Source organism: Ursus arctos, unplaced genomic scaffold (genome assembly GCF_023065955.2).
Source record: "Ursus arctos isolate Adak ecotype North America unplaced genomic scaffold, UrsArc2.0 scaffold_14, whole genome shotgun sequence".
NCBI classification, from domain to species: Eukaryota; Metazoa; Chordata; class Mammalia; order Carnivora; family Ursidae; genus Ursus; species Ursus arctos.
In genome coordinates, this window is record NW_026622808.1 from 25,663,248 (window position 1) to 25,735,336 (window position 72,089).

The 72,089-nt window shown below is 39.9% G+C and overlaps 3 protein-coding genes and 2 pseudogenes across 3 annotated transcripts; 4 read left to right on the plus strand and 1 right to left on the minus strand.

Moving 5' to 3' along the window:
- The first annotated feature begins 3,234 nt into the window (after positions 1-3,234).
- LOC125281550 (olfactory receptor-like protein OLF4) lies at positions 3,235-4,185 on the plus strand. The gene has a single exon (XM_048215312.1). It carries the CDS (start codon positions 3,235-3,237, stop codon positions 4,183-4,185), a length of 951 nt encoding a protein of 316 aa, XP_048071269.1.
- Positions 4,186-19,995: 15,810 nt separating this feature from the next.
- Positions 19,996-20,928, plus strand: LOC125281551 (olfactory receptor 7A10-like). The gene has a single exon (XM_026490836.4). The coding sequence runs from the start codon at positions 19,996-19,998 to the stop codon at positions 20,926-20,928; it is 933 nt and encodes a 310-aa protein (XP_026346621.3).
- A 10,881-nt stretch (positions 20,929-31,809) lies between these two features.
- On the plus strand, positions 31,810-32,738 carry LOC113248706 (olfactory receptor-like protein OLF4; annotated as a pseudogene).
- A 10,284-nt stretch (positions 32,739-43,022) lies between these two features.
- On the plus strand, positions 43,023-43,724 carry LOC125281424 (olfactory receptor-like protein OLF4; the record flags this gene model as incomplete). The annotated part of the gene is made up of 1 exon (XM_048214715.2): positions 43,023-43,724. A coding segment is annotated over one exon (702 nt), but the record flags the coding sequence as incomplete, so codon positions are not given.
- A 9,566-nt stretch (positions 43,725-53,290) lies between these two features.
- Positions 53,291-54,257, minus strand: LOC113248710 (olfactory receptor-like protein OLF4; annotated as a pseudogene).
- Between the last annotated feature and the right edge of the window lie 17,832 nt (positions 54,258-72,089).

Consider the following 72,089-nt stretch of genomic DNA (forward strand, 5'->3'; position numbering starts at 1 on the left):
CACTTCCACAGAGAAAGCCATTTGTGCCAACTTCCATTCAGCAATCCAATCTTTTCTAACTACATCCAAATACAGCTTTGTCATGTATTAAGTGTCATATATAATGAGACCTAATTCCTGATTCATTCAACAAATACTAAAAAAGCACCTACTATATGCCAGAAATTTCTAAGAACTTTATATCTTATGCCCTTTTATTTCAAGGTTTGGGAAATTTCATTATTCATCCATGTTGATTTTGTGGAATTACTGCTTGTGAAGGTCATGTTTCAGTTAGTCCTCAAAACTCCCTTCAATGTTGTTGAATACAGTTACTAAAACTGCTCTCTTTAAACATGGTTTTATCTCCTCTGTCATTCTTTGTATTTCATAATGTCTCATTTACTTGAATTTGTTTCCATGTAAGTGCATATACATTCACACCCATAAAGAAAAAGCTGAACAGCACAGGTGACTTCCAGGCTCTTTTGGTCCTTACATCAGAGTGACAGACAAGAGCATGGTAAGATAAATGTGAGTCAAGATAATGTCCTCAGATAAGTCACATGAAGAGTATTCAGAGTAAGAGGATAGATTGCCATACGGTGTGTAGGATTTCACAGAGTCTAGGGAGGCCTTTGTATGTTGGAAAAGGAACAGAACCATGAGCAGTTGTGCTCATCAGACTTGTCAAGAAAGTGACTAAAACCCAAAGGCTAAGAATAAAAAATAAACACAAAAATATGTCACATAAGAAAAGTGATGAATGAGCTCACCTCATCCTTTATTTGACCAAACTAAAACCAACTGGTCAAATAAATATGGAATAGGCAAAGGAAAAGCAAGTCTTCTCTTGTCTGCTATCTGGTAATAAAAATGCCCAAATTTTGTGAGATTTCGGTTTATTCTCCTTATTTTTCTTTTGTGATGTTCAATCTGTACGGTGTTTCACCACATAAAAATGTCACCACTTTGTGTTGTGGACAAATTTAATTTTGCTCTTTTATTATTTTTGCTGGGTTCAATGGGATATAACCAGGAATGGATGCCACTAGCACCAAGGAAGCTTTCCTTCCTCAAAGTCTCTCAGGACAACTGAGCTTATTAGATGATTTTATTCTTTATGTCCATCTCTTTTCACCCTCCCTCTTTGTCTCTCTATCTCTCTGTTTATTGAACACAAAAAACTGCTTTTATTTTTAAAAATTTTTATTTAAGCTCAATTTATTTAACATAGATTGTATTATTAGTCTAAAAGTAAAATTTATTGACTCATCAATTACTTATAACACCCAGTGCTCATTCCATCAAGTGCCCTCCTTAATGCCCATCACCCAATTACCCCATCCTCCCATTCATCTCCCCTCCAGCAACCCTCCCTTTGTGTCCTATAATCAAGATTCTATCATGGTTTCCCTCCCTCTCTATTATCTTATTATTTTCCTTCCCTTCCCCTATGTTCATCAGTTCTGCTCCTTAAATTCCATGTAACATAATAAAAAAAACATTTAATTCCACATATGAATGAAATCATATAGTATTTGTCTTTCTCTGATTAATGTTGCTTAGCATAATACATGCTAGATCCATCCACATCATTGCAAATGGCAAGATTTCATTCTCTAATGGCTAATATTGCATTGTATAAATATACCACATCTTCTTTATCCATTCATCTGTGGATGGACATCTGGGATCTTTCCATAGTTTGGCTATTGTGGACATTGCTGCTATAAACATTAAGGGGCAGGTGGCCCTTGGGATCACTCTGTTTGTATCCTTTGGATAAATACCATGCAGTGCAATTGCTGCAAGGTAGAGAAGCTCTTTTTTTCATTTTTTGGGGAAACTCCCTATTGTTTTCCAGAGTGGCTGCACCAGTTTGCATTACCACCAACAGTGTGCAAGGGTTCCCCTTTCTCTGCATCTGGGCCACCATCTGTTGTTGCCTAAGTTGTTAATTTTAGCCATTCTGACTGGTGTGAGGTGGTATCTCATTGTGGTTTTGATTTGTATCTCCCTGATGATGAGTGATGTAACCATATCTTCACGTGTCTCTTAGCTATTTACAATTGTACCAAAAACTATAAGATATCTAGGAAGAAACCCAACCAAAGAGGTAAAAGGTCTGTACTCTGAAAATTGTAGAACACTTATGAAAGAAACTGAGGAAAGCACAAAGAAATGGAAAAATACTCCATGCTTATGGATTGGAAGAACAAATATTATTAAAATGTCTATGCTATCCAAAGCAATCTACACATTGCAATCTTTATCAAAATACCACCAGCATTTTTCACAGAGCTGGAACGAACAATCTAAAATTTGTATGAAACCAGAAAAGACACCGAGTGTTGAACACAATTTTTTATGTTTCTTTGCACACAGGTCAAAATGTGGCCATTCCAAAATGGAGCCCCAAGATGATTTGTCCCTGGGAAGCTATAAATAGGAATTTCTGGGTACCATTTCTACATTCCTTATGGGAAAGATAATATGATGTGTATGCATTGATATCTTAAACAGTGTGTTGGAGCAGATGGGGGAGAGGTGAGAAGGACATAGAAGTAACACACACCAGGAGGACATGGTGTGCTATGTTGTGTTTAAGTCACAGTGCGTGGGGGGGATAATGACAGCAGTCCTCAGAGCTGGGATACACAGCCTCCTCTATTTCAGGGCCTTTGCACCAGCCAGTCCCTCTACCAGCAAACCTCCTGTCTTCCACACCCTCTTCCATGAGGTCTCTGTTCAAATGTCACCTTCTTACCCAACCTTGAATAAACACCCAACATAATACCTCACCCATACTCTCCCTTAATCTGCTTGTGTTTTGCTCATAGCATCTGCCCCTTCTCATAATTATTTAATCTTTATATACACATCTACCCTATCACCATCATTGAATTGCAGGGATTTTTGCTTTTCAGCACTCTCTTGTTTATGATAGAATTTCCAAAACATGGTCTCCACTCTATATATTCCTCAAATGCATGAAATAATTCCTTACTAAAACTATACAATAACCAACCTTTTAGAGAACATCTGATGTTGTGATGAAAATGCCTAATCAGAGAGGAACTGGGATCTTCTCAAGGGGCCCAAATCCATTCACAAATATTTCAATTAGTTTCTTGACTGGAAAATATAAATTGTTGCTTTTCCACAAAGTGAGCAGTGAGTAGCAATGTCATTGTAAGCAATGTGTGAAAATTAGTCTCTATTTTCCCCTGTGATGCTAGTCACCTCCAACACATGGACCCAGGAAACTATACAGGAATTTCAGAGTTCCAGCTTCTGGGATTTTCAGAGGAACCAGAACTGCAGCCCCTCCTATTTGGGCTTTTCCTCTCCATGTACCTGATCACTGCATTTGGAAACCTGCTCATCATCCTGGCCGTCAGCTCTGACTCCCACCTCCACACCCCCATGTACTTCTTCCTGGCGAACCTGTCCTTTGTAGACATCTGTTTCACCTCCACCACCGTCCCCAAGATGCTGTGGAACATCCAGACTCAGAGCAAAGTCATAACCTATGCAGGCTGCATCACGCAGATGTATTTTTTTGTACTATTTACAGGATTAGACATTTTCCTCCTGACTGTGATGGCTTATGACCACTTTGTGGCCATCTGTCACCCCCTGCACTACACGGTCATCATGAACCCCTGGCTCTGTGGACTGCTGGCTCTGGTATCCTGGATCCTGAGTGTCTTGTATTCCTTGTTACACACTTCCATGGTGTTGCGGCTGTCCTTCTGTACAGAGGTGGAAATTCCCCACTTTTTCTGTGAAGTCAGTCAGATTTTACAACTTGCTTGTTCTGACACCTTTCTCAATAACATGGTGATATATTTTGCAGCCACGTTTTTGGCTGTCGGTTCCTTCATTGGCATCCTTTACTCTTACTCTAAGATAGTTTCCTCCATATGTGAGATCTCATCAGCTCAGGGCAAGTATAAAGCATTTTCCACTTGTGTATCTCACCTCTCAGTTGTCTCCTTATTTTATTGCACAGTCCTGGGAGTGTACCTTAGCTCTGCTGCTCCCCAGAGCTCCCACGCAAGTGCAGTGGCCTCGGTGATGTACACGGTGGTCATGCCCATGCTGAACCCCTTCATCTACAGCCTGAGGAACAGAGACATAAAGGAGGCTCTGATGAGATTCTCTGGGCTGACAGCTCTAAAAGGGTCAATTGTCCTGTAGCTGAAGATGTGCCCACGTTTGCAGGGCCAAATTCCTGAGCAAAATGTTGAGATACTTTGATCAGATTGTGGAAGTGGAACATACCTCCTCTATTTTTTTTCCTGTAATTTCTATTTTTTTTACCTCTCTGCATAATTTATGTAAATTGCTTTTTTAAAACTTGGTAATAACTCTGATATCAAAGAGATTTTCCCTTTGGCATTTCCTACTTCCTCAATGTCATTCCTAACCTCGGATGTGAAATAGTTGGACATTCTCACTTATTCAAAGGACTGTATGAATCTGTTAAGAGTAATTTCTTCTCAAATAAAATATCTCATACTGAGTATTTTTTCTTTTGTTTGACTGAATACTACTCCTATGGAAAATCTACTCTTGGCCACCACAGCTGTTTATTTAAGCTCATAACAGAAAAGTCTGAGACCACAGCGCTTCATTTTGTGAGCGTCACTCCTTAAAAGAAGCATTATCTTATGTCTTTAATGTTTGGCATGGCTTGTCACGCAGCAATAGCTGACTGATACAATAATCAATGTAAACAGAACTGAGTCTATTAAGAATAACCAACTGCTTCTTATTTTTGACGTTTGTTCTGATATTTGAAAGGAGTATTCATAATGACCTGGTTATTCACATTTATTTCAAATAACTGTACTAAAAGTGACTACCACTGAGATTCCCATCCAGGTAACTGGTAGAGGTTGGAACGACCTGCATGTTTTTGCAGGAATAAATTGTGGGACCTTCAGTCACAAGTTTCCATTCCCAGAGGATTACTGGGCAGGAATTCCAGCTCTTGTCTGAGTCATCCTTTGATCATAGGATGGAAGAGAGTTTAGAGCATAATAAAAATGACGGACTGAACATGCCAATTGTCCGCTCACTCACACAATAATGTTCATGACAACATTTTTTAAGGGGAAGAGTTTAGAGCAAAGGAAGGAATAATATTTGTAAGCAGCACAGGAAACTTTCAAATAGAAACAGTAAATCATCCAATTAAATATAAAATCTGCTACTAAATTCTTCACTCCAATTAATAAAACCCTTTAAACATGGACACCAAATATCCCACACTTCAATGAGTAGATGTTCATCAAAAAAACACATTTTCCACAAAAAAATATGGTGTGAAAATTTTACTTCACCATATTTCAGGTCTTCTCTGATACAAAGTCCATTATGTCCATTGGTTTATGCACATTTTTCTTTCTGTAGATTACATTTGGAGTGTGTTTTTCATATGCAATTTTTGCCTTACTATTCTGTGCCAGGGATGCTATGGATGCTGAGCTAAGAGAACGGAGTCTAATGAGGATCATACAGCCCCACGACTAGCTACAAAACAAACTAGTAGGTTGAATTTTTGTTATTGAGAAGAGCATTTAAGGTATTAACGTAGAAAGGATTAAAAAAAACTATGATCTCAGAATTTCCTCTACAATAAGATTGTAAAAATGGCCTTAGTTGTCAATGTCGTTTATTTCTTAAAACTAGCACAGTTCATCACTATATGAACTATGGGAATCTCCAAATTGCTTCTGATTCAAGGTTGGGACTAACTTTGGAAGTTTGAAAAACAAAAGGAACATTGTTGGTCTTCAAAAGGAGCAGAAAGTTCAACAAATAAACTTAATTAAAATTGATAAAGCGGTTGAACCTTAGAAAAGCTGAAACTCCAGGATATAAATAGAATATAAATCTACTTCATGATATGATTAAAAAATCACAATTTCAAGCTATTAGGCAATAAGTCTACAAGCACAGGTATTTGAAAAATGGCCCTTTAATGGCTGTTCTGAAAAATACTTTTTTTAAAACATTAAGGCTATTTTTTTATTATGTCGAGCTAGCCAACATATAGTACATCATTAGTTTTTGATGCAGTGTTCAAGGATTCATTAGTTGCATATAACACCCAGTGCTCATCACAGCACACACCCTCCTTAATATCCATCACCTGGCTACCCCATCCCCCTGCCCCCCCAAAACCCTCAATTTGTTTCCCCCAGTCCATGGTTTCTCATGGTTTGTCTCCCCCTCTGATTCCTTCCTCTGCAGTTTTCCCTCTCTTCCTCTATTGTCCTCTGTGCTAATCCTTATGTTCCACATATATGTGAAACCATATGATAATTGTCTTTCTCTGCTTCACTTATTTAACTTAGCATAATCCCCTCCAGTTCCATCCACATTTATGTAAATGGTAAGTATTCATCCTTTTTGATGGCTGAATAATATCCCATTGTATATATGGACCACATCTTCTTTATCCATTCATCTGTTGAAGGCCATCTCAGCTCCCTTCACAGTTTGGTTATTGTGTACATTACTGCTATAAACATTAGGGTGCATGTGCCCCTTCTTTTCACTATACCAGTATCTTTGGGGTAAATACCTAGTAGTCCAATTTTGGGTTGTAGGGTAGCTCTAGTTTTAACTTTTTGAGGAACCTCCATACTGTTTTCCAAAGTGGCTGTACCAGTTTGCATTCCCACCAATAGTATCAGAGGGTTCCACTTTCTCCACACCCTTGCCAACATTTGCTGTTTCCTGCCTTATTAATTGTTGCCATTCTAACTGGTGTAAGGTAGGATCTCATTGTGGTTTTGGCTTGAATTTCTCTCCACTATAATATAGTGTCCCTCTACATCTCTTGCTTAATTGGTTGGCATATAGTTGCTGGTAATAATTTCTAATAATTTTTTCTATTTCCTTGCTGTTAGTCATAATCTATTCCCTTTCATTCATGATTTTATTGATTTGGGTCCTTTCCCTTTTGTTTTGGATAAGTCTGGTCAGAGGTTTATCAATTTTATTAATTCCTTCAAAGAACCACCTTCTAGTTTCATTGATCCGTTCTACTGTTTTTCTGGTTCCTAATCATTGATCTCTGCTCTAATCTTTATTATTTCTCTTCTCCTGCTTGGTTTAGGTTTTATTTGCTGTTCTTTCCCCAGCTCCATTTAGGTGTAATAGTAGCTTGAGCATTTAGGATTTTTCTAATTTTTTGTGAGAGGTTTGGATGGCTATGTATGTCCCCCTAGGACCGCCTTTGTAGTATCCCATAGGTTTTGGACCAATGTGTTTTTGTTCTCATTAGCTTCCATGAATTGTTTAGGTTCTTCTTTAATTTCCTGGTTGACCCAATCATTCTTTAGCAGGATGCTCTTTAACTTCCAAGTGTTTGACTTTCTTCCAAATGTTTTTTGTTTTTTTTTTGTGATTGAGTTACAGTTCCAAAGCATTGCGGTTTAAGAATATGCAGGGAATAATCTCAGTCTTTCGGTATCATTTGAGACCTGAGTTCTGACCCAGTATGTGGTCTATTCTGGAAAAAGTTCCATGCGCACTCGAGAAGAATGAGTATCCTGTTGTTTTAGGGTGCAATATCTGTGTATATCTACGAAGTCCATCTGCTCCAATGGGTCATTCAAAGCTCTCTTGTTTCTTTGTTGATCTTCTGCTTAGATGATCTGTCCATTATTGAGAGTTGAATGTTGAGGTCTCCTACTCTTAATGTATTATTATCAATATGTTTCTTTATTTTGGTTATTAATTGATTTATATAATTGGCTGCTCACATGTTTGGGGCATAGATATTTACAATTGTTAAATCTTTTTGTTGGATAGACCCTTTAAGTATAATATAGTGTCCCTCTACATCTCTTATTATGGTCTTTGGTTGAAAATTTAATTTGTCTCATATGAGGATTGCTACCCCAGGTTTTTTGTTTTGTTTTCTTTTGTTTTGTTTTTTGAGGTCCATTAGCATGGTAAATGGTTCTCCATCCCCTCACTTTCAATCTGGCAGTGTCTTTAGGTTCAAAATGAGTAGACAGTAGAGGGATGGGTCCTGCTTTTTTATCCAATCTGCAGCCCCATTTCTTTTGAAGGGAGCATTTAGCCCATGTACATTTAGAGTGACTATTGAAAGATATGAATTTAGTTCCATTGTATTGCCTGTAAAGTGCTTGTTTCTATAGATTTTTGTTTCTTTCTGGTCTATATGACTCGGGTTCGTTTACACAATCCCCCTTAATATAACTTTCAGGGCTGACTTGGTGGTCATATATTCTTTCAGTTTCTGCCAGCCCTGAAAGCTCGTTCTTCTCCATCCATTCTGAATGACAGCCTTGCTGGATAAAGTGTTCTTGTCTGCATGTTCTTTTCATTTAGTACCCTGAATATGTCTTTCCAGCACTTTCTGGCTTGCCAGGTTTTTGTGGGCTGGTCCTATGTTATTCTGATGTTCCTCCCTCCATATGTAAGGAACCACCTCTCCCTGGCAATTCTCAGCATTGTTTCCTTTGCTGTGAAATTCCCAAGCTTTGCTATTATATATCGGGTTGTTGATCCATTTTTATTGATTTTGGGAGGGGTCTTCTCTGCCTCTTGGACTCGCGTGCTTGTTTCCTTCCCCAGATTAGGGAAGTTCTCAGCTATGTTTTGCTCAAATATACCTTCTAGCCCCCCCTCTCTCTCTACCCCCTCAGGGATCCAAATAATTCTGACATTGGAGCATTTCATGGCATCATTAACCTCTGCCATCCTTTTCATGTGTTATTCACAGCCTATCTCTGTTTTCCTCCACATCCTCCTTTTCCATTAGCTTGTCTTCTAGATCACTAATTCATCCTTCTGCCTCATTTACGCTGGCTGTTAGAGTATCCAGTTTAGACCACATCTCATTCATTGCATTTTTATGCCTGATTAGATCTCATTTCTGCCCTTAGAGATCTGTATTGTTGCTAATGCCTCTTTCAACCCTGGCTATTGACTTTATGATTGCTATCCTGAATTCTCTCTCTGACATTTTGCTTATATCCATATCCATTAGTTCTGTAGCAGATGGCATTGTCTCAGGATCTTTTCTTGGTTGAGAGTTCCTCCTTCTAGTCATTCTGTTGAGGGATGATTGAGTAAGTGAGCAGAATCCAAAATATCATGTGTCTGTTAGCCATTTGTATGTCTTCATTGGAAAAGTGTCTATTCATATCCTCTGCCCATTTTATGATTGGTTTATTTGTTTCTTGTGTATTGAGTTTGAGAATTTCTTTGTAGATCTTGGATACCAGTCTTTTATCTGTAGTGTCATTTGCAAATATATTCTCCCATTCCGTGGGCTGCCTCTTAGTTTTTTTGACTGTTTCTTTGGCTGTGCAGAAGCTTTTTATCTTGATGAAGTCCCACAAGTTCATTTTGTTTCTCTTGCCTTTGGAGATGTGTCATGAAAAAGGTTGCTGTGGCTGATGTCGTAGAGGTTGCTGCCTATGTTCTCCTCTAGGATTTTGATAGATTCCTGTCTCACATCGAGGTCTTTCTACCAATTGGAGTTTATCTTTGTGTATGGTGTGAGAGAGTGGTCAAGTTTCATTCCTTTGCATGTAGCTGTGCAATTTTCCCAGCACCGTTTATTGAAGAGACTGTCTTTTTTCCACTGGATGTTTCTTCCTGCTTTATCAAAGATTAGTTGCCCAAAGAGCCGAGGGTCCATTTCTGGGTTCTCTATTCTGTTCCATTGGTCTATGTGTCTGTTTTTGTGCCAGTACCATGCTGTCTTTGTGATCACAGCTTTGTAGTACAACTTGAAATCCGGCATTGTGATGCCCCCAGCTTTGTTTTTCCTTTTCAACAGTTCCTTGACGATTCGTGGCCTTTTCTAGTTCCACACAAATTTAAGGGCTGTTTGTTCCAATTCTTTGAAAAATGTCATTGGTATTTTGATCGGGATAGCATTGAAAGTGTAGATTGCTGTGGGTAACAGACACATGAAAAAATGTTCAAAATCAGTAGCCATCAGGGAAATTCAAATCAAAACCACACTGAGATACCACCTTACACCAGTTAGAATGGCAAAAATTGACAAGGCAAGAAACAACAATTGTTGGAGAGGATGTGGAGAAAGGGGATACCTCCTAAATTGTTGGTGGGAATGCAAGTTGGTACAGACACTCTGGAAAACAGTGGGGAGTCCCTTAAAAAGTTAAAAATTGAGCTACCCTATGATCCAGCCATTGCACTACTGGGTATTTACCCCAAAGATACAGACATAGTGAAGAGAAGGGCCATATGCACCCCAATGTTCATAGCAGCATTGTCCACAATAGCTAAATCGTGGAAGGAGCCGAGATGCCCTTCAACAGATGACTGGATTAAGAAGTTGTGGTCCATATATACAATGGACTATTACTCAGCTATAAGAGCGAGTTCTCAACATTTGCTGCAACATGGACAGCACTGGAGGAGATAATGCTAAGTGAAATAAGTCAAGCAGAGAAAGACAACTATCATATGATTTTTCTCATCTATGGAACATAAGAACTAGGAAGATCAGTAGGGGAAGAAAGGGATAAAGAAAGGGGGTAATCAGAAGGGGGAATGAAGCATGAGAGACTATGGACTCTGAGAAACAAACTGAGGGCTTCAGAGGGGAGGGGGGTGGGGGAATGGGATAGGCTGGTGTTGGGTAGTAAGGAGGGCACGTATTGCATGGTGCACTGAGTTATACGCAACTAATGAATCATGGAACTTTATATCAAAAACCAGGGATGTACTGTATGGTGACTAACATAATATAATTTAAAAAAATATTATTATATTTTAAAAAAGAATGCAAAATATCAACCACGACCCAAGCAAGATGCACCTTAGGAAAATCTGGAGCAGTTGGAAGACACCACCAAAAAAACAAAGCCAAAGGAAAGACAAGAATAAAATTTATAAAATTTAAAAATTAAAAAAACTTTCAAAAAGGCCCTGAGGGGCAGGGGGACTATACTCTCTCAGTATAGACAAACAGGGTGTTTCAGTTCTTCCTGGGTGTACTTTGGTCTGTGTGTTAGAGGACACTACTTCCCAAAATTACAAGGAAAGTAAAACTTGTATATATAAAATGGTATAGCCAAATAGAGTGAAAAAAGGTTTAAAATAAAGCATATGTCTATAAAAATATAGGTGTGTAAAAATACAAGTTAAAAAGCGACTATGAAAAATAAACTGATATAATAGACATGTAGATGAAATGAGGAGAAGGTAAAAAGAAAACTACAACAGAGAGAAAACATGAGAAAAGGAAAGAAAAAAGAAAAGGAGAATTATATCTGAAAAATAAATAAGTCGTGAAGCAACCCCTGGAGCTCAATATACTCTTTTCCTCTGGCGTTGGGATTTTACAGTCTGATAGGATCCATAGGATTGTCATTCACGTGTTCTTCCAGCCTGTCTTCTGGGGGAGAGGTCTCCCGTGCTGTATCTCAGGTATCCCTGCCTGGGTGAAGTTGCCCCACCCCTTGTCAGGGGGGTGGGCTCAGGGGAATTGGTCTTCTGTGTGGCTTTTGTTCCCTGAGGGCTTTCTGCACCTCTACAAAGGATCAGAGCCAAAATGGCCACAGCCAGCCTCTGGCCCAGAGCAGAAAATTTGCAGTCTGTGCTCTTTAATAAACCCTCCAGGACAAACAGTCTCCACTGCTCCAGGCCCCAGTGAAAACCACGTGCCATGGTGCATGCCCACAGCAACTCTCTTGGAGGTAGTCCCAGAGGCCCAGGAGTGCCTCTGCCCTTTGTGACTCTAAAACCTCAAACGCCTGCAGGTTTCCAAGAGTGCACCCCAAGCTCTGAATTAGGTCTGTGTTCCCCTCTAAAGCCCATTCCCAACCACTGCAGCTCTGTGAGTTTTTGCCTGGTTGCGGGCACAGGTTCCAGATTTTTTCAGGCCATTCAAGGAAAGAGCGGTTATCGACAGCCCAGCTCGCGGTTTTTGGTGATCCAAGCTGAGAGTCCCTTCCCGGGCTCGCTGACCATAACCCTTCTGGCTACAATATTCAGGAACCTCTACCATTTCAGGAATCCCCCTTTGCTCTGTGGTCCCTCCTGACCTGAGACCACAACGCCTTACCAAGAATTCTGCCTTTTCATTTCCAGAGCCCCCTTCAGAGAGAGATGTCTCTCACTAGAGCAGATTTCTCAGGGTTCTGAATCTGTGCTCTGATGTTATATCACTTTCCAGGGTCCAGCTTATGGAGGATCCCTCACCCTTTTGTTTATCTTCCAACATTTCCCTGCAGATTCACGTCTCAACATGTCCTGCCTTGACAAAAGCAGTCACTTTTCTGCTTGTAGAGATCCAGATACATATTCTTACATCTCAGGGTGATTTTGTGGGTGTTCAAAATGGTTTGCTGGATATCGTGCTAAATTCAAGGGACCAGTTGAAACGGGGTCCCCTCCTCCTCTGCCATCTTGCCTCCCCCTCTCCTTTCTCAATTTTTATATTATTATTTGTGTGGTTTTTTTTCCTGCATAAGTGCAGCTAAGGGTTTGTCAACTTTGTTTAACTTTATAGGACCATCTCTTGGTTTTTTAAATTTTTTTCCATTGCCTTTCGTAGTCTCCATGCTCTGTGTTATGTATTTCTGCTCTGATCTTTATTATTTCCTTTCTTTTATTCATGGTGGGCTTTGTTCTTTGGGAAAGAGTATTTTGAATATAAAATCAGCACATGATAGTGATTTAGAGCGGGCATACCAAATGTGAATTGCCTAAATTTAATTTCATTGATCCTATATCCATATAGACACTTTGCTTTCTTTCTAGTTAGAAGAGATATCATCCATTCCTGTTTGGTGTGAATCAGCTATACCAGCGCTCTAGCTCCTACCCTCAACCATGCTCCTCTGGACTTTTTCCTTTTAACTGTATCATTGAAGTATAATTATATATAATAAACTGCACGTACTTAAAATATATAGTTCGGCAATTGTGGTGAGCACAAAGTAACATAAAGAGTTGTGGGTTGAATCTTTACGTTCAGAAACTAATGTAACATTTTCAACTATACTTTAATTTAAAAAGGTAAGTAAATTACAGTTTGCAGCATTAAAAGAGTTGTAGAATTTCAGAGCACGTTCTGAGTGATTCCATTTCTATGTAATTCCAGAAAGTGCACAATAGGCTTTAACTACTTCGTTCTGTAACATTAAAATTCAATTCCCCCGAGCCTCTGTTTTCTGATTCCTGAAGATAACACAGGATAATAAAACTAATTTCAGAAGGCTGTTGTGGGGATAAACAAATCCGTGATCATATTTTGTACATCCCTAAGAAAATGTTCAATGCTGAGGGGTATGATGGGGGGGAGGGTGTGGTTGTGTGTGTGTGTGTGTCTATACACAACTTTCTTTTTTTTATTAATAATGATTTTTTATTATATTATGTTAGTCACCATACAGTACATCCCCGGTTTTCGATGTAAGGCTCGATGTATACACAACTTTCTTTCGAAGTAACATGGGCGCTCATAAGCACACACAGAGACTCATTATTAGGTGATCCTTCATGTCATAAGTACACTTGAGAGAAAGAGGGAGACGATAAGAATGAAAAGAATGAACATTTGGATTATCTTGAAAGTAAAAAGATGTAAAAATTTGGACACAAAGATTTAAGATAAGTGGCTTTAATGATCCAATTTTTATACCTTAGTGCCTGCAAATCAGTAAAACTCATGGCATGGGAGATTTTCTGTACAAGCTGTTGGGGCTGAATAGCTCCAAAGTGACTTCAGATTTCTTTGTCTACTTGAAGCAGGATTACACTACCGAATACACTTATCCAAGAGAATATACATGAATAAGAGACAGGCTGAATTTATTTCCCCGACCAAAGTGCTATTGGTTAAATGTCTGGATTCGATTTTTATTGTGGTTGCAACAAATTACCATGTTGCTGTCTTAAAACAAATCAATTTATTTTCTGATAGTTCTGGAAGTGAGAAGACTGTAATAGGTCTCCTGGGCTAAATTCACTGTCTGCAGAGAAGGGCTCATTCTGGAGGTCTGCGGAAAATAGGTTTTCTTGCCTATTCCAGCTTTAGAGCCACCTGTACTCCCTGGCTCTTGTGCCCTCCCTTTATCTTCAAGGCCAGCAAAATAGCATCTCAAAATCTCTCTCTGACCCAAGTCTTCTGCCTCCTTCTTCCACAATTGGAAGACACTTATGATCTATTGAGCCCAGCTAGATAATCAGAATAACTTTTTTCTAGGGTCAGATGACTAGCAATGTTAATACCATTTGCAACCTAAATTCTCCCTTGCCACAACACAAGGTGTATCCAAAGTTCTGTAGATTAAGATGTGGAAATATTTGGGGGACATTATTGTGCCTACTAAATGTCTTTTTCAGAGGTATATTTAATGACGCCTCAGGGGCCCTCCCGTTGAAGAATCACACACAGAATTTATTTCAGACTCCAAGGTGAGTACTTACACTTTTCTCTCCAAACAAACATGAAGAGGATCACATGGCTTCTTTATTAACATCACCCCAAAGCTACAAATGGTAAAGTAAACCCTCAACTAAATGAATTCAATATCATCTCAAGGTTAAGGGAAAAGTACAAGGAGGTTAGAGCTCTGGAAGGCAGGCTAGTTCAGGAGAATGAGGAATACAAAACTGGATTCACCTGACTTCTACTCTGGTCTCCCAGGAACAGAGTCTCAGCAGGAAAAGTTTCCATTCTGTCCACACCAGTGACCCATAGGGAAAGGAGTGCTCTGTGGTGGGAGTAACAATAGAAACAGTGCTTAATGAGCAAATATACTGAGCTGTAAATATCTCCTCTACTGCAGAACTTCAGCATCTGGAACCTTGGACTGGCCGGGACATGGTTGTTATAGGTTTGTGTTCCTAATCTGGCTGGGGGACCCATGCTTCACTCCCTCCTGCTGTCCTGTCTGGACACAGAGCTTTGGTCTCATCATCAACCACCAAGGGATGAATTCAGATCTCCACACAGAGACTTTCATCTTATAGACCCCACCCAGGTGAGTCTGAGAGCTCAGCAGGCATTTCAGGAAAGGATCAGAGAGAATGGAAGCTGAGAACTTTTACCCAAGGTCACCTGAGACGAGATAGACTCATTTATAATTATTTTATGTAATGCGTTCTAAAGAGAAGTGTCCATTGGACTCAACAATACAGGCTTCATTGTCATCAATACCTGGTGGGAGTAGAAGTCCAGTCGGATGCAACAGAGGAAGGAAATGGGGGACATAAACTGGTTCCAGTGAAATGAGAACATATTGAGTTTTGCAGCTAAGGGAACTAGGAAAACAGAGTATCAGCTTGGAGGCGTGTGCAATGAATTTTTTAAATGTGGTGGCTTTGAGCATGTTCGTATTTATAGAAAGACCCAGATCCATGCAGGTAGCTGTTCCCTTGCAACAGCAGTTCCTGAGACATACAGTCCTCAGCATCTTCTCTCACAGTGAGTATTCACACACACACACACACACACACACACACACACACACACAAAGGAGTGCTTCATATACAAAAAGGGGTATGCTCACTAGCTTTACTTTGTAATACTTCATTACCAAGAAACGTGGAAATGATGGAGACCTTTGTGAGGTAGAAGAAAAATGTCAGCCAAATCTCTTCGCCAATGATAATCATTCATCTACTCACAGGAAGAAACTGTACTGTAAGCTTTTGCATATACCGACGACTGCTGTCTGCCACCTTAGGAGGGATGGGTATTGCTATCCCCACTATCTGAGCGAGGATATTCACATTTGGAATGGATTGCTTGTCTCTCCCAAGTTCAAACAGCATATATGTGGTAGATCTGACATTCAAAACCTGGTTTTCTGATTCCAAAAGTCTTGCATTTAAAGCATTCAGAAAAGTCTTTATTTCATCTTTAAAAATCCCCTTCTATTGTCATACATTGTATATTTTCTATTGTAAATTGCAGGTTTGTTCCCTTTGCACATTTTTCTACAGGGATATTCAATCAGTAAAATGTCTTGACAACATAAAAATACCACTCCTTTCTTGTTTAGATACATTGGTATTTTCCTGCTTTGTTAATTTTTCTGGGCGGCAAGGGGATGTGGACTGGGGCTGGAATGCTGCCAGAACCAGGAAAGCTTTCTGCTCATCAGTCTCTCAGGACTGCCTGAGCTTATTAGATCTCATTTCCCCTTTGTGTCCATTTCTTTCCTTTCAGTGTTTTTAGAACTGCTTTTTTATGTTTCTTTAAACACAGGACACAAGGTGATCTATGAAAATGGAGCCCATGTTTCCATGTCCACAGGAGGTTTACAAACTAGAATTTAAGTGCTATTTACACATTCATCAGGGTAAATGTAATCTGATGTTGACTGCTGACTTCTATCATTTCTTTCAAAATTATTGTGGCTGGAGGGTGAGAAAAGCTTGAGAGTAATGCAGTGCCAGGAGGCCAGAGTTCACTGAGTGTGTGTGTGTGTGTGTGTGTGTGTACATGTGTGTTGTGGGGCATGAGCAGTTCTCAGGGCAATGGTACCCGAGTTCATATACTCCAATATGTGACCCTTAAATGCCAGAATGTTCACCAACAGATGGAAATAAGGAAGGGATCCATCTCTATTCACAGAATACCTTAGAACACAATTAATAAGATACAAAAAACACCACATGAAGGAAGGACTCCCTGTGTCTTGAAGTCCCATCAGTGGCAGGAAAGCCACCTGGGTCCTCAATGTTCTCTGCCACCACCTCTCATCTCTCTCCCTCTTGCTCGTTCCCTCACCACACTGACTGCATGTTGAGATCTGCAGATCTGCAGTAAGTGCCTTCTGCAGGGCCTTTGCTCTGCTTTCCCTACAGGGCACACCCCTCCCCCAGATATCCTCCTGCCTCCTGCTCAGTCTTTATGGAACCCCTGTTAAAATGTCACCTGCTTTACAGGTCTTCCTGAACTCCTATTAAAACTTAGCACCACGCTCCCCATCCACTCCTTTTTAAACCAACTTTTTTTTCCTTCATAACACCTGTCACCATCTGACATGATATATCATTTTTTCTTCTTATACATTTTTATTCCTTCCCCATCATTGGGTTGTAAGGACTTGTTTTCCCTAATTTTTTATTTAAATTGTAGTTAGTTAACATACAATTCAACATTAATTTCAGGTTAAGAATATAGTGATTCAGCGCTTCCATACAATTGTGGGTACTCATCACAAGAGCCCTCCTTTATCCCCATCATCTATTTCACTCATCCCCCACCTCCCCTCCAGTGACCTTCAGTTTCTTCTCTATACTTAAGAGTCTGTTTCCTGGTTTACTCTCTTTTTCCCCTACCATGTTCACTTGTTTTGTTTCTTAAATTCCACACTTGAGTGAAATCATATGGTATTTGGCTTACTCAGACTGACTTATATCTCTAAGCATTGTACACTCTAGCTCCATCCACATCATTGCAAATGCAAGATTTCCTACCTTTTGATGGCAGAGTAAAATTCCATTGTGTGTCTGTATATATACCACATCTTCTTTATCCATTCATCAGTCGATGGACATTTGGGCTATCTCCATGGTTAAGCTATTGTTGATAATGCTGCTATAACATCAGGGTGCCATGAACCCCCTTCGAATTAGTATTTTTGTAACCTTTGGGTAAATACCTAGTAGTGCAACCTACAGAATGGGGGAAGAGATTTGCAAATGACATATCTGATAAAGGACTAGTGTCCAAAATATATAAAGAACTTATCAAACTCAACACCCCCCAAAAAATCCCAAAAACCAAATAATCCTTGTATGAAAAAAGCAGAAAACGTGAGTAGATACTTTTCCAAAGAAGACATACAGATGACTAACGGACACAAGAAGAGATGTTCAACATCACTCATCACCAGGGAAATACACATCAAAAGCACAATGAGATATCACCTCGTGCCAGTTAGAAAGGCTAAAATTAACAACCTAGGAACTAACAAGTGTTGTCGAGGATGCAGAGAAAGGAGAACCATCTTGCATTATCGGTGGGAGAAAAAATTGATACAGCCACTCTGGAAACCAGTATGGGGGTTCTTCCAAAAGTTAAAAATAAATCTACCCTATGATCCAGCAATTTCACTTTTAGATATTTACCCAAAAGATGTATAGACTTTTCTTTCTCAGCACCTTATGCTCTGTCTAGAAGATGTCAGTGCTCATCATATATTATTCAAATGCAGGAAGGCATTTCTCATTAAAACTGTAATACATGCACTCTTGGAGAAAAGGCTGAATGGACAGGAGTTCCTAATCAGAGATATCAGGTAACTTCCCCTAAATGGGATCGGATCAATACAAAAAATATATATTTCTTTTTTGATAGCAAAATATATATTGTAGCATGTCACTCTGTTAATAAGGCGTATTTGCTACAAATCAAAACGGGGGATGTACTGTATGGTGACTAACATAATATAATAAAAAATCATTATAAAAAAAAGACAAACAAACAAAACCGCAATGCACTATCACGTCACTGCTGTCAGAATGGCTAAAATCAGCAACACAAAGAGCAACAGTTGTTTGTGAGGATGTGGAGAAGCTGGAATGCTTTGCCCTGATGATATGGTTGCAGGGTCACAGGGTTCTTGTCTCATGGAGCCAAAGAATGAATCTCACGGACACAAAAATGTTAAGTAAAGTGAAAGCTTAGTAAGGGAAGGTGAGAACAGAAAGGAAAGAAAAAAAAAAAAGCTCTCTAGAGTGAGAAGGGTTTGGGACGGGTTGACACTAAAGGCTTTTATTGTCTGTCTTTAACAGAAAATTGACCAGGGAACTTGGTAAATATCTTATCTATAACATTTAAGACAAACAAAGTGAATTTGTAACTATCATGTGAATATCTCGTCTATATTCGGGACAAACAGGGTGGATCCTTTATGTTCCCTTCTCTCAGTTAATATCTTATCTATAACTTTTCTCTGCATCTGGGATTTCTGTGAACCTGGTTAAGTCGCCCTGCAAGAACCTAGTCAGCGGATGGGGGAGGGGGGGCCTCCTACCACTTCCTGCCTGTACCTTAACCATTTCCTTACTCAATGAGAATGCAAACTGGTGGAGCCACTTTGCAAAACAGTATAGAGGTTCCTCAAAAATTTAAAAATAGGGACACCTGGGTGGCTCAGTCACTTAAGCATCTGCCTTTGGCTCAGGGTCCTGGGATTGAGACCCACATCAGGCTCCCTGCCCAGCAGGGATCCTGCTACTCTCTCTCCCTCTGCTCCTCCCCCTGCTTGTGTGTGTGCGCTCTCTCACTCACTCTCCATCTCTCAAATAAATAAATAAAACCTTTAAAAAAAAGTTAAAAATAGAACTGACCTATGACGCAGCAATTGAACTACTAGATATTTACCAAAAGACTGCAGAAATACAAATTCAAAGGGATACATGCACCCTTATGTTTTTAGCAGCATTACCTACAATAGCCAAACTATGGAAACAGCTCACGTGTCCCTCAATAGATGAGTGGATAAAGATGTGGTGTGTATATATGTACAATGGAAAATTTCTCAATCATAAAACAAAATGAAATCTTGCCGTTCGCATCGACATGATGGAGGTAGAGAGTAATATGCTAAATGAAACGAGTCAGTCAGAGAAAGCCAAATGATTTCACTCAGATGTGGAATTTAAGAAACAAAACACATGAGCAAAAAGGAAAAAAAAAACAAAACAGAGAGAGACAAAGAAACAGACTCTTAACTATAGAGAACACACTGATGGTTACCAGAGGGGAGGTGGGGGAGATGGAGGAAATAGGTGATGGGGTTGAAGGAGGGGACATGTGATGAGCACCACGTGTTATATGAAGTGTTGTATTCACAATATTGTACACGTGAAATGAATATTACACTGTAGGTTAGTTATCTGGAATTTAAATAAAAACAAAAATTTTAAATGAGGAGTAATAAATACATAAATAAGGTCCATTTGCTTGAAAATTATTATCTTATTTTTTTCTTTCCTCATAGTCTCCGCCGCCACATGGAACCAGGGAATGATACACAAATTTCGGAGTTTCACCTTCTGGGACTATCAGAGGAACCAGAACTGCAGCCCTTCCTATTTGGGCTTTTCCTTTCCATGTACCTGATCACTGTGCTAGGAAACCTGCTCTTCATCCTGGCAGTCAGCTCTGACTCTCACCTCCACACCCCCATGTACTTCTTCTTGGCTAACCCGTCCTTTGTAGACATCTGTTTCACCTCCACCACTGTCCCCAAGATGCTGTGGAATATCCAGACTCAGAGCAAAGTCATAACCTATGAAGGTTGTATCACTCAGATATACTTTGTCCTACTCTTTGCAGGCTGGGATGATTTTCTCCTGACTGCAATGGCCTATGACCGCTTTGTGGCCATCTGTCACCCCCTGCACTACACGGTCATCATGAACCCCCAGCTCTGTGGACTCCTGGTTCTGATGTCTTGGATCATCAGTGTTCTGAATTCCTTATTACAAAGCTTAATGGCATTGCAGCTGTCCTTCTGCACAGAGGTGGAAATACCCCATTTTTTCTGTGACCTCAATCAGGTAGTCGGGCATGCCTGTTCTGACAAGTTTCTTAATGATATAGTGATGTATTTTGCAACTGTGCTTCTGGGTGGTGCTCCCCTGCCTGGGATCCTTTATTCTTACTCTAAGATAGTTTCCTCCATATGTCGAATATCATCAGCTCAGGGCAAGTATAAAGCATTTTCCACTTGTGCATCGTACCTCTCGGTTGTCTACTTATTTTATTATACGGGCCTAGGAGTGTACCTGAGCTCTGCTGCTCCCCAGAGCTCCCACGCAAGTGCAGTGGCCTCGGTGATGTACACGGTGGTCACCCCCATGCTGAACCCCTTCATCTACAGCCTGAGGAACAAGGACATAAAGGGGGCTCTGAAAAGAATCCTTGGGGTTCCAGTGATGTGAGGGCCAATAGTCCTGGGCTGAAGAAGTGCCCATGATTGTAGGACTCACAGTCCTAGAGCCAGCAACTGCTATTCTTTAATCAGACTGTGGAAGTAGAATCTGCTCCTTCTATTTATTTCCTGGAATTTCCATTTGTTCGAATTCAACTTTTCCACGCATTTAAGTAACTCACTTTATTAGGCTTCTGCTCTCTCTGATACACACACACAGTTTTCCCCTTTTTCCATCTTCATATATTCCTAATGCTTCACAAACCTTTTATCACAAGTGCCTGGAAATTTCTCTATCTTCAAAGGGACAAGTTGGATTTCTTCAAACTAATTTCATTTTGAATAACGTATACCATGCCAAGTAAATTTTCCCTTGGTTTCCCAAAAGAATACTCATGAGTTGTATTCCCCATTTGGAAGACACTACTTTAACCAACAAGCCTTTCACATAACTTTATTATAGAGGAGAATACAAAACTCCAGTTTTCTTCTAGAGTCTGTCAGTCTTTTCACATCACTACCATTACTCCTCTTCCTGAAAATGTGGACTCTAACCTTGTTCTGGTTAAGTCTCAGGCTCCTGACAGGGATGCTCAGGCTAGGAAAGCCCGGGCACCCCCTGCACCCCTGCGCTTGTGGACATTCCCACAGATGCTTCCCTGACCAGAGCCTCTGCTGTGGCTGCACCAGCCCTTGGGTTCTCACTGTGACTGCAAGACAGGCCTCAGCAGCACCCATCAGAGAACTCTAACAAAACCAGGTCTATTCCTCATAGGTCCTGGAGGGCACATGGGATGCCCAAAGACCATTCTGGAAGGTCTCAGAGGGGGATAGAGGCATTGAGAGGGAGAAAGAATGAGTCCCGCTAAGGGATCTGCCTTTATTAAGGCCCATGGCCAGAGTATATAGGGGTTTGTGGGTTCATGCTTTATTGGAGAATTTTATATGGTTAGAATTTGGGTGGTGAAGGGGAAAAGCAGGGTCACTCATGTGTCAGTATCAAGGTGACCCAGGGCTTTCTGAAGAAGTACTTCACAGCTGGGGGCAGCTTGAGGGCTTATCTGGTAATAGTGTCCCACACATGACAATGTGTTTATTCACCATGGTTGTCCTTGAATTGCATGCCTCAGAAATCCAAAGCTTAATTCCAGACACTTATCTACAAACATGCTCCTGTGTTTCCTAACCAGTGTCTTCCTCCCCCCCCCACCGCCCACAGAGGTAGAATTTACTGATTCATCAGTTGCATACACCTAGTGCTCATCCCATCACGTGCCTCCTTAATGCCCATCTCTCAGTTACCCCATCCCCCACACTCCTCCCCTCCAGCGACCCTCAATTGGTTTCCTAGAGTCAGCATCTCTTATGGTTTGCCTCCCTCTCAATTTTCATCTTCTTTTATTTCTACTGTGATTCAGCTCAGTATCCAGAATGCCAACCATCGCCGCTGGCAAACACTGATTAGCAAGATTCTCCCAGGGCAGTCGACATGGAAAGACCAATTTGAATAAATAGATTGACCTTCCATGTTCTTAGTGTCAGGATGAATGTAAGTATGATGAAGCAAAATTTCAGAACACTCATTCTGTTACTACACAAAATATTTTTCTTTCTTTCTTCTTTTTTTTTCTTTCTTTCTTTCTTTCTTTCTTTCTTTCTTTCTTTTTTCTTTCTTTCTTTCTTTCTTTTACATCTCAGTTCATGCTGTGAATCTGTTTACCGAAGCACAGAAGATTGGCGTCCACAACCGATAAGGTTTATTCATTGAGATGAAGGGTTGGTTAGAGTCTTCTCTGTTTTATCACCCATTATCTTCCTGTTTCTACTTGAAAGCATCCAATGCTTCCTGCTAATATGACTCTCTCTATGGTTACACAAAATAACTCCCTTTTCCTAATGCTAAGGGATGACAAATGAACAGTATCAGTACCATCCATTTTTACTTCCTTCCTATTCAGAAATCTCTTCACGTGCACGATGAGAGGAGGCGTCACAGGAAAGCTTGATGTCCTGCTGGTCGTGTGGTTCAGGGTCACCAGTTCTTCTGCACAAACGTGCACATCTTTCAGACTTTCCCAGTGACCCAGGAGGAAGCTCACACATAGTCACCTGGTCATAAAATCATCAGAAAAAAACTCAAACATAGATCGACAATGACTGCTCTCCTCATTTGTCAGATCATATGTGTCAAATAAAAAGCAGCACACGTTCTAATTGCCTCAAGTCTGTTTACTTGCATTATTGTGTCAGTCAGCTCTTGCTGTGTAACAGGTTGTCCTTGTCAAATGGGATATCATACTGATGTGGGGTGACTGAACACGATGCTCAGGAAATAATTCTTGAAACAATTTTGGTGCAAAGAGTTGTTTTTATTACAGCACAGGGACAGGACTGGGGCAGGAAGAGCTGCACTGGGATTATGAAAAATGGCTGATTCTATACTTTTGAGTTTGTGGAGGGAGGGTGGTAGAGATAATACAAGTTTCTAAGAAATTTCTGGATGCTGAATGTGAGGTTTACAGGACCTTAGAGGTCTGGCTATTGTCAAGATAAGGTTGCTGTCAGTCTCTAATGAGATACCAACATCAAGGCAGCCATGAGTTCCTGGGGTGGTGTCAAGCTCTGAATGTCTGAGGGATTCATCAGGGTCTGCAGATTGTAAGGAGATTGACTTTTACCTGCATTTCTCTTGCCTTTGTTCTCCTCATCAATAATGTCTCTACAATCAAATGGCATTAATTTCTGGGAAGCATTTCTGATCTCTGCTGGGCTCCTCGGGGGTCTGTGGTCAGGAGTGAATCTCTAAATTGTGTTTCTAAGATTCATCAACTGTGTTGTATGGGGCTGTAGTGCTTTTCTGTCTCGGCCAATTCACGGTCTTATTGCTACATTTCTACAGGTAAGGTATTCTTCAATTAGAAATTAAATGAACTTACATGAATTGTTTGAATTTCATGCCACTTTCCTACATGTTAGAAGAGCTCTCTCCCAAACCTTCAATGGAGAGTCAGCTGCCTGTGCTCTAGATCCTTCCTTTAGCCATGTGCAATAGATATTTTCCACTTAATTCAATTATTGGAGTATAATGACACACAATAAACTGCATATTTAAAGTACAGAATTTGAAGAATTAAAGGAACTACATGAAAGTGAAGAGTACATAGTACAAGTTTCCATTTGTGTATAAGACTGTTAGGTAAGCTTCGACTGCTTTGTTAGGTAATTATTAAAAATTTAAGCTCCCTGAGCCTCTTTCCTCATTTTTCAAGGCAGTGTGGATTACTAAATATATGTTAAATGAATCTTGTAAGAAAAGAATTAAATGTATGAAAATTCATTTTTTACTCCTAAGAAAGCAGTCCAGTATAGTGGTTGTGACGTGTGTGTGTGTGTTTGTACACATTTTTCTTTCAAATAAGCACATTCCCTCCATGTGTACACACAGAGACAATTTATGATTTCATCTTTTGTGTTGAAGGAAACTTGAGGAAGAGTTGGAGAGGATAGCACTGAAAAGAATGAATGGTTGAATCAATATGAAATGAAAGGATGCAGCAATATAGACACAAAGCTGTAAATTATAATGCGAGACTTTCATTTTGATCCTGAGTTCCTTTCCGATGTCACAGCTTCAAAGGCCTCATAGTGAGACCACAGGCATATTTAAGCCACAAGGAATTCACTGTACCAACTGATGGGGCAGAATATCTCCAAATCGATTTAATTTTTTTTTCTAATTAATGTGGGTTCTTTAAGTGTAAATTGCCCTCATCCAAGGGAAGCTATGAATGAATTGGAAAGATTAAACTTAATATCCTCAAAAATTTTATTGGTGATGTCCATATGGATTCCTCCTGATGCTGTAAAATATCCCCACACTAGTTGTTTAAAACAAACACGTACCTACTCTTACACTTCTGGAAGCAGAAGCTTGAAAGGAGTCTCACACTGCTAACAGTGACGTGTCTGTAGGGTTGAATTCCTTCCAGACGCTCGTGGAAGAATCTGTTTTCTTTCCAATTCTAGTCTCAATTTTGAGCTGCCTGCATTCTTGGCTCACAGCTCTTCCTCCACCTTCAGAGCCAGCAGGGCCGCATTTTCAAAGTCTGACATCAACTCTTTTGTCTCCCTCATTAACATTTGGAGGACCATTGTGATTACTTTTGTCCGCCTGGACAATCACAGCTAATCTTTTTATCTTAATGGCAGCTGATTAGCAACCCTGTTCGAGCTGCTACCTTAATCCTTCTTTGCTATAAAAAATAACACCTTAAACGTACTGGGGATAGTTCTACTTTGAACTTTTTGAGGGACCTCCATATTGTTTTCCAGAATGGCTGCACCAGCCTGCATTTCCACCACTGGTGCTAGAGGGTTCCCCGTTCCCACATCCTCACCAACACCTCTTTTACACGAGTTGTTACTTTTAGCCATTCTGACAGTTGTGAGGAGGTATCTCCTTGTGGTTTTGATTTGTATTTTCCTGATAATGAGGGATGTTGAGTATTTTTTCATGTGTCTGTTGGCCATTTGCGAAGAGTGATATTTTGACTTATTCCTTGCTGATCTTGATGCCTTTTATTTCTTTTTGTTTTCTGATTGCTCAGGCTAGGACTTCCAGTACTATGTTGAACAACAGTGACAACAGTGGACATCCCTGTCATGTTCCTGACCTTAGGGGAGAAGCTCTCTGTTTTTCCCCATTGAGGATGAAATTAGCTGTGGGTCTATCCTATATGGCCTTTTTGATGTTGAGGTATGTTCCTTCCATTCCTACTGTCTTGTGCGTTTTTATCAAGAATGGATGTTATATTTTGTCAAATGCTTTTTCTGCGTCAATTAAGGGGTTCTTACCTTTTCTTTTATTAATGTGGTATATCACCTTGCAACCTAGGAATAAATCCCACTTTGTCATGGTGAATAATTGTTTTTATGTACTGATGGATCTGAATAGCTAGTATCTTGAGAATTTTTACATCCATGTTCATCAGGGATATTGGTATGTAATTCTCATTTTTTTTTTTTACTTTTTATTTTGCTGTATTGGTCACCATACAGTACATCCCCAGTTTTTGATGCAATGTTCCATGATTCATTATTTGCATATAACACCCAGTGCACCATGCAATATGTGCCCTCCTTGATACCCATCACCAGCCTATCCCATTCCCCCACCCCCTCCCCTCTGAAGCCCTCAGTTTGTTTCCCAGAGTCCACAGTCTCTCATGGTTCATTCCTCCTTCTGCTTACCCCCCCTTCATTCTTCCCTTCCTTCTCCAACCGATCTTCCTATTTCGTATGTTCCATAAATGAGTGTGTAATTCTCATTTTTAATGTTATCTTTGTCTGATTTTGGTATCAAGGTAACGCTGGCCTCATAAAACGAGTTTGGAAGTTTTCCTTCCGTTTTTATTTTTTGGAAAAGTTTCAGAAGGATAGGTATTAATTCTTATTTAATGTTTGGTAGAATTCCCTGGAAACTCTCTGGCCCTGGACTCTTATTTGTTGGGGGATTTTTGATTACAGATTCAAATTCATTGTTGGTATGGGTCTACCCTACTACCCAGCATTTAGATTACTAAGGATTTATACAAAGGATACAAATATAGTGATTTGAAGGGGCACACGAACCCCAATGTTTATAACAGCAATGTCCACAATAGCCAAAATACGGAAAGAACACAAATGTCCATCAACTGATGAATGGATAAAGAGGGTGTGGTACATATATACAATGGAGCGTTACTCAGCCATCAAAAGAAAGAAATCTTGCCATTTGAAACAATGTGGGTGGAACTAGATTGTTTTATGCTAAGTAAAAGAAGTCAGTCAGAAAAAGACAAATACCATATGATTTCATTTATATGTGAAATTTAAGGAACAAAATTGATGTACATAGGGGAAGGAAGGAAAAAAAATAAGATAAAAACAGAGAGGGAGACACAACATAAGAGACTCTTAACTATAGGGAACAAACTGAGGGTTGCTGGAGGGGAGGTGAGTGGGCAGATGGGGTAAGAGGGTGATGGGCAGTAAGGAGGCCACGTGATGTAATGAGCACTGGGTGTTGTACACAACTGATGAATCACTAAATACTACCCCTGAAACTAATAATACACTATATGTTAACTAACTTGAATTTAAATAAAATCTAAAAAACATGAAGCTACCAGGGGTTAAGATGTGGACACATTTGGGAGGGCCTTACTCTACTACAAAGTCTTTTTCATAAGATATTATTTTGGTCACTTAAAAAAGCAATACACAGAGTTTACACAGCCTGAAGAATGAGTGAATATCTGGTTTATTCAAAATTTCATGCAACGACAATATTTGGTACAAAAGCCTAAAAACTCCCTACACCTACCTCTAACATGGGATCACAGCTTAGCTAACCCGAGAGTGCTCCACACACCAGGACCTGCACATCAACATCACCCGAGAGTTTGCTACAAATGCAGAATCTCTGGGCCACCGAGGCCCTGAGACCAGACTCTGCCTTTGTAGTGGGACCTGTGTGGATTCACAGGCACATTGAGGTTGGAGAGATGCTGGTCCAAATGGATTTCTCATGTTTTATGGTTGACATTTGTGGCAGGATGATAATATGTTGGGAGTGCTTTCCTTTGGATTGTAGGTGTTCAGCAGCATCCCTTCAGACATCACCAGACATCCCCAGGGGCAAATTATTTTCTGGTTGAAACCAATGCCACAGAGTTTGAGAACTAGAAGCATCCTGACAGAATGACACTCAAGGCCACCACATACTCGGATATTCAGTGTGGACAGATCACTAACCAGCACCAAGCACCATGTCTACAATGTAGATTGGAGTTCATAAATGTACTTCCTCAGGGATAAGATGTTTATAAAAATAAATCAAACAATCCCTATGAGATGGAAGCTCATGGTATAGTACATAACATGATCTAAACACGTCTGTTATAATTACAACCATCTTACAACAAAAAACTATGAGGAAGCTTTTGACTTGTATAAAGTAAGAAATTCCTAATTAAGAGTAAATGTGTTTGAAGCCAGTCTGTGTGGTGGCCAAGGTTTATTATCAGAAGAACTCCCTTCTCAGCCTTATTGAAAAGAAGAACAGACCCTGTCTGGTGACAGCAGGGCTGGGTCCCCACCACATGTCAATGCTTTGAAGATAAAGAGACCTAATACATGGGTGTACAATGAATCATGAAACGCTACATCAAAAACTAACGTTGTACTGTATGGCGACGAACATAACATAATAAAAAATTTAAAAAAAAATTTTTTTAAATAAATACAGAGACCTAATCCAGGTAGGTTACTAGGTCTTAGACTTGGAGAAAATTGTAACTTGGAGCTGAGATAAGATGCTAGGAGATTCAGACATCAGGAGGGGGGCAAGTTCAGGGAAAGGGAGTAAAAGGAATAAAAAAAGAATTACCAAAAACTGGATTCATTTGACCTCTAACCCTGTCTTTTGGGAACTGAGATCCATTAGGAAAACATCCTTTCTGTCCAGAGGACTTTTCCACTTGGGAATCAGTTGCGTGGAGACTGGAGCCACAAAAGGGAAATGTACCTAATGAGCACATACAAGGAGCTGTAAATACCTCCTCATCCCCTGTCCATCAGCCTGTGCAACCTCAGATGGGAAGGACCATGCTTCTTGTCTGTTTGTTCCAAGTCCTACCTAATTCTGGCTGGAGGCCAATGATTCACTCCATCCTGCTGTCTCAGCTGAGGTTAGAGCTTTAGTCTGTATCATCTGCTGTCCAAGGAGGAATTCACACTTCCATAAGGACATCTTCCTGTCACACACCCAGCCAGGTGAGTCCAACACCCCAGTGGACCATGGATGACAGGGTCAGAGAGAATGGAAGCCAAGAACATTGACCGATCATCACCTGAGAGCCAATTCCACTTAGACCAGAGCAAAAGATCCCTGTGTTTGTTTGCTGACTGATTAATTAATTAATTCAGTGCTAATGTCAATTTCACAGAGTGACCGCTACTCACACTTTTGAAGGTCTTTCATATTCTTTATCATTAAATGCTAGAAAAACTATGTTGTGATTGTTAAATTCAAAGTGTGGCTCTAATTGGGTGTGATTTTATCCCCTGTGGGGGGGGTCATTGATCACTGTCTGGAGCCAGCTTCGCCTGTCATAGTGGAGAGGGGTGCGTGGAGGTAATGTATAAACACCCTACAATGCACGGGACACCCCCCACCCCAGGGCGGGCTCTGGCCAAAATGTCCATGGTGCAGAGACAGAGAAGCCCTGAGGTAGAGAATATCAGTATTTGGAACACAGGTTCTGCCTTCAACCTTGTAATGACTTACTTTTCTGCCAGCGAATTCACAGTAACCCCATGGCCACCAGTTTAAAATTTCCAACCACAAAGAATGTAACTATAGGTTTGTTCCCCAGGCTGCTGGTAATAGAGACGTTTCTTACTGTTATTAAACTATCCCTCAGTTTCAGCGAACTTCATATATTTAATGACCATTCTCATTGGTTTTTATTATTATGTTCCCATACATTATTCTCTTTCTCCCTCTTTCTTTTATTTTTAAAACACTATCATCATTTTAAATAACTTCTTCAGATCTTTATTTTCAATTGACTTTTGGAACCTTTTTGACCATAAAAAATTGACATTTTATTTAAATATGTCTACCGACTTACTTCTGAGTTTCTTGTTATATTTAAGTGGTGTTGCCCAACTGTAGGTTTTCTGTGTAGTTTTCCTGATGTTCTAATATATTGTAGGGTTACACTTACCCTGAGGTCATAATCCTCTGAGTTTTAGTAAGATCTGAGACAATGGACCAATTTCATATTCTTCCAAACAGGTACCCTTTTATGCCAGCCTTTGTTGAGCAATTCAACCTTTTCCAATGAATCAGAAATACAACCTTGCCATGTGGTAAATGTCCTTATACTTTGAGACCTAATTCCTGGCACATTTAACAAATAAAACCTGAGGATCTGCCATGGGCCAGAACATTCTAGAAACATGACATGTTACATTCTTTTATATCTACGTTTTTTCCAATTTACTTACTAATCCACATTGATATCATTGATGATTGCTATTTTATAACCCATTTCAGTTTGTTTTGGTTTTTCATACAAATTCACCGGGGACAGTTGTTTTGAAACTACTCATTTTATATTTTAACCTGGTTTTGTGATGCCTTCATTTTTTTCATTCTCTAACTTTTCAGATTCTTAGGTCTTTTTATATTAAGCGCATATATTCACATAACTTGGTGAAAAAAAAAAACAAATGTGAACCAGGAAAGTGAAGTCCATGCACTTTTGAATCATGTATCATAACAGTGATGACAGAGCACGATGAAATAAATGTGTTTGTGATATGATGCCTGAAGACAGAATGATATGAAGAAAATTACCTATTACAAAACAATAGAACTGTCATGGTGTGGGCAAGATTATAGAGCATGGACTGTGGACCCCTTTGCTCAGCGGATGAAATCCAGTTTGAGGATCAGCGTGTGCCCCTTGGGTTTGTCAAAGGAAAGAAAAATACCCAAAGCCCAAGAATATCAATAAAAGATGCCTCATCCCCTATCAGACCACATAGAAAAGAAACAACCAAATAATGATGCAGGAGGTACAGGAAAAATAAGGCTTCCATGCTTGATATAAAAATGCCCAACTTTTGTTGTTTAGTGTACACTTCCTTTTGTGAAGTGTTGGTTTATCCCTTTGCTAATTTGGGGGGTGTACCATATAAATATATATATTTATAGATATATGAATATATATGTATCTTCATATTTATATATATTGTTTGTCCATGGGAAGCTTAAGAATTGGCATTTCTGCACTTTGCAGGGGAAAGTGCACTGATCTGGCTACTTGGGTTGGATCCATTCCCAGCATAACCAGGATGGCAGGGCTGAGAAGGGGGAATAACACAAGCCAGGAAGCCACGGTGTCCTGTGGGTGTGTGACTGTGGAGTGTGAGCAGTCCCCACAACAGGGAGCCAGGACTCATAAATCCCAAGGTGACACAACACAGGGGCCAGAACTCGATCAAGAGAGACCACTAAGAAGGGGATCTGGTTCAATTCATGGGATGTCTTTGCAACACGATGAATGCAGTGGGAGAGGCAGTGTGGACAAGAAAGTCCCTGTGCCTTGAGGGTTCAGAGGTAGCAGAGAGGCCACTTCCCTTCTCAGCATGTCTGACAGCGTCTCTCCTCAGTCTCCCTCTGGCTCATTCCCCTTGCAGCACTGACTTTGCTTCTTTGACTTGAACATTGGAAACAAGTACCTTCCTCGGGGCCTTTGCACTGGCCATTCCCTCTGCCAGGCACACACCTCCCCCATATTCCCTCATCTACCCCTCTGTCTCACTTAAGTTCTGTGTTCCGATGACACCTTGTTTGCAGAATGTCCTACATACCCATGAAAATAGCATGCCCTCTACACTCTCTGCTTTATCCCTGTTTTCCTTTTATTCATACCACCCTCCGCCATCTGAAATGTTATTTAATTTTCTTATTTGTTAATGTATTCTTTCTCCATCATTGAATGATGGGGACTTTTGTTCTTTAACACCCTATACTCTTGCCTAAACAATGCCTAAGACATAGACAGCACTCAATTTATATTTCTAAAACTTAGAGCAATTTTTAAATTAAAATTATAGAATACATGGCCTTTGGGGAAGAAAATGATTGAACAAAAATTCCAAAACTATGGGGGTACAGAGGTACCCCTGAAGTGGGTCATATCTATGCACGATGTATTAAAGTAAATTTATAGAATATAAATTTTTAAAAGTAGCATTTAAAAACAGAGTAATACAAGATTGTGTGAAAATTAGTCATGCTATTTGCTTCTGTTCTTGAAGTCGCCTCCACCACATGGAACCAGGCAATGATACACAAATTTCAGAGTTTCTTCTTCTGGGACTATCAGAGGAACCAGAACTGCAGCCCCTCATATTTGGGCTTTTCCTCTCCATGTGCCTGATCACTGTGTGTGGAAACCTTCTCCTCATGCTGGCTGTCAGCTCTGACTCCCACCTCCACACCCCCATGTACTTCTTCCTGGCCAACCTGTCCTTTGTAGACATCTGTTTCACCTCCACCACCATCCCCAAGATGCTGTGGAACATCCAGACTCAGAGCCAAGTCATAACCAATGCAGGCTGCATCACGCAGATTTACTTTCTCATACTCTTTGCCGTGTCAGACATTTTTCTCCTGAGCGTGATGGCCTATGACCGGTTTATGGCCATCTGTCACCCCCTGCACTACACAGTCATCATGAACCCCCAGCTCTGTGGACTGTTGGTTCTCGTGTCCTGGATCATGTCTGTCCTGAATTCCTTGTTACATAGTTTAATGGTGTTGAGGCTGTCCTTCTGTACACACTTCCAAATCTCTTTTTCTGTGAGCTCAATCAGATGATCCAACTTGCCTGTTCTGACACCTTTCTTAATAACTTGGTGATGTATTTTGCAGCTGTCCTGCTGTGTGGGGGTCCTTTCGCTGGGATCCTTTACTCATATTCTAAGATTGTTTCCTCCATACGTAGAATATCATCAGCTCAAGGCAAGTATAAAGCATTTTCCACCTGTGCATCTCACCTCTCCGTTGTCTCCTTATTTTATTGCACGATGCTTGGTGTGTACCTTAGCTCTGCCGCTCCCCAGAGCTCCCACACAAGTGCCGTGGCCTCAGTGATGTACACGGTGGTCACGCCCATGCTGAACCCCTTCATCTACAGCCTGAGGAACAGAGAAATAAAGAGGGGTTTGAAAAGAATCATTGGGGTTCCAGTAATGTAAGGCCCATTCATCCTGGGACTGAAGAAGTGCCCATGATTGCAGGGCTCACACCCTCAGAGCCAAAACTGTCATTCTTTGATCAGACTGTGGAAGTAGAATTGGCTCCTTCTGTTTATTACCTGGAATTTCCATTCGTTTGAATTCAACTTCTAGAAATACATTTAAGTAACTCACTTTATTAGGCTTCTTCTCTGTCTGATATATAGACAGTTTTCTTTTTGTCCATATCCTACTTTTTCAAAGTTTTTTCCAGACTTGATCAAAAATATTTGGAAATTCTCATTTATGTCACTGGGTACCATGATTCCTTAAGAACACTTTCTACTGGGCGCCCCGGGGTGGTTCAGTCAGTTAAGCATCTGCCTTTGGTTCAGGTCATGATCCCAGGGTCCTGGGATTGAACCATAAGTCAGACTCCCTGCTTGGTGGGGAGCCTGCTTCTCCCTCTCCCTCTGCCTCTCCCCCTACTTGTGTTTCCTCTCTCTCTCCCTCTGTCAAATAAATGAATAAAAAATCTTTAAAAAAAGGAATACTTCCTACTCAAAGAAGATATATGATCCCAAGTAATTTTCTCTTATTTTACTAAAAGGATAGTCGTAAGTCATATTATTCATATAGAAAAAAACAAGTTTGCAACTATAGCCAATGATATAATTTTATGATAAAGGAAAGTATAAGATCCTAGTTTGTCTCTTCTGCGTACATCAATACTTTGTACATCACACCTTCACTGCTCATCCTGAAAATGTAGACTAACTTATAGTTTGTCTTATAGGTAGCCACTGAGTTCCGTTCCCCTTATTGGGATCATGTTCCCCTATCCAGCTATGTCCACCATGCCTACCAAAGTGATGTGGAAAAAGATTACCAAGTACATGTCTCCAAGTGGAGTCTACACAGAAATACATATTAGAATAAATAGGTTAACTTCATGTGGACTTAAAGTCAGAGAAGATCTTAAATATGATGAGGAAAAATTGAAATTATACTTTGTATTACTGAGCAAAATATTTCATTTAAGCTGTCATAAAATACTCGTACTCACTGAAGTATGGAGTTTGGTGTCCGTATACAAGTGGGTTTTCCCCCTTTTGGTGAAAAATTGGTTGGCATGTTTATGGTGTTTTCGTGAATCATCTTCTTCTTTCTGCTGCATAAAAATAGGACTCTTTCCTGTCCTCTAAATGCAGTATCATCTCTTTTCTAAATTTTGTCATAACCATGAAATGGGTAATGATCAAACAAATCAATATTATCCATTATATATCATTCATATAAATCCTCAGGATCAAAGGATGACTCTTTAGAGAGATTGAATTCCTGACCAGTTATGTGATTCAGGTCACAACTTTTGTGCAAAGAAGAATCTCCTTCCAGTCTCTGTGGTGACATGGAAGGTACCCTAACTAAGTCTGTCTTCGTTTCAGCCATCTGAAACATATAGGAGCACTTTGCTGAGTCCAAAGGAAACATTCAAGGTTAGCAATGTGAGTATGTATATACGTGTGTTCATTTGTATACCACTTTCTCTAAAACAGACACATTCACACAAAATTATCTATAAAAACAGAGAATTATTTAAATCTCAACTATTGTATTGAATGAAAACCAAAAAAAAAAAAAAAAAGGAGGGGATACAAATCCAAAAAATGAATATTTGAATCAAAATTAAATGGGAAGAATGTAGAATTTTGACATGAACATTTAAAGCAGAATGGGTATGGTGTAAGAGAATGGTCCAGTTTCATTCTTCTGCAATGGCTGTCCAATTTTCCCAGCACCATTTATTGAAGAGACTGTCTTTTTTCCATTGGATATTTTTTCCAGATTTGTCGAAGATCAGTTGACCATAGAGTTGAGGGTCCATTTCTGGGGTCTCTATTCTGTTCCATTTATCTTGTGTCTCTTTTTGTGCCAGTACCATACTGTCTTGATGATCACAGCATTGTAATATAGCTCGAAGTCAGGCAACGTGATGCTCCCAGCTTTGTTTTTCTTTTTCAACATTCCCCTAGCAATTCTGGGTTTTTTCTGGTTCCATACCTATTTTAGGATAACAATCCAGCTCTGTGAAAAATATTGATGATATTTTGATACGGACTGCATTGAAAATATAGATTGCTCTGGGCGCATAGACACTTTAACAATGTTTATTCTTCAAATCCATGAGCACAGAAGGTTTTTACAACTTTTCTTATCTTCCTCAATTTCTTTCTAAGTGTTCTGTAGTCTCTAAAGTGCAGATCCTTTTCCTCTTTGGTTATGTATTCCTATCTAATGATATCTTATGGATTTGGTGCTATTGTAAATGGAATCGATTCCTTATCTTCTCTTTCTTCAGTCCCACTGTTACTGTATAGAATAGCAACTGATTTCTACGAATTAATTTTGTATCCTGCCACGTGCTGTATTGCTGTATGAGTTCTAGTAATTTGGGGGTGCAGTCTTTCAGGTTTTCCACATAAAGTATCATGTCATCTGCAAAGACAGAGAGTTTGAATTCTTTGTTGCCAATTTGAATGCCTTTTATTTCTTTTTGTTGTCTAATAGCTGATGCTAGGACTTTTAGAACTATATTGAACAATAATGGTGAGAGTGGGCAACCCTGTCATGTTCCTGACCTTGAGGGAAAAGGTCTCAGCTTTTCCACATTGAGAATGACATTTGCTGTGGGTTTTTCATAGATGGCTTTTATGATATTGAGGAATGTTCCCTCTATTCCTGTACTTTGAAGAGTTTTAATCAGGAAAGGATGCTGCATTTTGTCAAATGCTTTTTCTGCATCAATTGAGAGGACCATATGGTTCTTGTCTTGTCTTTTATTGATGTGCTCTACCACATTGATTGACTTGTGAATGTTGAACCACCCTTGCATCCCAGGAATAAATCCCACATGGTCGTGATGGATAATCTTTTTTAATGTATTGTTGGATCCTATTGGCTAAGATCTTCATGAGTATTTTGGCATCCATATTTCAGGGATATTGGTCTGTAATTCTCCTTTTTGATGGAGTCTTTTTCTTGTTCGGGGATCAAGGTGATGCTGGCCTCATAGAATGCATTTGGAAGTTTTCCTTCTGTTTCTATTTTTTGAAACAGGGGAGGTAAAATACGTATGATTTCTTTTTTAAATGTTCAGTAGAATTCCCCTAGGGAGCCATCAGGACCTAACTCTTGTTTTTTGGGGAAGTTTTTTATTACTGTTTCAAGTTCATTACTGGTTATTGGTCTGTTCAGATTATCTCTTTCTTCCTTTTTCACTTTTGGTTTCCAGGAAGGCATCCATTTCTTCTAGGTTGCTTGATTTTTGGGTGCATATAGTTGCTGGTAATAATTTCTAATAATTGTTTCTATTTCCTTGATGTTAGTCGTGATCTCTCCCCTTTTATGCATGATTTTATTAATTTTGGTCGTTTCTCTTTTCTTTTGCATAAGTCTGGCCAGTGGTTTACCAATCTTATTAATTCTTTCAAAGAACCAGCTTCTAGTTTCATTACTCTGCTGTACTCTTTTTCTGGTTTCTATTTCCTTGATCCCTGTCTAATCTTTATTATGTCTCTTCTCCTGCTTGGTTTAGGTTTTATTTGCTGTTCTTTCTTCATCTCCTTTAGGGATAAGGTTAGCTTTTGCATTTGGGATTTTTCTAATTTTTTGAGAGAGGCTTGGATGGCTATGTATTTCCCTCTTAGGGCTGCCTTTGCCATATACCCTAGGTTTGGACCGATGTGTTTTCATTTCATTAGTTTCCATTAATTATTTAAGTTCTTCTTTAATTTCCTGGTTGGCCCATTCATTCTTTATCAGGATAGTCTTTAACTTTCAAGTGTTTGAGTTCCTTCCAATTTTTTTATTGTAATTGAGTTCCAGTTTCAAAGCATTGTGGTCTGATAACATGCAAGGAATAATCTCAATCCTTTGGTATCGGTTGAGACTTATTTGTGACCCAGTATGTGGTCTATTCTGGAGAAAGTTCTGTGTGCACTCAAGAAGAATGGGTGTTCTGTTGTTTTAGGGTGGAATGTTCTGTATATATCTACAAAGTCCATCTGGTCCAGTGTGTCATTCAAAGCTCTGGTTTCTTTGTGGATCTTCTGCTTAGATTATCTGTACATTGCTGTGAGTTGAGTGTTGAGGTCTCCTACTATTAATGTATTAGATTAATGTGTTTCTTTATTTTGGTTATTAATTGGTTTATATAATTGGTTGCTCCATTTTTGGAAGCACAGATATTTACAAATGTTAGATCTTCTTATTGTATAGACCCTTTAAGTACAATACAGTGTCCCACTACATCTCTTATTATGGTCCTTGGCTTAAAGATAAACCCAAAATGGATGAAAGACCTCAAATGTGAGACAGGAATCTATCAAAATCCTAGAGGAGAACAGAGACAGTAACCTCTTTAACATCACCCACAGCAACTTCTTTCATGTCATGTCTCTAAAAGCAGGAGAGACAAAAGCAAATATCAGCTTTTGGGACTTCATCAAAGGAAATAGTCAACAAAACTAAGAGGCAACCCACAGAATGGGAGAACATATTTGCAAATGACGCTACAAAGGGCTAGTATCCAATATCTTATAAAGAACGTCTCAAGCTCAACACCAAAAAACAAATAAGTCAAAAAATGGGCAGAAGATGTGAACAGACACTTCTCCAAAGAAGACATACAAATGGCTAACAGACGCATGAAAAAATGTTCAACATCATTAGCCATCAGGGAAATTCAAATCAAAACCATATTGAGATACCACCTTACACCAGTTAGAATGGCAAAACTTAACAAGATACGAAACAAGTGTTGGAGAAGTTATGGAGAGAGGGGAATCCTCTGACACTGTTGGTGGGAATACAAGCTGGTACAGACACTTTGGAAAATAGTATGGAGGTTCCTCAAGATGTTAAAAATAAAGTTACCCTATGACCCAGCAATTGCACTAGTAGGCATTTACCCCAAAAATACTGATATAGTGAAAAAAAGGGGCAACTGCACCCTAATGTTCATCGCAACAGTGTCCACAATAGCCAAACTGTGGAAGGAGCTGAGATGCCCTTCAACAGATGAACGTATAAAGAAGATGTGGTACATATGTACAATGAAATATTACCCAGCCATCAGAAAGGATGAATACCTAAAATTTGCATTGACATGGATGGACTGGAAGAGATTATGCTATTTGCAATAAGTCAAGCAGAGAAAGACAATTATCATAAGGTTTCACTCATATGTGGAACATGAGGAGTAGTGGAGAGGACCATTGGGGAAAGGAAGGAAAACTGAAGGGGAGAAACTACAGAGGGAGACAAACCATGAGATACTATGGACTGCAGGAAACAAACTGAGAGTTTCAGAGGGGAGGGGGTTGGGAGGATGGGGTAGCAAGGTGATGGGTATTAGGAGGGCTGCTGTTGTGATGAGCACTGGGTGTTAAACACAACTAATGAATCGTTGAATGCTACATCAGAAACTAATGATGTACTATATGGTGCCTAACTGAACATGAGGGTAAAAAAAAAGATTTGAAGAAAACATGAACTTAAAAATGGGTTAAGATGCAAGGAGGTTAGAGTTCTGGAAGGCATGCAAAATCATGGTGAAGAAGTAAGAAAAACTGGATTCACCTGACTTCTATTCTCGTCTCTTGGTAACAGAGAATTAGCAGGAAAAATTTTCCTTTCTGTCCAGACCAGTGGCCCATGGGGAAATTATATGCTCAGAAGTGGGAGTACAATGGAATCATTGCCTAATGAGCAGACACAGGGAGCTGTAAATATCTCCTCTGCTGCAGTCCCTGGCCATGGTCCACCCTTGTGCAGAGCAGAACATGATTGCTACTTTGGGGTTCCTAAGTCGAGCTGGGGGACCCATGCTTCAGTTCTTCCTGCTGTCCCATCTGTGAACAGAGCTTCGGTCTCCGTGATCAACCATCCAGGGATGAATTGGGACCTCCACGCGCAGACCTTCATCTTATAAACCCCATCCAGGTGAGTCTCAGAGCCAGCAGGTATTTCAGGAAAGGGTCAGAGAGAATGGAACCTGGGAACCTTTACCTGAGGTCACCTGAGAGCTTAACCAGCCTATCCCAGAGCCAAGCGATTGCATGTTTGTTTGTTGGGTTGACTACAAAGTTTTAATATATTAATTTAATATATTTTTAAAAGATGTGTTCATGTGGAAAGTCCAGTTGGATGAGACAGAGAAAGGAATGGGGAGTATAAAGTGCTTCCAGTGAAATTAGAACATAGTCAAGGGGTTTCGCAGCTAAGGTGAGTAGGAAAACAGAGTTTTAGCCTTGGAGGTGTGAGCAGTGGACAGAGAGCATTTTCTAAAATTTTTCACATGGTGTGCATTTAGCTTGTTCTGTATTTATTAGAAAGGCACAGGCCCATGGAAGTAAATACTACCATGTGACAGCTGTTTTTGAGACATACATTTCACAGTATCATCTCTTCCATTGGTGTTCACTGGAGGAAAAAATATACTTAATATGCATAAAGGGATATGCCAAGGGGCATTACTCTGCAACTATTTTATTACCACGGAGCCTGAATATATTTTTGTTTTGTTTGCCATTTACTTCCTATATGCAATTGTTTTTGCAAGTACATTGCTTTCATATACCGGGATCTGTGTGTTTTTATTGTGGTTTTGATTGCATTCTTTCTTTTTCTATTAATTATGTTCTGTTAGTTACCATTTGGTACATCATTAGTTTTTTTATGTAGTGTTCAATGATTCATTAGTTGTGTATAACACCCAGTGTTCATCTCAACACATGCCCTCCTTAATACCCATCACTCAGGTGACCCATCCCCCCACCACCCTCCCCTCTGGAACCCTCAGTTTGTTTCCTGGAGTCCATAGTCTTTCCTGGTTTGTCTCCCTCTCTGATTCCACCTCTCCAGTTTTCCCTCCCTTCCCCTAAGAATGGTAATGTTTTCACCAAGTTTGCTGTTTTCCACTTAATCCTTGTATTGTGTTTAGATGTATTTATGGGATCGAGTGAGAGCCTACATACTTTGTGAGGTCCAGTCTATCAGTTGGTCACATCGTTTTCCCCTCATTGCTTTTAAACATTGAAATTCTTCTGCATCCTCAGTAGTAAGAACAGCTTTTTACACCTATTGTCACTTTATTGCACATCCAATTGTTGTTATTTCTACCATTTTGTATTTTGGAATTAGATCTGTTTTTTAAAATAGCAATCAGCTCCTGTCATTATGTGAAACATGCTCTTTTGTATTCAACTGAAGATCCCTCCATCTTTTTCATAAGCATGATTGAGTCCATTTTTGGTTACATACAGTCAAATTATAACTTGAGCTACTGCTTCCTGCACCGTGTGTTAAAAAAGAATGTTTTCCCTTTCTTTTATTTCCAAGCCTTTAGCCATTTCAGCCTAAATTAAAGACCCATATCGATGTGACTGTTGCTGCTTTATATCTTTTCTGTAAGATGTTAGTATTAGATATTTTCAGTTTTGTTGAAGAGTTATTTGAATCCACCCTCTTTAACATGATTTTATTTTCCCTAACATTCTATTTAATAAATTCACATTTTCTTAAAACTTGTTTCTATACAAATGCACACCTTTGTGAATGCAAAGGTGTGAACAAAGCAGGTGAGGCCCCTGCTCCTTTGCAACATAGATTATAATGGAGACCAGGGAACTACGTGTTCATATGATACAAGGTCTTCAAAGATAAATCATATACAGAGAGGGGATAGATTGTCACGGAACATGCCAGATTTTGCAGAGTATGGTCTGGGAGGGTTTCTGCATGTCAGACAAGGAACAGAGAATCAGGACTCATTGGATTTTGTATCAAACAAGGACCAAACCCCAAAGCCCAAGAAAACAAGGAAACGAAGGACAGCAAGGAAAGTAAAAGAAGAGCCAGTCTTATCCATTCTTGGGCCACATAAAAAGAAGTGTGGTCAAATAAACAGGGCAAGGGGACAGGAATGACAATTAGACCAGGGCCTGAGGTGGACCCCATGACGAAGCCCTTGGGTCAGTCAGCACGGGCTCCCTAGACTCTGGTGTAACATCAGCACCCATGCTGACTGCCTTTTCCCTCTGCAATCCGGTCTTCAAAGGGACTCTTCTCTCATACTGTTTCTCCCACATTAGCAAGCACAAGCCAGACTCTATTAAACAATTTTCACCCTTCACTGCAGTAGATCCCAACTTTTTAAAAACTGTCCACAGTAAACATGCCTTTTACATTATGATCAAGCATGTGTGCGAACACACAAATCCACATGTATGTACACACACACACATAAAACACAACTGAACAAAGAGAATAACCATTCATATACTAACAGGAAGGAACTGTGCTCAACTTTTTACATATATGGACTCAGTCAACCACCTTAGAAGGACGGATACGACTACCTGCACCATTCTGGTGAGAATATTAACATTTTAAAATGAATTGCTTGTCTTCCAAATTCAAACAGCCCACATGTGGTAGATCCAAGACTCAACACTCATTCACTGATTCCAAAATATTGCATTTAATGTGATATAGAAAAGTCTTTTTCCATTTCATCTTGATAAATAACCACTTTTTTGTACATTGTATATTTCTTTTTGTCAATTGTGGATTTGTTCATTTTACCCATATTTCTAGTGGAAGTTCATACATTGAGGGGTCTTGACATCATAAATATATCACTCTTTTCTCTTTTGGAGAAATTGGGGGGTTTGCCGCTTTATTAATTATTCTGGGCACCAAGGGATATATTTAGGGTTGGAATGCTGCCAGACTCAGGGAAGTTTTCTCATCATCACGATCTCTCAGTGACCGCTTGGGCTTATTAGATCTTTCTCCCCTCTCTTCCTTTTCTCTGTCTCTTTTTAGATTTTTATACTTCTCTAAATACAGGACAAAATGGTCATTTAAAATGGAGCATCAAGTTACATGTTCATGGGAGTCTTACCACCCAGAATTTGGGTACTTTTCTATAATTTTTAGGGTAATGAGAATTTGACATTGAGAGCTTAAAGAGTATGATTTCTTTCTTAACTATTGTAGCTGGGGGTGAGAAGAGCCTGGTAGTCTCATGGCTCCAGGAGTCTGTAGCGTGCCAAAATGGGACTCTTGAAATAGGGATACCAGAATGTTAACCAACACTTAGAAATAAGGAAAGGATCCTTTTTTAAAAAAATTTTTTTGTTATGTTATTCACCGTAATACAGTACATTTTTAGTTTTTGATGTAGCGTTCCATGATTCATTGTTTGCTTATAACACCCAGTGCTCCATGCAATACATGCCCTACTTAATACCCTCACTGGGCTAACCCATCCCCCCCACCCCTCCTCCCCTGTAAAACCCTCAGATTGTTTCCCCGAGTCCATAGTATCTCAAGATTCATCTCCCCCTCTGATTCCCCCCCTTTATTTTTAAGATCCATTTTTTTAAAGTTTTTATTTATTATATATTTGAGAGAGAGAGAGAGAAAAAAACATGAGTGAGGGGGAGGGGCAGAGGAAGAGAGAGAAGCAGATTACCCCACTGAGCAGGGAGCCCTATACTGGACACCATCTCAGGACCCTGGAATCATGACCTGAGCCAAAGGCAGATGCTTCACCGACTTAGCCACTTCAGTGCCCAGGAAGGGATCCATTTTTATTGACAGAATTCCTTGACAATAAATAAGTGAAGTCTAGGAATACCATGTGAATGAAGGACTTCCTGTCTTGAAGTCTCTGCTGCAGCAGGGAGGCCATCTCGTTCTTCAGCCTTCCCTGACACCACCTTTCCTCACTCTCCCTCTCACTCTTCTCCTGACCACATTGGCTCCATTTTTAGTCCTGGATATCCATTCAAAACAGGCGCCTTCCTCAGGGACTTGCCCTGGCTCTTTCTCTCCCAGGGCACACACAGCCCCAGATAAACTCGTGTCTTCCATGCAGACTGCCTTCAAATGTCACCTTCTTTTAGGTCTACCTGAACTCCCAAAAAGATAACACCTCATCTATTCTCATTTATGACTCTTTTTTCCCCCACCGTCATTGTAATTATAGCATTTCTACCATGTTACTCACTCCCATTTGTGTTACAATTAATCATTTGTCTGCTCATTTCTAGTCATCACGACCACATGGGACAAGGCAATGATTCACAAATTTCAGGATTTCTTCTTCTGGGATTATCAAATAATCCAGAAGTAGAGCCCCTCATATTTGGGCTTTTCCTCTCCATGTACCTGGTCACTGTGTTTGGAAACCTGCTCATCATCCTGGCCGTCAGCTCAGACTCCCACCTCCACACCCCCATGTACTTCTTCCTGGCCAACCTGTCCTTTGTAGACATCTGTTTCACCTCCACCACCGTCCCCAAGATGCTATGGAACATCCAGACTCAGAGCAAAGTGATCACTTATGAAGGCTGCCTAAGCCAGATTTTTTTTTTCATACTCTTTGCAGGATTAGATTTCTTTCTCTTGACTGTGATGGCCTATGACCACTTTGTGGCCATCTGTCACCCCCTGCACTACATGGTCACCATGAACCCCTGGCTCTGTGGATTATTGGTTCTCGTGTCCTGGATCACGAGCATCCTGAATTCCTTGTCAGAAAGCTTACTGGTGTTGCGGCTGTCCTTCTGTACAGAGGTGGAAATCCCCCACTTTTTCTGTGAACTCAATCAGATGATCCAACTTGCCTGTTCAAATACCTTTCTCAATAACATTGTGGTGTATTTTGCAGCTGTGCTCCTCGGTGGTCCTTCCCTAGCTGGGGTCCTCTATTCTTATTCTAGGATAGGTTCGTCCATATGTGGGATCTTATCAGCTCAGGACAAGTATAAAGCATTTTCCACCTGTGCATCTCACCTCTCAATTGTCTCCTTATTTTATTGTACGAGCCTAGGAGTGTACCTTAGCTCTGCTGCTCCCCAGAGCTCCCACGCAAGTGCAGTGGCCTCAGTGATGTACACAGTGGTCACACCCATGCTGAACCCCTTCATCTACAGCCTGAGGAACAGAGACATAAAGAGGGCTCTGATGAGATTCTCTGGGATGGCAGTTAGGAAAGAGACAATTGTCCTGGGCTGAAGAAATTGCCATGATTGCAGGGTCGAAGCCTTAGAATCATAAGTTGTAATTTTTCTATGCAGATATTGGAAGTAGAACTTGCTTCCTTAATTTACTTCCTGTAATTTCCATCTTGTTTATTTTGTCCTCCTGTACAATGTATTTACTTACTTTTTAAGCTTTGTGATATCTTTGATACTCAAGAGATTTTTCCCTTTTTCATTTTCCTACTCTCTCAGGTTATTCATAACATTGTATGTGATATATTTGGAAATTCTCACTCATTTCAAAGGACTACATGGATCTGCTAAGAATACTTTCCACTCAAATGAAATACATCATAATGAATATTTTTCTTTTGTTTTACTAAAACAAAAAAACAGTCATGAGTCGTACTACTCCTATGGAAAATCTACTTTTGGCCACCATAGCTATTTACATAAATTTATAACAGAGGAAAATCTGAGACTGTGTTTCCCTTTGTAACATCATTCCTTTGTGCATCACTACCTTCACTGCTCTTCTGAGAATGCAGACTTTGGCGTACTGTTTGTTATAGCTGATCATGGTGATCTTCCTACATATTAGGAGCCCTGTTCTATAACACAGCTTGTGTCCACCATGCCTCCCATAGTCACTCGCAATAGAAATGATAATAAAATGCATGTCTCCAAATAGAATCTACACAGAAAGACAAATATGGAAAAAGTAGTTTGACATAATATGACCTTAGAGTCAAACGTGACTTTAAGGATGATGAAGAGAATAATAACACATACATTTATTCCTATGCAAAATACTTCTTTCTCAGACGCTTCATCTACTCATTGAAATATGGATTATCAGGGTCCTTCTGTAAGAGACAGTCATTAAGATGAAACACTGGTGATATGTTTGGATTTTATTAAATTATTTTCTGGTTTCTGGTTGAAAATTTCCAGCGCTACATACAAAAAAGATTCCTTCCATTTCACTAAATGAAACATCTCCCACTATTCGAAATTTTGCCATAACCTCTAAAGGCGCAGTGAAAGAACGTCAGTATGATCCATTATGTATGACCTCATAACCACAGGAGGACTCACCAGCAAGCTTAGACTCCTGTCCAGGATGTGATTCGGAGTCTCAAGCTTTGTGCAAACATGCATGTGTTTCCAGCCTTTCCATGTTACCTCCAAGGGCCACAATGGAGTTATTTTTAATACGGTTACATGAAATAAACGTCAAGAACAGAGTTATCACAGAGGCTATCTTCAAGTATCAGAACAAATGCCTAGAATAAAAAGATCAGATTACTAAAAACACCGTCAGTTCTTCCTGATTTGATTATTATATCAGTTGGCAATTGCTGCATACAAAGCATCCTAAAATAACGTGGCTCGACATAATGTCTTAATTATTGCAGGGGATTGGAGGGTAGAGAGTTGTTCTGATCACCGCAGGGCTCCACATGAGTTCTTTTTTCAGGGGCAATCTCTGCATTGTGTTTCTAAGGCTCACCCATGACATGTGGCTGTAGTGCCCTTCTGTCCTGAAAAATCTATGCCATTTTACTCATTTTATATATGTAGGCTAATCTACTTACAAAAAAATGCGTTTGTCAAAAGTGGATTGTCTTAATTTACTTCAACTATTTTAATATTATCCACAGGTGAACCTTTGTTTTTTCACAGTTAGAAGAGAGTCTCCCACCATGTTAGGTGTGTCTCAACTACCTGTGCTCCCGCTCTGACTCTGAGTCATGCCCCACTAGAATTTTTAAACTCTAATTATTTTATTGGAACATTACTGCATGCAATAAACTGTACATATTTAAAGTGTACAATTTTAGGAATTGAAAGAGTCATTGAAAAATCATGGGTACATACTGCATGCTTCCATCTCCATAGAACTCAAGAAGGTGCAGAATAAATTCTAACTATTCAGTATGCAATTGTTAGGGTGTCATCCCTTCTTCCTACATTTTCTTCTGGAGGCAATGTGGAATCATAAACATAACTTCAAGCGATATTGTAAGGCAAGATGCAATGTGTGGACATATTTTGTTGGGTCCAAAGAGTGTTCAAGACTCAGGGTTGTGTGTACATAAATGTATGTATATTCATGTACATATTTATTTCAAGAAAACACACGTGCATAAATATACATGCACAAAACTCATTGCACTCATTATAACCCATTATAACCTATCTAATGTGCTGAAAGAAAGCTTGAGAGAGACTTGGAGGGTAGATAAATGAAAAGAATGAACATTTGCATTCACATAAAATCCTAGGAATGTAGGGGGCGCCTGGGTGGTGCAGTCGTTAAGCGTCTGCCTTCAGCTCAGGGCGTGATCCCAGTGTTATGGGATCGAGCCCCACATCAGGCTCCTCCACTATGAGCCTGCTTCTTCCTCTCCCACTCCCCCTGCTTGTGTTCCCTCTCTTGTTGGCTGTCTCTCTCTGTCAAATAAATAAATAAAATCTTTAAAAAAAATCCTAGGAATGTAGAAATTTAAGCTAATGAATCATCTAACTTTACATCAGAAACCAGGGATGTACCTTATGGTGACTAACATAATATAATAAAAAAACATTAAAATAAAATAAATAAATAAAATACAGCTGAATCATAAAAAAAAGAAAGAAATTTAGACAAAAAATTTAGGAGATTGGAGGCAAGATGGTGGACAAGAAGGGGACCCCACTTCCACTGGTCCCCTAAATTTAGCTGGATATCTACCAAACTATTTTGAACACCCACAAAATCAGCCTGTGATCTAAGAACATATAGCTAGGTCTCTACAAGCAGACAAGTGACTGCTTGAGGCAAGGTAGGACATGCAGGGTCGTGAATCTGCAGGGAGATATCAGAAGGTAAACAGAAGATGGAGGAAACCTCCATAAGCTGGCTTCTGGAAAGTGATAGAACACCAGAGCACAAAATCGGAACCCTTAGAATTCTGTTCTAGGGAGAGACATCCCTCTCTGAAAAGGGCTCTGGAAATGAAAAAGCAGAATTCTAAGTAGGGCATTGTGGTTTCAGGATACAAGGAGGTGCAGAGCAAAAGGGGGGCTGGTGATTGCACTACTGGGTGTTTACCCCAAAGATACAGACGTAGTAAAGAGAAGGGCCATATGCACCCCAATGTTCAGAGCAGCAATGTCCACAATAGCTAAATCGTGGAAGGAGCGGAGATGCCCTGCAACAGATGACTGGATTAAGAAGTTGTGGTCCATATATACAATGGAATATTACTCAGCAATCAGAAAGAATGAGTTCTCAACATTTGCTACAACATGGACGGCACTGGAGGAGATAATGCTTAGTGAAATAAGTCAAGCAGAGAAAGACAACTATCATATGATTTCTCTCATCTATGGAACATAAGAACTAGGAAGATCAGTAGGGGAAGAAAGGGATAAAGAAAGGGGGTAATCAGAAGGGGGAATGAAGCATGAGAGACTATGGACTATGAGAAACAAACTGAGGGCCTCAGAGGGGAGGGGGGTGGGGGAATGGGATAGACTGGTGATGGGTAGTAAGGAGGGCACGTATTGCATGGTGCACTGGGTGTTCTACACAACTAATGAATCATCGAGCCTTACATCGGAAACCGGGGATGTACTGTATGGTGACTAACATAGTATAATAAAAAATCATTAAAAAAAGGGGGGGGGCTGGTGGTCCCTGAACCAGGAAAGTACCCGAGCAGTGGATCCAGGAAGCAGGTTATGCCCCAGCAGCCCAGGAAGGGATTCTTAGCTCGGATTGCCATAAAAAACAAGTTAGGCCAGTTGATGACCACTCTTTTCTTTGGCATCCTGAAAAAAATCTGGGAACTGTGTCCATATCCAGGCAAAAACTTTACAGGGTAGTTGCAGCCCAGAAAGGGTTTTAGTGCAGCACTCAGACACGATCCAGGAGCTTCAGGCGCCCTCCGGAGACAGCGGCCACTCGCAGTTTTAAAATCACAAAGGGGAGGGAAAGATGGAAGAGGAGTAGGGGACACTATGTCAACCAGTCCCCTGAATTGAGCTGGATATCTTCCAGACCGTTCTGAACACCCATGAAATCAGACTAAGATGTAAGAAGATACATCTGGATCTCTACAAACAGAACATCCCTGGCAGTTGGTCTCAAGGTATGAAGCGGGGAGCCAAGAGTCTGGGGACAGATATTGGAAGATAAACAGAAGGGGGAGGGAGGCTCTGTGGTCTTGTGCCAGGAAGGCAGAAGCCTCCTGCCCTGGGGAGCGGGCCGGACTCGCGGACTAGTAGTGGCGGGGAAAGGTCTTTAGTGCATCCCCCCAGACCGAAACCTGGAGCTCAGGGGCGCAGGGGCAAACCGGAGGCAGTTGTTGGTTTTAGAAGCACAAAGGGCAGAGACATACCTGCCCTGGGAGCGAGGACTGGGAGAGCGGCTGTGGGACACACAAACCAGGACGCTGCAGGGTTTTAGCAGCACCGACAGAAATGGAGTCAGTGTGGCCTGGAGAGCTCAGTGAAGAGCAGACTGCAATCTCTTTGTTCTGAGACAGAGGTTTGGATATGGTCACTTCTGCTCTGACTCTCAGAAGAGACACAGAAGGCACCAGGACAAGATGCCATGGAACAAAAGCCCCCCAAAACTGCTTCTCACTGAGCCCATCCCTCCCACACAGGCAGGCAGGGTTGCCTGAGTATCAGCACAGCAGGCCCCTCCCCCAGAAGGCAGCCTGGAAGAACAAGAAGCCCACATCCCAGGGCGCCTGGGTGGCTCAGTCGTTAAGCGTCTGCCTTTGGCTCAGGGCATGATCCCAGTGTCCTGGGATCAAGCCCCACATCGGTCTCCTCCGCTATGAGCCTGCTTCTTCCTCTCCCACTCCCTCTGCTTGTGTTCCCTCTCTCACTGGCTGTCTCTCTCTGTCAAATGAATAAATACTGAACATAATAAAAATATTTAAGAGGTGAAAAACATAGGGGAGACCTAGATATAAAAAGACTTAGATAAAAAAATGAAAATACCAAAAATAAATAAATGAATAAGTTAATTAAAAATAAATAAAATTAAAATAAAAAGACTTAGAAATTCGTCAACCAACTGTAGCATCTTACTGGATCCCAAATCAAACACAAATTTTTTAAATGTTTGAAGCCTGGCAATGTTATAACATTAAAGAATGGTTGTTCATTCTCATTAATATGATAACTCAACATCCGTTTCCTTATCTGTCACCTCAGACGTTTGCACTGGAGGAAGCTGTAGGTATAATAAGGTGGCTGTAAACAGAGTCCTGATATTTTGGAGACAGACGCTAAAATTTTCAGGCAAAATTGTATGATATGTAGAATTTATGTCAAAATAAATAGACTGAGGGAATGCTTTGGGGATCCAGTTTGGGCAGGTTTTGACCATTGCTAAAACCGGGTAAAGGGTCTGTGAGGTTCCTGATGCCATTGTCACTACATTTGTGTATGTTTGAGCAGTCCCATAATAAAAACAGGATTATCAAAAAATTTTTGAGTAGAACAGGCGACTATAATTTTAAATGAATCACTCTTCCTACCTACATGCCAGAGGCCTCAAAGACAGAACCACATTGACATTTATGCAAGGAGAACTCCTCTATACCGGTTAATAGTGCTGAATATCTCCAAACTGACTTTAGATTTTTCTTCTACTTAAGGTAGGGTTTCAACACAAAATGCACTTACCCAAGGAAGCTAAGTGAATGAATTGAGAGGCTTAAATAAGTTTCTTCAAAGAAAGTTTTATGGGAGAAATGTCTTTGTCACTTTCTTATTGCTGCTATCACCACTTACCACACGGAATGTTTAAAAGAAACAAATTTATACTGTTCCAGTCCTGGAGATCAATGCTGAAAATGAGTGTCATTGGGCTAAAATCAGGACGTCTCTGCAGGACACAGAGAGCATGAATTCCTGCTTAGGTACCTTAGGTCACCCTTTATTCTCCACAAAAACGTATGTCCTCCCAAACTCTACTTGGTACCTGAAACGTATCTTCATTAGAGTCACTTTTAAACTTAAAATATTTATTTATTTATTTATTTATTTATTTATTTATTTATTTATTTATTTAAGAGAGAGAAAGCAAGAGCAGGGGGTGGGGGGTGGGATGGGGCAGAGGGATAGAGAATCTCACACAGACTCACCCCTGAGTGTGGAGCCCCAGGTAGGGTTTGATCTGACGACCTTGACTGAGATCATGACCTGAACTGAAACCAAGAGTTGGATGACCAACAGACTGAGCCACCCAGATGTCCCTAGAGTCACTTTTTAATGGTTATCTGAAATAAACGTGAATAGAATGATCATGAATGTTATTGCATAGCAAGTCACCCTGGAAGCAAACGGCTTGGTATAATGTCTTTAGTATCAAGTGTAATTATATGGTTATGAGTTGTGTTAATCTCTGTTGATCTCCTCAAGAGTCTTAGTCAGTTGTGTCTCAACTGGGGGATCTATGCTGATATCTTCAGGGCATTCTAATATAATTGGGGCTTGGCTAGCTAGCTGTGGCTGGTCCAGAGTGGCCTTGGCTTAGACAAATGGGCTTTGTTCCACATGTCCTCACTTCCTCTGGCAGCCCACCTGGCTTTATTCACTTTTTAGATGCAGAGATCCAAGACAGAGCACCAGAAATGCACCAAGGCCCTAAGGTCCCCGGTCACTCCCATCATATCCTCCTGACCACAGCAAATACAAAATCTCAATCCAGCCCATATCAAAGGTGGAAGAAGGGCCTCCATCACCTGATGGAAGGTGCTGCCCATGTTGCCAAAGACACAGCTACAGAGAAAGATGGGGGTTTGGGACCATCTCTGAAAACAGTCTACCAATGGTGTAAATTTCTATTTGAAAGGTTTCATTTCCACTTCCATCTTCAGCAGTGGAATGATCTCTGAGAAGACAGTGAAACTGAATTATATGTCTACTGGACGGTTATGGAAGTTTACTTCAGAAGGTCAGTCTTTCATCCAAAAGTAAATATTTCCTCCCGCCCCTTGCCTCTAGATCACTATTCCTAGTCTAAGAAAAGATCAAAGAAATAGAAGTTTTTTTTTTCCAGATGCCTGAGAGAGACCAGGGACCTCATATCTAACTCACTGACTGATGGAGCTAAAAACTGTTGTATCACTGATGTCATCTTCATAGCATCCTTATATAGGTAGTTTTCCTTTTGAGTGACCTTCCCATTGACATATTCATAATGGTTTTCATTCTGGTACTTTTTTTATGGGGAGGGTTCTGCTGGAAGGAGGGGACATTTGAAATGCAAGGAGGAAAACAGAGACGAGAATATTTTTTCTTCATTTTTCCATTTTTACTTTTTTATTTAAATTTAATTAGCCAACATATAGTACATCATTAGTTGCAGATGTAGAGTTCAATAACTCATCGATTGCATATAACAACCAGTGCTCGTCACATCATGTGCCCTCCTCAATGCCCATCACCCAATTATCCCCCCACCCCTCCTTTTTCTACTTTTATTGAAATTCCACTTTTATAAAATTCTTCTAGTTTAGGCATATAACTTGGTGATTTCATATACACGTACATTGTGAAATGATCACCAGGATCCGTTAGTGAACACATCCACCACTTCACAAAGTCATCATTTATTTTTGTTGTAAGAACATTTATAATGTACTCTGTCAGCAACATGCAGGTGTACAACACAATAACATTAACCATAATGACCATGCTGTACATTACCTTCCCAGAACTCACTCATCTTATAACTAAAGGTTTGCAGGCTTTCACCAGCATCTTCTCATTTACCGAAAACCCAGCCACAGGCAAACATTAACCTACTCTCTGTTTCTATGAGTTCAGATTTTTGTATTTCACTTATAAGTGAGATCACACATTACTGGTATTTCCCTGTCTGATTATTTCACTTAGCATAATGCCCTCAGGGGCCACCCATGTTAGAGCAAAGGAAAGGATGTCTTCCTTTTTTATTGCTGAATTCAGCTATAGAGATATGCCATCATCATTAATTTATCTATCAATGGATACTCAGCTGTTCCTGTGTCTTGGCTATTGTAAATAATGCTGCAATTAATTTAAGGATACAGATATCTGAGATATTCACAAATACACAGGAATTAAACCACACACTCATGAACAGCTTCTAGGTGAAAGAAGAAACCAAAAAGGATATTTAAAAATCTTCAATCAAATTAAAAAGGGAACATGGCCTATCAAAACTCATGAGATTTTGCAAAAGCAACTCTAAGAGGGAAGTCTATAGCTATAAATGTCTACATTAAGAAAAATAAAAGAGCCTAAGTGAATGACCTAACAGTATGATTCAAAGACCTAGAAAAAGGAGAACAAACTAAGTCCCAAGCAGCAGAGGAAAAGAAATAACAAAAAGCAGAGCATAGGGAAATGGTATATAGACCAGAAAACCAATAGAAAAGATTAACAAACCTAGGAGCTAATTTTTGAAAAGCTAAGCAGCATTGACAAACCATTTGTTAGAGCAAAAAAAAGGGGGGTGGAGGAGAAGATGCAAATAAATAAAATCAGCAACAAAACATCACAAGATAAGTAAAGAAATTAATGACAGAGTTAAAACACTTACTGTTCACTCACTCACACTATAACATTGGTAACAACATTTTTACAGAGATATTAAGTTTATGGCAATGGAAGGAGTAATATTTGTAGGCAACACTGGAAATTTTCAAATAGAATGGCAAAATCATCCAATTAAATAATATAAAATCTGCAACTACAGTCTTCACTTCAATCAATAAAACCCTTTAAACATGGACACCAAATATCCCACACTTCAATGCATAGTGTTCATCATCAAAAACACATTTTCCACAAAGAAATATGATTGAACATTTTGCTTCATCCTATTTCAGGTCTTCCCTGATGCTGAACCCATATTGGGTAACTTGGTTTATGCAAATTTGTCTTTCTGTAGATTACACTTGGATTGTGTTTTTCATAAATGATTTTTGCTTTATTATTCTGTGCTGGGGATACTGTGGATGCTGAGCTGATATGAGAACAGGACCCTAAGGAGGATCATAAAACCCCAAGACTAGCTACAAAACAAACTAGTAGGTTAAGTATGTATCACCAAAAAGAGCATTTAAAGTAGTAACACAGAAATGAATGGCAGACACAGAGCGAAAACCTGTGATCTCAGAATTTTCTCTACAATAAAATTTTAAGAATGGCCTCAGTTGCAAAACATAGTTTATTCCATGAAACTAGTAGAGTTCATCACTCTATGAGGCAAATGGAAATCTCCAAATCGTTTCTGATTCAGGGTTGGAACTAATATGGAAATTAAAACAAAAAAGAAAAAAATTGTTGGCTATCAAAAGGAGCAAAATGTTTAAAAGCAGTTGAATTTAGAAAACGTGACACCCCAGGATACAGATAGAGGGATTAAGTTCTTATTTCATGATCCGATTAACGAATCACAATTTCTGGCTGTTAGGTATTAGCCTGCAATAACAGGTACTTCTTGGAAAAATGGCCCTTTTATGGCTTCCTTCTGAAAAATGCATTTAGAGCTCCTTTAATGTCTCTGTTCCTCAGGCTGTAGATGAAGGGGTTCAGCATGGGGGGTGACCACCGTGTACATCACCGAGGCCACTGCACCTGCGTGGGAGCTCTAGGTAGCAGCAGAGCTAAGGTACACTCCTAGGCCTGTACAATAAAATAAGGAGACAACAGAGAGGTGAGATGCACAGGTGGAAAATGCTTTGTACTTCCCCTGAGCTGAGGAGATCCCACATATGGAGGAAGCTATCTTAGAGTAAGAGTAAAGGACCCCAGCTAGGGGAGCACCAGCCAGCAGCACAGTTGCAAAATACAGCACCATGTCATTAAGAAAGGTATCAGAACAGGCAAGTTGGATCATCTGATTGAGTTCACAGAAAAAGTGGGGGATTTCCACCTCTGTACAGAAGGACAGCCGCAACACCATTAAGGTTTGTAACAAGGAATGCAGGGCGCTCATGATCCAGGACACCAGAAGCAATAGTGAGCAGAGCCGAGGGTTCATGGTGACAGTGTAGTGCAGGGGGTGACAGATGGCCACAAAGCAGTCATAGGCCATCACACTCAGGAGGAAGTTGTCCAAACCTACAAAAAGTAAGAAAAAGTACATCTGCATGATGCAGTTGTCATAAGTTATGACTTTTCTCTGCATCTGTATATTCACCAGCATCTTGGGGATGGTGGTGGAGGTGAAACAGATGTCTACAAAGGACAGGTTGGCCAGGAAGAAGTACATGGGGGTGTGGAGGTGGGAGTCTGAGCTGACGGCCAAGATGAGGAGCAGGTTTCCAAATATGGTGACCAGGTACATGGACAGGAACAGCCCAAACAGGAAGGGCTGCAATTCTGGTTCCTCAGAAAATCCCAGAAGAAGAAATTCTGAAATTCGTGTATCATTCTCTAGGTCCATGTCATCGATGTGACTACAAAAATAAGAGAGAAAGAGTATGACACAAGCATGTGTTACTAACTGGGCAAGTGCATTATTGTTTGTATTCTGCACTCAAAAAATTAATGTTTATACTTACACAGAACATGATAAAAAAAAACCTAAAAACTAGGAAGAGAAATAAATGATCTCAACATAAAGCCATTCATGAAAAACCAGCAGCAAACATGGTACTCGTTGAGGATACAGGGAACATTTTTCCTGTACAATCAGGAACAGGCAAGAATGCCCTCTTTCCTGACTTCTACTCAGCATAACAGTGGAAGTTCTAGCCAGAGCAACTAAAGAAAGAAAAAGAAATAAAAGGCATCCAAACAGGAAAGGAAGAAATAAATTTATGTGTGTAAACGATGTGATCTTACATGTAGTAAATCCTAAAGATGCCACAAAACACATAATAAAACTATTAAGTTAATTCAACCAAGTAACTGGATACAAAGTCAATTCTCAAAAAAACAGTTGCATATCTATATATGAACAGTGAACAATCTGAAAAGGAAATGAAATAATTCCATCTATGTGACATCCAAACAACTAAGACTATCACCTCACACCAGTCAGAAAGGCTAGCATATAAAGAGACAAGAAATGACAAGTACTGGCGAGGATGTGGAGAAGAGGGAACACTTGTGCACTGTTGGTGGGAATGCAAACTGGTGCAGTCACTGTGGAAAACACTATGGAGTTTCCTCAAAAAGTTAAAAATAGAAATACCACATGATCAAGTAATTCCACTTACCAAGAAGACAAAAACACTAATTCAAAAATATATATGCACCCATTAATGAATCATCAAACTTTACATCGGAAACCGGGGATGTACTGTATGGTGACTAACATAATATAATAAAAAATCATTTAAAAAAAATATATATATGCACCCAATGTGTATTCCAGCATTGTTTACAATAGCCAAGATATGGAAGCAGCCCAAGTGTCCACTGATAGATGAATGGGTAAAAAAGATTTGTATATATGTATATATATGTATGTATATGCATTGGAATATTACTCACCCATAAAATAGAATGAGATTTTGCCATTTGCAACAACATGGATGGATCTAGAGGGTATAATGCTAAGTGAAATAAGTCAGTCATAGAAAGACAAATATCATATGATTTTACTCATAGTTGATATTTAAGAAACAAAACAAATGAACAAAGAAAAAAGGAGGCAAACCAAAAAAACAGACTCTTTTTTTAATAATAATTTTTTATTATGTTATGTTAGTCACCATACAGTACATCCCTAGTTTTTGATGTAATGTTCCATGATTCATTACTTACGTATAACACCCAGTGCTCCATGCAATACGTGCCAGACTCTTAACTATAGAGAACAAACTGCTGGTTACCAGAGGGAAGGTGGGTGAGGGGATGGAATAGGTGAAGGGGATTAAGGGTACACTCATCATGATGAGCACTGAGTAATGTGTACAACTGCTGAATCACTGTATTGTACACTTCAAACTAATAAAGCACTGCATGTCAATTATACAGAAATTTAAAAATAAAATTTAAAAAATAAACAATCCCTCAAATTCCTTAAAATTATCAGAAAAATCTCCCAAATTAAGAAAAAAATAAAACAAATAAAATCTGCTGACAAAACCATATTAATTAAGGCAAGGAACTGAGAAGGAAGAAGTTACACATTAACTAATAGAATTTAAAACAATACCATCGACAAAATATCTCCGTAGAATTCAATAGAGAAACAGTCATCTGTAGGGGCATCTGTGTGGCTCAGTTGGTTAAGTGTGGACTCTTGATTTTGGATCAGGTTATGATCTCGGGGTCATGAGATCAAGCCCCAGGCCAGGCTCTGTGCTGGGCGTGGAACCTGCTTAAGATTCTCTCTCTTCCTGTCCCTCTGCCCCTCCCTGCCAGCACTCTCTTTCTCAAAAAAAGTAGAGATAGAGAATAATCTATAAAAATCATATGAGATGCTGACACCTGTAGAAAATGGGCACATAATATATGGGCATGTAATAATAATGGACAAATCAAAACAGTGACCAACTATATGAATTTTGCTCAAACACACTAATCATTTGTGAAATGACACCCATTAGCCTGTCAAAAATTTGAAGAGCTATCACATCGATTGGGATTGAAACTTTTAACAGGTAGCAAAATGGTACTTTTTAATTTTTATTGCAGAAATATGACGTGCCATACATTTGGTGGAAATAATCTGAAAACAACTATAAGTATTAAAAACAAAGATATGCATTATTACCTCAAGGTTTCTCATCTCAGCACTATTGACATTCAGCCCCAGATCTTTCTCTGAGGTGGGGTTTTCCCTGGGCATTGTCGGATGTTTGCAGCATCCCTGGCTTCTACTGACACCTCCCCCATCCAAAATATTTTTGTACGATTGATATAATAGCAATTTAATGAGAAAGAGTATGAAAAATCCTCACAAAGTGTAAATGACACACCGTGTCATGAAATACTATGCAATCACTGAAATTATGAATTCACATTACACTGGTTGTGGAGGAAAGTCTATAAGGTGCTATTGAGGAAGACAAGCTATTAAAAAAAAAAAGACTGCCCCAGCGTCAAAGACCATTTACAATGAGCATAAGAGTCTATGCATATATATATATATATATAAACTTCTATGTATGACTATTTGTGTGTGCATAATTAGAAACGTAAGTTTTAACCATGTAATGGGTATTAAGGAGACCATGTGTTGTGATGAGCACTGGGTGTTATACACAATTAATGTATCATGGAACTTTACATCAAAAACTAATGATGTACTGTATGGTGACTAACATAACATAATAAAAAAAACCAATGATGTACTAACTGTTGGCTAACTGAACATAATTTCAAAAAAAGAAACAGCTTATGGAACAAAGGATAGCAGTGAGAGTGACATTAGGTTAGACATGGAACTGTTGCAAACTGTCTGAAACACAATGACAATCTAAAACTAACTTTATAGAGAGGTATAAAAAAATGCTAATATAAGGACATCAACATGAATCACTAATTTGAGATTAAAGTGCTAAAGGCTTGGGAACAGAGGAGCTTGGCCGGCTCAGTCAGGACAGTGTGCAGCTCTTGATCTTGGGGCTGTGAGTTTGAGCCCCATATTAGGGTAGAGGTTACATTTTAAAAACATAAAAAACTTGGAAATAAAAGAATATAACAAAAAGTCTTTTAAAAAGTGGGTGGGGGGCGCCTGGGTGGCACAGCGGTTGGGCATCTGCCTTCGGCTCAGGGCGTGATCCTGGCGTTATGGGATCGAGCCCCACATCAGGCTCCTCTGCTGGGAGCCTGCTTCTTCCCCTCCCACTCCCCCTGCTTGTGTTCCCTCTCTCGCTGGCTGTCCTCTCTCTGTCAAATAAATAAATAAAATCTTTAAAAAAATAAAAAAATTAAAAGAAAATAAAAAGTGGGTAGGAAGCATTATCTAAGGTTATAATTTCATCTTATGTAAAGATATATTAATTCATAATTGTTTAGGAAGAAAAGGTGACCATTAGTCAAATGATAAAGAAGAGTACTTTCCAAGTGAGGGCTGCAGGGCATGTAACTTTGAGAAATAGATCTAATCACAAAAGACGAAAAGGTATAATAAGGAGTAACAGAAATGCGATGACAGGCTGGAAATATGTATTAAGGTCATGTATTAATTCAAACAATACAGAAGAACTTTCTACACTTAAGCAAGACTGGGGAGGATAATATGACCAAATGATAGGTTTAAGCACACAAAATGTATTAACTTCCCTACTACCCTCAACTACATCTACACATAGGAAATGAAGGTAAGAGGCAAAGTTGGTGGAAAAATTCCAATTCCAATGTTTGAAAAAGATGCAATCAACAACAGGAATATAAACACTCCAAACCGACCAAACAAAAGCACAGAACTGGCGCAGACAATTTGCGACAGAGAAAGCAATTCACAAATGTACTCATCCTCGCCAGTAAGGAAATAATTCCAGTGTAAAGCTTTTTTAGTATACGCCTTTTCACCTATTAAATTTAAAAACAAAATAAAACAAAAACAAAAACATTGATGGGAATACCCAGCATGAAAAAGGACATGTGAAATGTATGTCTCATGATCCATTGGTCTGGATCTTTCTCATCAGTATGAGAACATACTCAAATTTTCCCTAGTTTAAAAAGAACGAAAGGAATGCCCTCCCTTGACTGCCTATCCCTCCTGGCAAATACCCTGTATCTCTATCCCCTTAATCGCAAAAATTCGCGAACTCGTCTTCTACTTTTATTGGGACCACTTTCTACCACCCATCACCGCACCTCCATCTGCACTAATTAATCCTCAACAATCTCCCCTGTATGGCTGATTTCAATGTCTACTTTTATTTTTAGGATCATAAATAAATCCATGCATTAGTTAATCAAGCCAACAACCACAGTGATGTCCAGTGCTGGGCAGGGCTGGACTGACTCTCAGGTGGCATCAGGTAAATGTCCTCACCCTTCTATTCTCTCAGGCCCTTTCCTGCAGTACTTGCTGGGTTTCTGGACTCACCTGCATGGGGGTCTCTATGAGGATGTCTGAATTCCTCCCTCGATGGTTGATGATGGACACTGAAGCTCTGTTCTCAAACAACACAGCAGGAGTCTCCTAACCAGACCTAGGACTCCAGAAGAAATACCCGTGTCCCATTCCAACCAAGGTTGCACCTGCTGAGGGACAACAGCCAAAGAGGTATTTACAGCTCCCTATCTGCTCTTCAGGCATATTTCCCTCCTGTTACTCCAACCCCTGGGCACATCACCCCCCATGGGACATTGCTCCATACAGATAGGAATACAGATAGGAATTTTTTCCTGTCATTTCCTTGCACCCAAAAGACCAGCTTACAAGTCAGGTGAATGCACTCATTACTCTTCCCTGAACTCACCTGCCTCCCACAGACCTAACCTCCTAGCACCTTATCCCAACCCTGAGTTAAGATTTATCCAAATCTGAGTGAAGAGTTTTTCCTTACTAGGTTCCTTGGGTCTCCCAAATATTGATTCGTGGTGGGACACAGCACTGATATCTCTGGAAGATTGCTACCTCCCCCCCTTCAACAAGGTGAAGAAATGCATTCCTTTGACATAAAACCACAAGTACTACATTCCTTGACTTCCATGACACTTGAGCCAGAACAGTTAAGAGTTCAATACTTTAACATAAATTAAGACCTGTCTTAATTTATAAAATATATGGTGAATGTATTTTTTAATTTAAATTCAATTAATTAACATACAATTTATTATTTGTTTCAGGGGTACAGGTCTGTGATTCATCAGTGTTATATAATACCCAGTGCTCATTTCAACACATACCCTCCCCAATGTCCATCACCCTGTTACCCCATCCTTCCACCCACCTCCCCGCGAGCAACCCTCAGTTTGTTTCCTATGATTGAGTATCTTATGGTTTGTCTCCTTCTCTGGTTTTGTCTTATTTCATTTTTTTCCTCTCTTCCCCTATGATCCTCTGTCTTATTTCTTAAATTTCACATATCGGTGAGATCATATCATAATTGTCTTTCTCTGATTGACTTATTTCACTTAGCATAATACCCTCTAGTTCCATCCACATCATTACAAATGACAAGATTTAATTTTTTTGATGGCTGGATAATATTCATATATATATATATATATAATCACCTCTTCTTTACCCATTCATCTGTCTTTGTACATCTGGGCTCCTTCCATACTTTGGCTATTGTGGACATCGCTGCTGTAAACATTGGGGTTCAGGTGCCCCTTTGGATCACTACATTTTTATCTTAGGGGTAAATACCCAGTAGTGCAATTGCTGGGTCATAAGGTAGCTCTGTTTTCAACTTTTTGAGGACCTCCATACTGTTTTCAGAGTGGCTGCACCAGTTTGCATTCCCATCAACAGTATAGGAGGGTTCCCTTTTCTCCACATCCTCTCCAGCATTTGTTGTTTCCTGCCTTGTTAATTTTAGCCATTCTGACTGGTGTGAGGTGGTATCTCATTGTGGTTTTGATCTGTATTTCCCTGATGCCGAGTGATGTTGAGCACTTTTTTGAGGTGAGTTTTTCCATCTTGTCATTCTGTCCAGAGAACACATGAATGAGAGAACAAAATACTAAAATGGCAACAACCACCCCAGAGAAATATACATTAAACAAATCAGAAGACCCAAAACCAGTCGGAAAAAAAAAAGAAAAGAAAAGAAGGAAAAAAGAGAATATAATCAGAAAGGTGAGCAGAACAGATTAAAAATATACTGGATTCTGTGTGTATTTTCGTCTGTTTTTTAGAAAACTACATCCCAAAATTGTAAAGAAAAATATATATACAAAAATGATATTAAATACAATGAAAGGATAAAATGTAACTGTAAAAATGGATATTAAGAAAGATTTTTAAAAGGAGCTGATAGGTTTCTCTCATCTATGGAACATAAGAACTAGGAAGATCAGATCGCTAGGGGAAGAAAGGGATAAAGAAAGGGGGGTAATCAGAAGGGGGAATGAAGCATGAGAGACTATGGACTCTGAGAAACAAACTGAGGGCTTCAGAGGGGAGGGTGGTGGGGGAATGGGATAGACTGGTGATGGGTAGTAAGGAGGGCACGTATTGCATGGTGCACTGGGTGTTATACGCAACTAATGAATCATCGAACTTTGCATCAGAAAGCAGGGAAGTACTGTATGGTGACTAACATAATATAATTAAAAAACATTTAAAAAAAAGACAAGAGATGACAAGTATTAGTGAAAACATAAGAAAAGGAAACCCTGATGTACTGTTGATAGAAATGTAAATTGGTTCAGGCAGTATGGAAGACCGTGGGAAGGTTCCTAAAAAAATAGAACTACCATATAATCCAATAATCCAGCTTCTAGATATATATCCAAAGGAAATGAGAACAGGTTATGGAAAAGATATCTGTACTCTCATGCTTATTGCAGCATTATTCACAATAACCAAGATTTGGAAACAACCTAAGTGTCTGTCAAAGGGTGAAAGGATAAAGAAGATGTGGTATATGTTCAATGGAACATTACTCAGTTGTGGTAACTAAAGAAATCTTGCCATTTGCTTAAAATTAACAACTCAGGGAAACAACAGATGTTGGTAGAGAATGCAGAGAAAGGGGAACCCTCTTAACACTGTTGGTGGGAATGCAAACTGGTGCAGCCACTCTGGAAGACAGTAAGGAGTTTCCTCAAAAAGTTAAAAATTGAGCTACCCTATGACCCAGCAATTGCACTATTGGATATTTACCCCAAAGATACAGACGTAGTGAAGAGAAGGGGCACATGCACCCGAATGTTCATAGCAGCATTGTCCACAATAGCCAACTGTGAAAGGAGGTGAGATGTCCTTCAACAGATGAATGGAAAAAGATGTGGTTTGTATATACAATGGAATATTACTCAGCCATCAGAAAGGATGAATACCCACCATTTGCATGGACATGATGGAACTGGAGGGGATTATGCTAAGTGAAATAAGTCATAGAAAGACAAATATCTTTCTTTTTTTTTTTAATATTTACCAATTGTATCTTTTATTGAGAACATGAGGCTGTTTTCTTGTACATAAATATTTGGAAACAGAATTTATAGATGTCAGCTAAAGTTTCGTTCCAACTACATTTTTACATTTGTTGAGTTTGTTTGCACATCAAGAGAACCTGGTTTCACACAGATAAGTAGCTGGAAATGGTAGCAAGCCTTTTTAATAGCTTATGTTGCAATCTCTGATATTCTTCATTAAACATATCTAGAAGCTTGAAAGCAAAGTAATAAGAAATTTATTTCCAGATTGACTTACTAACAATATGTAGCAACTGCTCGCATTTGTCATAAGAACAGAGAAGAAAAGACAGAGTGTCCAAGCTTCCAACAGCTCATCTCTCTAGAACCAGACCTGCTCGTTTGAGGTGTGGGGCATTCACCTGGCATTGTGCAATCCACCTGCTAGGCTTGATGAGGAAATGTGCCCAGTGGATGGACCTGACCTGACCGTGCTGGGCCCCGTAGGCATCTCAGATAATTTTTCCTTCTTGGACATGCACAGGCATGACTTTTCAGTAAGACCAGTCCAGGGGTACCACGTACACGGTCAATGACACATTTACAAGTTCAGTTTTAAGGACTATACAAGACTACTTAGCCTGGAGGGATAAATTCATATGCTGATGTCAAAAAGAGGGTGGGACAAAATACTTTGCATAGATATTAAGGAAGGAATCACTACATTTGGGCTGAAATGTTATATTCTTCTTACCACAGTTTTTCGGGACCACTCTTCTCCAAAAGCCCAAGGTCTCATAGACAATTTCATTTACATCTATATTCAGAATTATTTTCACATCCTTTAATCACCAATTTGACTTTTGGGGGGGACTGGGGATGAGGTGTTTAGCAGCTCATAGAACAGGTGCAAGGGAGCCTCTAAAAATATCTCCTGCAACCCTGGGTTTCTACAGACACAGTTTGAAACCTGATGCGTCAGGCAGTGCTATAGCAGGAAGCCTCCCTCTCCTTCTAGAATAATGCGATGGTTTATATTTCTTTTTTTTTTTTAAATGATTTTTTATTATATTATGTTAGTCACCATACAGTACATCCCCGGTTTCCGATGTAAGGCTCGATGATTCATTAGTTGTGTATAACACCCAGTGCACCATGCAATACGTGCCCTCCTTACTACCCATCACTGGCCTATCCCATTCCCCCACCCCCCTCCCCTCTGAAGTCCTCAGTTTGCTTCTCATAGTCCATAGTCTCTCATGTTTCATTCCCCCTTCTGATTACCCCCCCTTTCTTTATCCCTTTCTTCCCCTACCGATCATCCTAGTTCTTATGTTCCATAGATGAGAGAAATCATATGATAGTTGTCTTTCTCTGCTTGACTTATTTCACTTAGCATTATCTCCTCCAGTGCTGTCCATGTTGTAGCAAATGTTGAGAACTCGTTCTTTCTGATAGCTGAGTAATATTCCATTGTATATATGGACCACAACTTCTTAATCCAGTCATCTGTTGAAGGGCATCTCGGCTCCTTCCACAATTTAGCTATTGTGGACATTGCTGCTATGAACATTGGGGTGCATATGGCCCTTCTCTTCACTACGTCTGTATCTTTGGGGTAAACACCCAGTAGTGCAATGGCTGGATCATAGGGTAGCTCAATTTTTAACTTTTTAAGGGACCTCCACACAGCTTTCCAGAGTGGCTGTACCAACTTGCATTCCCACCAACAATGTAGGAGGGATCCCCTTTCTCCACATCCTCTCCAACAATTGTTGTTTCTTGCCTTGTCTATTTTTGCCATTCTAACTGGCGTAAGGTGGTATCTCAGTGTGGTTTTGATTTGAATTTCCTTGATGGCTAATGATTTTGAACATTTTTTCATGTTTCTGTTAGCCATTTGTATGTCTTCATTGGAAAAGTGTCTGTTCATATCTTCTGCCCATTTTTTGATTTGTTTATTTGTTTCTCATGTATTGAGTTTGAGAAGTTCTTTGTAGATCTTGGATACCAGTCCTTTATCTGTAGTGTCATTTGCAAATATATTCTCCCATTCTGTGGGCTGCCTCTTAGTTTTTCTGACTGTTTCCTTGGATGTGCAGAAACTTTTAATCTTGATGAAGTCCCATAAATTCATTTTATCTTTTGTTTCTCTTGCCTTTGGGGATGTGTCATGAAAAAGGTTGCTTTGGCCGATGTCGTAGAGGTTGTTGCCTATGTTCTCCTCTAGAATTTTGATGGATTCCTGTCTCACATCGAGGTCTTTCATCCATTTGGAGTTTATTTTTGTGTATGGTGTGAGATAGTGGTCAAGTTTCATTCTCTTGCATGTAGCTGTCCGATTTTCCCAGCACCATTTATTGAAGAGACTGTCTTTTTCCCACCGGATGTTTTTTCCTGCTTTATCAAATATTAGTTGCCCAAAGAGCCGAGGGTCCATTTCTGGGCTCTCTATTCTGTTCCATTGGTCTATGTGTCTGTTTTTGTGCCAGTACCATGCTGTCTTTGTGATCACAGCTTTGTAGTACAGCTCGAAATCCAGCATTGTGATGCCCCCAGCTTTGTTTTTCCTTTTCAACAGTTCCTTGGAGATTCGGGGCCTTTTCTGTTTCCATACAAATTTAAGGACTGTTTGTTCCAGTTCTTTGAAAAATGTCCTTGGTATTTTGATCGGGATAGCATTGAAAGTGTAGATTGCTCTGGGTAGCATGGACATTTTAACTATGTTAATTCTTCCGATCCATGAGCATGGAATATCTTTCCATCTTTTTATGTCTTCCTCAATGTCTTTTAAGAGTGATTTATAGTTTCTAGAATATAGGTCCTTTACGTCTCTGGTTAAGTTAATTCCAAGGTAACGTATGGTTTTTGGTGCTATTGTAAATGGGATGGATTCCCTAATTTCTCTTTCTTCGGTCTCGTTATTCGTGTATAGAAATGCAACTGATTTCTGAGCATTTATTTTGTATCCCGCCACGTTACTGAATTGCTCTATAACTTCTAATAGTTTGGGAGTGGCTTCTTTTGGGTTTTCCATATAGAGTATCATGTCATCTGCAAAGAGAGACATTTTGACTTCTTCTTTGCCAATTTGAATACCTTTGATCCCTTTTTGTCGTCTGATTGCTGTTGCTAGGACTTCTAGTACTATGTTGAATAATAGTGGCGAGAGTGGGCATCCTTGTCGTGTTCCTGATCTTAAGGGAAAGGCTTCCAGCTTTTCCCCATTGAGAATAATATTTGCAGTAGGCTTTTCATAGATGGCTTTTATGAGATTGAGAAATGTACCTTCTATTCCTACACTCTGAAGGGTTTTAATCAGGAAAGGATGCTGTATTTTGTCAAATGCTTTTTCGGCATCGATTGAGAGGATCATATGGTTCCTGAGTCTTTTCTTGTTGATATGATGTATCACGCTGATTGATTTGCGAATATTGAACCACGCTTGCATCCCAGGTATGAATCCCACATGATCGTGATGGATAATCCTTTTAATGTACTGTTGGATTCTATTAGCAAGTATCTTGTTGAGGATTTTGGCGTCCATATTCATTAGGGAAATCGGTCTGTAATTCTCCTTTTTGATGGGGTCTTTGCCTGGTTTGGGGATCAAGGTAATATTGGCCTCATAAAATGAGTTTGGTAGCTTTCCTTCTGTTTCTATTTTTTGAAATAGCTTTAGGAGAATAGGTATTATTTCTTCTTTGAATGTTTGGTAGAATTCCCCAGGAAAACCGTCTGGGCCTGGAGTTTTGTTATTTGGAAGGTTGTTTATCACTGACTCAATTTCTTCATAATTAATTGGCCTGTTTAAGGAATCAATTTCTTCCGGTTTCAATCTTGGTAGTTTATAGGTTTCCAGGAAGGATTCCATCTCTTCCAGATTGCTTAGTTTATTGGCATATAGCTGTTGATAAAAATTTCTAATAATCCTTCCAATTTCAATGGTGCTCGTCGTGACCTCTCCTTTTTCGTTCATAATTTTAATAATCTGGGTCCTTTCTCTTTTCTTTTGGATAAATCTTGCCAGGGGTCTGTCAATTTTATTGATTCTCTCCAAGAACCAGCTTCTAGTCCTGTTGATCTGCTCTACTGTACTTCTGGTTTCTGCTTGATTGATTTCAGCTCTAATTTTGGTCAACTGCTTCCTCGTGCGTGGATTAGGCCTGTCCCTCTGTTGCTGTTCCAGCTTCTTGAGGTGAGAATATAAAAACTGCATTTTAGATTTTTCTATTCTTTTGAGTGAGGCTTGGATGGCTATGTATTTCCCCCTTAGGACTGCCTTTGCAGTATCCCATAGGTTTTGGACTGTTGTATTTTCATTCTCATTGGTCTCCATAAATTGTTTAATTTGATTTTTGATTTCCTGGTTTATCGAGTCATTCCTGAGCAGTATGGTTCTTAGTCTCCAAGTGTTTGAGTTTCTTCCAAATTTTTCCTTGTGGTTGAGTTCCAATTTCAGAGCGTTGTGGTCTGAGAATATGCAGGGGATAATTTCAATCTTTTGGTATCGGTTGAGACCTGTTTTGTGTCCCAGAACATGGTCTATTCTTGAGAATGTTCCATGAGCATTAGAATAGAATGAGTATTCTTTGGTTCTGGGGTGTAGTGTTCTATATATATCTATGAGGTCCAACTCGTCAAGTATGGCATTCAAAGCCTTTGATTCTTTGCTTAGTTTTTGCCAGGGTGTTCTATTTCTGATAGTGGAGTGTTGAGGTCCCCTACTATTAATGTATTTTTATTTATATGTCTCTTTATTCTGGTTAAGAGTTGGCTTGTGTATCTTGCTGCTCCCCTGTTGGGGGCATATATATTTATAATTGTCATATCCACTTGTTGAATACTTCCCTTAAGAATAATATAGTGCCCTTCTGCATCTCTAACTATAGTCTGTAGTTTAAAATCCAATTTATCCGATATGAGAATTGCTACCCCAGCTTTCTTTTGAGGTCCATTTGCGTGAAAGATGGTACTCCATCCCCTTACTCTCAGTCTGAATGCATCTTTGGGTTTGAAATGAGTCTCTTGTAGACAGAAAATGGATGGGTCATTTCTTTTTATCCAATCTGCAACCCTGTGGCGTTTTATGGGATCATTCAAACCATTTACATTAAGACTGATTACTGAGAGATATGATTTTAATGTTGCCATGTTGCCAGTAAAGTCTTTGTTTGTATTGGCTGTGACTTTCTGTTCTGTATCACTCTTGGGGCCTTTTTACTTTTATAGAACCCCCCGTAATATCTCCTGTAGGGCTGGTTTCGTGGTTACGAAATTGGTTAGTGACTGGCGATTCTGAAATGTCTTTATTTCTCCATCAATTCTGAATGACAGCCTTGCTGGATAAAGGATCCTTGGCTGCATGTTTTTCTCTGAAAGAGCTTTAAATATGCTCCCCCAACCCTTTCTCTCATTCCAGGTCTGTGTAGACAGGTCTGACGTAATTCTGATGCTTTTGCCTTGGTACGTGAGAAATTTCTTTGCCCTGGCCGCTTTCAATACTGTATCCTTGCATCTAATATTTGCGAAATGCACTATGATGTGACGTGGCGTAGGTTTGTCATGGTTGAGCTTGGGAGGGGTCCTCTCTGCCTCTTGGACACGAATGTTTGTTTCCCTTGCTAGATTAGGGAAGTTTTCAGCTACAATTTGTTCAAATATCTCTTCTAGACCTCTGTTTTTCTCCACCCCCTCAGGGATGCCGATGATTCTAACATTGGATCATTTCATTGAGTCAGTAATCTCCCATAACCTACATTCGTGGGCGTGGATTTTTTTAAGACCATCTTCTATTTTCATTTTTTCCTCTATTAACCCATCCTCCAATTCACTAACCCGTTCCTCTGCTTCTGCGACCCTGGCCGTCAGAGCCTCTAGTTTTGCCTGCATTTGGCTCATAGAATTTTTAATTTCTGTCAGATTCGCTCTCATTTCTGTCCTTAGGGATTCTATATTCTCAGTAACCTTTTCGTTAATAGTTTTTTCAATTCTACTCATCATTTTGACCATCGTTACTCTGAATTCCATTTCTGATAATTTGGTTACATCCATATCCATTATTTCTGTGGCAGAGGCCACAGAATCACTGTCTTTTCTTTGCTGGGGGGGGCTTCTCCTTCTTGTCATTCCGATGAAGAGAGGTTGCGGGGTTTCCAGAGCCCAAATTATTGACTGGGTCCCAGGCCGTGCCCCTTGTTTTATAGGGATCTTAGGGATGTGGGCTTCTTCTTTAAAGATTTTATTTATTTATTTATGTGGCAGCCAACTAGCGAGAGAGGGAACAGAAGCAGGGGAGTGGGAGAGGAAGAAGCAGGCTCCCAGCGGAGGAGCCCGATGAGGGACTCCTTTCCGGAACGCCGGGATCACGCCCTAAACCGAAGGCAGGCGCTCAATGACTGCGCCACCCAGGCGCCCGGGTTGTGGGCTTCTTGATTTTTCAGCCTGCCTTCTGTGTTCTGGGGGAGGGGCCTGCCGCACCGATACTCAGGCAACCCTGTTTGGGTAGAGTCTCCGTGTCCCCCGCGAGGGGGGATGGGGATGGGCACGCTGCGAGCCAGTATTTCCAGGCTTTTCGTCTCTGGCAGCTTTCCCTGGCGGTCGGCTATGCCTCTCCTGAGAGTCAGAGCAACAGAGACTGCATTGTCACAGAACAGAGGGATTGCGGTCCATTCTCCACTGATGTTCTGGCCACTTTAACTCTGTTACTGTTGGTGCTGCTCAACCCTGCAGCGTCCCGGGATGTGCGCCCCATACCCGGCGTCCCTGCCCTCACTTCCAGGGCCGGCGTGTCTCTGTCCTTTTTGTTTCTAATGCTGCCAGCCACCAGCCGCCCCGCGCGCTCCCGGGTCTCCCGGTCTCAGTCTATGCCCGGTGAGCACACCTCGATTCCGGAGTTCCGTGAGAAGCCTGGTGGCGCGCGCACCCGGTTCAGGGTCTCAGTCTGCTGTTTCATGGGTGCTGACCGCGAGTCCGCCCGCTCCCCCGTGCAGGTGGCCCGCCAGCTGCCCCGCGCATGCTCCGGGAGCTCCCGGTCTCAGTCTGGATCCCGTGAGCACACCGGGATTCCGGTGTTCCGCGAGATGCCTGGTGGCGCGCATTCACGGCTCACTGGTCTCAGTCCGCTCTCTCTCGGGTGCCCACCATGGGTCTGCCGGCTCCCCCGTGCAGGTGGCTGCCGCTTCCCGGCACCCAAACGCGGCGGCTCCCTCCCCCTTCCGTTTATCTTCTGATATCTGTGCGTGGTTTTACGGCTCCCCTCTTGGTACCTCAATACTCAGCGCTGGAGATGTTCATTTGTACAGATCCAGATGTATCTTCCTGCGTCTCAGGCTGATTCCGTGGTTATTTAGGCTGGTCTGTTACCTATCCAGCTCGACTCAGGGGACCGGCTGAAAAAGGGGTCCCCTACTCCTCCGCCATCTTAACTCCTCTCCCCTTGTAATATCTTAGTTTGTATTTTCCCATGTTCAGACAACTCAGTGTTCTTCTAATAAAAATAAAATATTCTACTAAAAAGATTTAACTCACAGCTGAAGAGATTGAAAGAATTAAAAGAACTGAATTAAAAGTAGGGTCTCCAAGAGATTTGTACATCCATTTTTATGGCTATTTTATGGGTATTCATAATAGCTAAAACATGGAAGCAACCCAAACATTCATGGACAGGTAAATGGATAAAGAAAATGTAATGTGTAATTGGGTGGGTAATTGGGTAATTGAATGATGTACATTAAGGAGGGCACTTGAACTAAGGAGCACTGATGTTGTATGCATCTGATGAATCACTAAATTCTGCCTCTGAAACTAATAATATAGTATATAATAATTAAATTGAATTAAAAAAAATTTTTAATCATTCAGCCTTAAAAGGAAGGAAGTTCTCACATTTGCAATGTCCCTCAAGGACATTGTACTAAGCGAAATAAGACAGTCACAAAAAATACTATATTTTTTTGGTACCTGGACTTTTTTTTTTTAATTTGGGTATAGTTGATATACAATGCTACATTAGTTTCAGGTGTACAACTTGGTGATTTGACAAGTTTACATGTTATGCTGTGTTCACCACAAATGTAGCTATGATCTGTCCCAATACATTGCTGTTACAAAAAGACAACCTGCTGAATGGGAGAAGTTATTTGTAAGTGATATATCTGATAAGGGGTTAGTATTCAAAATATATAAAGAACTTATACAACTCAACACCTAAAAAACAAACAACCCAATTAAAAATGGACAGAGAACCTGAACAAAAAATACTGTATTATCCCAATTATATGAGGTAACTAGAGTAGTCAAATCCATAGAGACAGAAACTAGAATTGTGATTACCAGGGGCTGTGGGCAGAGGGAATGGGGAGTTGTTTTCTAATGGGGACAGAGTTTCAGTTTTGCAAGACAAAACTGTTCTGTGGATGGATGTTGCTGGTGGTTGCACAACAGTGTGAATGTACTTACTATCAGAAATGTACACTTAAAAATGGAGGAGATGGCAAATTTTATTATGAGTATTTTATGAAAATTTAAAATTGAAGGAAGAGTAAGTCAAACACAGACCACTTCTTCTGTGTAAATCTAGAAGAATAGATAGAAAATTTTGATTGTTATATAATACAGAAATCACAGCAATTGCACTACTGGGTATTTACCCCAAAGATACAGACATAGTGAAGAGAAGGGCCATATGCACCCCAATGTTCATAGCAGCATTGTCCACAATAGTTAAATTGTGGAAGGAACCGAGATGCCCTTCAACAGATGACTGGATTAAGAAGCTGTGGTCCATATATACAATGGAATATTACTTAGCTATCAGAAAGAACGATTACCCAACATTTGCTTCAACATGGGCGGGACTGGAGGAGATTATGCTAAGTGAAATAAGTCAAGCAGAGAAAGACAATTATCATATGGTTTCACTCATTTATGGAACATAAGAAATAGCAGGAAGATCGGTAGGAGAAGGAAGAGAAGAATGAAGGGGGGGTAAACAGAAGGGGGAATGAACCATGAGAGACTATGGACTCTGCGAAACAAACTGAGGGTTTGGGGGGGGGTTGGGAGATGGGCTAGCCCGGTGATGGGTAGTAAGGAGGGCACGTATTGCATGGAGCACTGGGTGTTATACGTAAATAATGAATCATGGAACATTACATCAAAAACTAAGGATGTACTGTATGGTGACTAACATAACATAATAAAAAAATTTTTTAAATAATAATAGTGATAATACAGAAATCTAGAGTGGTTGTTTAAAAATCTGTATCTCCAGATAACTTGTATTTGGGAATTTTTAAATTCACAAATAAAATTAGAAATCTGAGACGTTGAAAATAGTCTTTTTTAAAATCATTTAGACTGGTGATGGGTAGTAAGGAGGGCACGTATTGCATGGTATACTGGGTGTTATACGCAACTAATGAATCATCGAACTTTGCATCAGAAACCAGGGATGTACTGTATGGTGACTAACATAATATAATAAAAAAACATTTAAAAAAATCTATTTAATGAGTATATTTTTTAAATTTTTATTTAAATTCCAGTTAGTTATTCCAAATGTAACCAATTTCATTCTATGCTAGTCCCCACACATTTTTTTTGTGACAACTGAATAAGATGATAAGAATAATAATCAAAATAAATACATGGACAACTTTCTATCTGAAATCAAATGTTCTTGCCATTCAAAATTAAAAAGCTAAGTAGATCTGGATAGTAAGGAGTTATTTGTTTGTTTTCAAGATTTTATTTTCAAGTAATGTCCACACCCAATGTGGGGTTTGAACTCACAACCCCGAGATCAAGAGTCGCATGCTCTTCAGACTAAGCAAGCCAGGCAACCCTATTTGTTTGGTTTTTTGATCATCCTCTTTATGAGATACATGCTGAAGTTGCTTGAATATTTATGGGTAAAATTATATTTTATCTAGCACTTGCTTAAAAATAATCCTCTTGTGGTGACTAGAAGTAGAGTGGCCTGGTTATTGATGAAATAAGGCAGGCCATGGGCTAATAATTGTTGAATCTCCATGATGAGTACGTGGATGAGCGTTCATTAGAATCTTCTCTCTCCTTCTGTATGTGTTTGGGTTTTCCATAAATAAAAAGGTTTTTAATGGTCCCAGTGGGAAGGGACACATTCTTCTGACATCAAAGACACGCCCAAGAGACACAATTGAGTGAAAATTTTCCATTTTGATTACAATCCCCAGATTCCTAGCAGTTATTCTGCCCCAAGATTACAACAACAGAAAGTGTATTTAAGAGGAAGCTATGAAAATTCAGCATGGAGTTCAACAAACTT

Bases quoted from the DNA above. Each gene is read 5' to 3' on its own strand.
- LOC125281551 (XM_026490836.4), top strand. From the start codon at position 19,996: ATGGAACCAGGGAATGATACACAAATTTCGGAGTTTCACCTTCTGGGA.
- LOC125281550 (XM_048215312.1), top strand. From the start codon at position 3,235: ATGGACCCAGGAAACTATACAGGAATTTCAGAGTTCCAGCTTCTGGGA.